Genomic DNA, 72,089 nt, shown 5'->3' with positions numbered 1-72,089 from the left:
AAACGAACTCTAACACTTGAGTTCAAAAACAGTTCTAGTCTATTATAATTGAGACCTATGAATTTTGGTATCATCAAAACAAGGATTAGGATATTCCACAAGGTTCCCAACAATCCCCCCCCTTTTGATGATGCCAAAACCATACAGCAGTTCTAGACAACAAAAAAACTGAACTCACAGCACAAGTTCTAAAACTGGGGTGAAAACAGTTCCCCCTTAACAATAGAACCTAAAATCTTGTACTTAGAGTTAAGAACGAAACAGTTCTAAAACAGAACAGGAGAAGACAGAAAAACATAATCAGAGCCTAGACAAAAAGTCATTGTCTTCAGGTTGAGATCAAAAAGAAGTTATTTTCATTTATAATGGACTAATAAGCCATCAGTCGGGGAACAGAGCGAGACCTACATTGGAGTAAACAAAATAAAAACAAAAACATCATGGGAAACCCATGGACTCCAGCAGTCTGCTTGGCTGCGCCTTTGAACTTCTTGATCTTCATCTTCTGTCTTCGTGTCTTCATGTTCCTAAGCTTGTTCCACTCTCACTTGTTTTCCGTTGAGTTGAGGTCTTTACTGGAACGCCGTCCTTACAACTTCTGGTGATCCTTGCTGTCACATCTTCAGTCAAGAAAGAAGGGACAGGAGCAACCTTAGGGAAGGTTTCTCTCTGACTTCTGACTTTCCCCCTTTTTGGCAACATTAAAAAGAGAGCTGATGATGGAAGCTATGATCGGATGGAACTTCAACTCCGATTCTCAAGCACTCGTGGGAGAACTTGATAAGAGAGAAGTGATCCCGAGATGCAGAAGGAAGAGGACGCTAGTGGAGAGATGGAGAGATGAGAAGGGAGACGGAGAAGTGATGGAGACGGAGAGATGGAGAAGAGCAGGGTGTAGGAAAGGAAAGTATGCATAGCATGTTAGAGATAAACATGAGATGCATCTATGCATACAATTCGGAGGGCGAATAGATAGACGAGAAGAGAAGAATTAGAGGAGTGCGAGAGGTGGGGAGGAGAAACGAAGGAAATGCATGGCGAGGCTTTGATGAAAGAAGTATATCAAAACGCACCTCGTCATACATGGAGGAAAGAGAAGGTGAGGATGAAAAATCGAATCAGTGTTAGTCGTGAGGACTAACACTGTCGATATTGCGCCGGTTGACAACGAACTCATGCTCATTGTTGTTGCACCACATGGAAGCTTTACGAAAGGTGCAAAGCTTGCCTGAAAAATCAGGTGAAGTCCGTCTGCTTGAGACAGGTACTTCAAGCCATATGGTCCGGGCATGAGGATGGAAGACACTCGCTTCGCTGGATACCAGTGAGGGTAGAGCAAACTTTGACGTCGGAGAGACGTTGAGATCCAGTGGAAGGGTCCGGTAAAGACCAAGTATGTGAGCGTCATTCTCCCACTCCATGACTTTACAGTCATAGATTTCTCCTTTAGTCGGAACAAAATTTCTCTGCAACTTTGAAGGTTTGAAAATTCTCACAGTGAAGGCTGTGGAGAGTTGTTAGTTGATGCAGAAAAAGAGTGAAGACAACATGGTATAAATAGACAAACTTTGTACCAAGTAAGAAGATGAAAGGTTTTTCGAAGACTGTGCCTAAAATGTTTTTGAAGAAATTTTCACGTCCGCCGTCACTACAGGGGACTGAAACTTCAAAAATGTGAGAGGCATCATTGCATTCTGTCATGTCAATGAGGTTCTCAAGAAATTTTATCACAGAGGCAAAAGGTTGGAAAGATTTTTAGAGAAGCTTATGACAAGTTCCATCAAAACAGATTTTCCCTTTTAAAAAACTTGTCCTTCTCGGATATTCCATTTTCCAACAATCAGTTAAAGTTTTTGAAAGAAACTGATCAGTTAGAGAAAGATTTTGAATTTAAAAACACAATGCTCTCAACTGAAATAACTGATTTAAAAGGTAAGATATTAAAAATACTTACTGATCGACTGATCATTGTAGTCAGTCGATACCACTTGATCCTGGTTGAATCATCAGGATGACTTCTTCTTTAGATGAGCGTTCTGACTTCATTGCTTTCCACGTCAGTGAGTGTTGAACAGCAAAAGGAAGACCATCAGTCAGCATGACTGTTTGAGAAAGTCTTCAAACACAGCATCACTCTTCAGGGTTGATGAGGCCGATCCTTCCACACAGATCGTTGAACCTCTTTTCTGGAAGAGCCTTGGTTAGCAGTGGAAATCCATTCCACAGAGATATTCTTCTTTTCGACATGATCACGAATGAAGTAATGTCGAATAGCAATATGCTTGACTCTAGTGTGATGAACTGGATTCTGGGAGATTGCAATAGCACTGGAGCTGTCGCAATAGATTGGGACTTCCTTTTCGTCTATCCCACAGTCCTTCAACTGTTGGACTAACCACAGGAGTTGTGAGTAGCAGCTTCCGACAGCAACATATTCAGCTTCAGTTGTGGAGGTGGCGACTGAAGTCTGCTTCTTTGAAAACCATGAGATGAGCTTGTTGCCTAGGAAATGACAGGTTCTGGAGGTTGATTTGCGATCAATTTTGCATCCAGCAAAATCTGAGTCTGAGTATCCGGTGAGTTTGAAGTCATCGTCTGCTGGGTACCACAATCCTAAGTTGGGTATGCTTTTAAGATATCGTAGAATTCGCTTTGCTGCATCCAAATGAGCTTCCTTTGGATCTGATTGATATCTTGCACATACTCCGACTGCAAATGCGATGTCTGGTCTGCTCGCAGTCAAATACAACAATGATCCAATGATTTCTCTGTACTTCGTCGAAGAGACAGATTTTCCTTCTGAGCCTGGATCAACTTTCCAGTTTGTGTTCATTGGGATCTTGACTGATTTCATGTGCTGAATACCGAACTTGGCTATCAGTTCCTTGGCATACTTGGATTGACTGATCAGTATTTCTTCGCTGGTCTGCTTGACTTGCAATCCGAGAAAGAAATTCATTTATCTCATCATGGACATTTGGAACTTGTTGGTCATGATGTCAGCAAACTTTTTGCACATGCGTTCGGATTTGGATCCGAAGAATATGTCATCGACATAAATCTGAACAAGTAAAAGATCTTCTCCTTCTTTGAGAGTGAACAAAGTTCTGTCCACAGATCCTTTCTTGAAACCTTGTTCAACAAGATACTCCGAGAGAGTATCATACCACGCTCTTGGAGCTTGCTTCAAGCCATAGAGCGCTTTCTTCAGCTTGTACACCTTTTCTGGACCTGCAACCTCAAATCCTGGAAGTTGTTCCACATAGACTTCATCTGTGAGTACTCCATTGAGAAATGCGCACTTGACATCCATTTGGTGTACCTTGAAACCTTTGTGAGCTGCGAAGGCAAAGAAGAGTCTGACTGCTTCTAATCTGGCAACTGGAGCGAACGTCTCGTCGTAGTCGATTCCTTCTTCTTGACTGTATCCTTTTGCTACAAGCCTTGCTTTGTTTCTCACAACGTTTCCTTCTTCGTCTTTCTTATTTTTGAAAATCCATTTCAGACCAATCACCTTTGCATCGTCTGGTCGATCCACAAGCTCCCAAACTGAATTCCAGTTGAATTCATTGAGTTCTTCTTGCATTGCGATGACCCATTGAGTGGACTTCAGAGCTTCTTCAATATCCTTGGGCTCTGTAGATGATAAGAAACAGCTGAAAATCTTATCTTCGTTGATGCAGTTCTGATTGATGTCAAAGACGAGGTTGCACATTGATCTCCGAGTCTTGACGCCATCTGATGGTTCTCCAATGATGTTCTCCTTAGAATGGAGTTCAAACCATCTTCGATACTTCTTAATCTCTTCTGGAGATGGTGGGGCTTCTTCGGTTAGAATGGTTCTGAAGTGTTGAGCACTTTCTGGAGCAGGGGTGAGTTGAGCTGGAGCTGCTTCGGCACGTTCAACTCGATCTTCAGTAACTGGAGTTCCCCCTTGACTGATGCCATCTGCATTGGCTTTAGTCTGTACTTCAGACCTTTGACTGATCTTTTGATACTGAAGCCTTTCAGTATCTTCATCTTTTCCTGGTCCCCACACCAAGACAGTAGAGGGCTCGGTGTTGTGGATTTCAGCTTTGGAACCTTCAGTGTTCTGATCACGAATTTTAATTTCCTGTTCCCTGAAATCATCTGTAGACTCATCAAAGACCACATGAGGTGTTTCTTCAACACAAAGAGTTTGAGAGTTAAACACTCGATAGGCTTTGCTTGAACGTTCTGTTCCAGAGTATCCAAGAAAGACTCCTGGATCAGCCTTGCTATCAAATGTGTTTAACCTCTTCTTTTCATTGTTGTGGATGAAACACTTAGAACCGAAAGCATGAAAATAGGCAATTGAGGGCTTTCTGTTCTTCCATAACTCGTAAGGAGTTTTTCCATGTCTTTGAGTGAGGAAGGAGCGATTCTGCTTGTAGCATGCGTTGTTGACTGCTTCTGCCCAAAACTTCAAGGGGAGTTTTGATTCGGCTAGCATCGTCCTTGCTGCTTCCTTTAAAGACCGGTTTCTTCTTTCCGCAACTCCATTCTGTTGAGGAGTTCTTGCTGTAGAAGTTTGAGGACTGATTCCTTGTTCTTCGTAATACTCACGAATGACAGTATTGAGGAACTCAGTCCCACGATCTGATCTGATGCCGATGATGTTGACTTCCTTTTCGACGCTCAGTCTTCTCAGCAGCTTTGGCATTTCCTCCAGTGTCTCTTTCTTCTTGAAGAGAAAGATAACCCAAGTATATCGTGAATAATCATCCACAACTACTAAGGTGTACTTTCTACCGTTGTAGCTTTTTGGAGAGATTGGGCCAAACAGATCCATGTGAAGTAGTTGAAGGATTCTTCCAGAGGAGTGTCCTGACTTTGACTTGAATGACATTCGCGTCTGCTTTCCTCTTTGACATGCTTCACATTCTTGCTTCTTGTGGAACACAATAGAAGGCAGACCTTCTACCAGATGATGTTTAGCAAGCTTGTTGATCGTCTTGAAGTTGAGATGGTTGAGTCTCCTGTGCCACAGCCAGTTGAGCTCTGAGCTGCTTTTGCTGATGAGGCATGTTTCTGGTGGGCTGTCTTCCCATGAAACGACGTAGAGACTTCCTTGTCTGAAACCTTTCAGAACCACCTTCTTTTGATTGTTTCTAACAATGAATTCATCCTTTTTTATCTTCACTGTGAAACCGCTGTCACAAAATTGACTCACAGACAACAGATTATGTTTAAGACCAGAAACAAAGCTAACATTACTGATACTGGCGTTACCCATGTTGAGCACACCATAGCCTTTTGTTTCTCCGATTGAGTTGTCTCCGAATGCAACTTTGGATCCAGCTTTCTCAACATACTGAGATAGATATTCTTTGTAGCTCGTCATGTGCTTCGAGCAGCCGTTGTCCAGATACCATGTTCTGATTGAAGCCTTAACTCCTTCCTTCTTTTTGAGTTTCCTGATTTTGACCTGCAAGGAAGAGTTACTTCAGGTACCCAATTAAGATTTGGGTCCTTCGATGTTAGCTCGAGTTCCCTTTGGAACCCATATCTGCTTCAGAATTGGTCTGGCTGATCTCTTGCGCTTTGTTGATCGTCTGACTGACGTTGTTGGCGCTTCAGTTGGCACACGAGCATTCTTCAGTTGAGAATTCCTTTTGAAGGCCTCACTCTTGTAGGAGTTCTGTCTGATGAGTGGTTGAGGTCTTCTTTGCTCGGCGAAGTATCTTCCTTGAGATACTTGAGTCTTTCCAGACTGATGGAGACTTGACTGATGTCGTGGAACATGAGTCGTTTGATGTCTAGTTGCTTGTCGTCGTGGATGTCGTTTGGCTCGACTGGACTCATCATTGTATTGTCTCCATGGATGTTGTTCTTTTTGAAACTGAACTGACGTCAGTCTCTGACTGATGTGGCCTTTCTTCCCCCTGGACTGGTGAGGAAGATTCTTCTTGACTCCTGATGTTCCTTCCCCGATCTTTGACTGAAATCTGCTTTCCAGTCTTCTCAGTAGGGTGATCTGGTTGGGGGCCTCATTTGCTCGTTTGCAGCTCCGTGGAGGTGGAACATTTGATCTAGCCATCAGTCTGCGTTTGCGAACTTCATCCATATCATGATCTCTTGATTCTTCTGATGTTGTGACTTCAGAAGTATCGTCCTTTGAAGCGATCATGATCTTCTTTCCTTTGTCAGCTGCAACCTTTCCTCCAATGCTTTTAACAAGGCCTTTCGATGGAAAGTTGCTCATCATGGGAGACTGCATCATGCAGTTCTTGACTGTTTCTTCCAGCTTGTGATTGAGCCTCTTGATCTTATGAGATGCTCTATCACATTCTGAGTTGGAGATTCTGAGCTTTTCTTCCAGTCGACTGTTCTCCATGATTAGCTGATCAAGACAAGTTTCATCCGAAAAGTAGATGATTGTCTGATTCCTAGCTAGTTCATCATTGATCTCCTTGTCCATTTTCTGATTCTGCTTGAGGAAATCTTTGAACATTTTCCTCAACTGACAATGATCAGTCATGAGTTGATCAAACTCGTCAGTTTCATCGGATGAGCTTTCTCCAGATTCTGAGTAGTCTCCTGAAAGCATCAAGAAGTTATCAGCTTTTTCTATTATTACTAATAATTTACTAATCAAAAATATTTTAAATACTAAAACATATACAACAATTTCAATATGTATTTGGTAGAGTAAAATCGCAACTCACTAACATAAATAACGAGGAAGACTTATATATATTATATAGTTATTATCACTTAAATAAATAAATAAGGACTACGTATGCATCATCTTGTAATAGAAAAAACATTAAATAATATATATATATATATATATACATATGGCCCTAACTAAAAGTGTGAGTACAGTAATATATATATATATATATAGCCAACATCTGTACATAGATATTTACTTTTATAAAAAGAAATGGTATATAGAATATATATATATATATATATATATATATATATATATAATATCATGTACCAATCTCTACACATATCAAAAGCAAGGTAAAACATAAGTAAAAGCTACGCAGACTTAAATTGATGGATAAGGAATTTGTTTAAAATCCTTTTAAATGTGGGGCCAACCAATTCGTTTGCAAAAATGAGAAATGAAAAAAAAATGGTGAGTCATGCTAAAGCTATTAAGTGGTAGAGACACATAGCAGAGTTCCTACTTTTGATCATCTTCTTCTATGGGAAGAAAGAAAAATCACAGATAAAAGGTATCCGTGGTTGCAGAAGAACATGGTTGTTTTCAGCAGACGCGGTACGAAGAGGGAGGAGATATTACCTCTCAGAAGGACTCGCTGGCTCAGAAATAGCTAGTCTTGGTGTGAGTAAAAATGAGATAAGAGAACCCCTATTTATACTAGGACCACGGAGTTTATTTTTGGAAGAGTACTCAATCAAGACAATCTTTCTATCGTTTGATTTGGCTTTGGAAGGAAAGGTGGACTAGGGTTTCAATCTTTTTTTTTTTTCAGTCACATTTCTGCTGAGCAATTTGGCGATAGAAAATTGTGGAGCAAATTACTTTGGGCTCAAGCAATGGGCTCCAAAAAAGAATTGGGTTGCAATAAAATTTATACTTATTTGGGCATAAATATTTAGTAACTTATAACAAAAGAATAATAATAATTATAATAATAATAATAATAATAATTAATGCATGAAATGATTAAATGCTCATGTTCATGCAATATCTAGGCGCGACTTATAAGACTTAAAATTTAATTAACCAAAAAAATAAGAATAATAAAAAAGAAATTTCTTTGTAGTTAAAAATTTTAGGTCACTACACTGTCGATTATCATCTGCCTTCCGCTAAAGCCTTCTTCATAGGTAACAACAAGATCAGGATCAATCGGAGGCTCCGGACTCAACTTAGATATAAGGAAGCTTTCAAGGTCAAACTTCTTGGGCTCTTCTTGCACCGTGAAATCTTTTTTTTGCTTTTTCTGAGCAAATTCTTCGTGCATCCAGGAACTGGAGGCGGGACCCCAATCGAACTTCTTGGGGTCTTTTTGCATCATGCAATCCTCTTTCTGAGCAAATTCTTCGTGCATCCTGGAACTAAAGGCGACATCTGACTTGGGGTCTTCTTGCATCTTGAAATTCTTTTTCTGAACAATTTCTTGGTGCACGGAATTGATGAATGGTATGAGGGTTTCATACTCTGGTAGCCATGAACTACAACAACAAGTTGTCTTTTTTTTTTTGTGACATTGTAGCACAAGAAGTTTTTTTTGTGACATTGTTTTCTCTTCTTTAAAATTGTTCTCTCTTTGTTTTCCCAAGAGTGGGTCTTCTATTTATAGTCAAATTTCTTTTACTCAAATGCTTTCTGACTCTTTAATTAATTAATGTTTTTATTAAATTATTATTTAACAGTACGTCAAAATTACTCCGTATGCTAATTTTCAATTTAATTTGAAAAAAAACTGAGGAGAGAGCATAAAAGATATCACCGATACCGTGCAAAAAATTGGCATATGAGAGAAGAGGGAAAATAGAATATGAGGATATCGGGTATATCAGATTGATATCCATATACTAATTTACCAAACATGACGAGCGGGATCACCTGTATTTTGAAGTCTCTCTTTAAACTGCTCGGGCATATCGAGGAGTTTTGTATTTTCAAAATATAATTATTCCCAATTAAATACTAGTACATCTTAATTAAATACATAAATTTTTTATTGTATATAAATTTCCCTTGCTAAATTATGACCATTAATATTGTTAATCAACCAACTAATTGATACGTTTATTTTGTGTGTTGACGTATATATAAATAGATGAGCATTAAATTTTACTATATATAAAAATGATAGCATAAAAATTGTTTTATTGTTAGCATGTATAGTTAATTTTTTTTAAGAGATGTATAATTAAATTGATTGGTATAAATTTTCATAACAATTAAAATATAATATTATAATTTATGTATTTATGTATATAAAGTGAAGATAAGTATGACACTGTCACTGACCCCTGATTTAAGCAATTATTCCAATAAAAATGACTATTATGATATCGTCAAAGACAGACAAATCTATATAATATATAAAAGAGGTGGTGGATGTAACTTACCGGTCATGCTATTTTCGAATCTCTACTTTCTCATGAGAACCATAGAACCGCGCGGTTCTATGGTTAGTGTTTGGTGTCAACATAAACTTGATGGTCATGCTATTCAACCACTTTTCCTAAAACGTAGCATTTGACTAAGTTTCGATTGTTTATTCTTCTACCTACTTCAATCAATAATCTGTAAGATTTACAATTTATTCTCCAATAAATAATAATTAACAGAAAAGATGAAACAGTCAAATAAATCGATTATTCACTCACATCTCAGTTCTCGATGGCGCTAACCGAGAGATGGTGGACGGCGGCGGCGGCGGCCTGTACTGCTGTCAGTCGGGAGAGAGGGAGAGAAAGAAGCAGATGGGGACTAGGGTTTTAGGATATGACAGATTGAGGATTTTCCCTTTTGCGTAGGGTACCGTCAAGGAGAAGAGAGTATTTTAGTATTACAAAAAGTTTTTTAATTATAGGAGTATACACTTATTACCAGTTTGCAAAGAAAAAAAAAACTAACAAAACACTGATTTGATTTACCTGTATCAGATGCTCAAAGCTTTCAAAGTGAGGGAGACGAAAAACTTGAAAGCTCCTTTTAATTTCAATGAAGTGCAAACGGGAAACAAAGATTATAGCATTTGAGTAAATGGAACGAGGTCCATCGCTAGATGCATAATAGCAATGGCAGGCTGAATCTCAAATAAGCCCTAGAATTAAATAAATATTTAAATATTCTAAATTACTTTAAAAAAAAAACTTAACACTAACCCGCCGCCCGCCCACCCTTCTCTCTCTTTCTTTTTCTCTTCTTCTTCCCCCACCCCCTCTTCCTCCACGGCTCTGTATTCTGCCCTTCCATTTTGTATTTTTTTTTACCTACGCGTGCATGATGCTCAGTGCCGCCCTCGAGCCATGAAGGCACACCAGCCCGCCACCCCTCCCTTGGTGCCGACTCGAGCTCGCGCTATATATGTGGGCTGGATGGAGATGGTTTTTTAAGCCGATCGATAGAGACTTCATTTAAATTCAAATTCGAGGCCAAAGGCAGACCTACATCAAAAAATTTGTAGTGATTTTTGCTGCACATTTAAGTTATACATGTAAGTTTTTTGGAGATGACTCTTGTTCTTGGAATATTTGTAGTGAATTTTCTAATGTAAAGACACTATTTTTGGGCTTCAATTAACTGGATTAAATTACGGAGTTACATCATTTAGTATTTCTTTTACGTACACTGTCGATTATCATCTGCCTTCCGTTAAAGTCTTCTTCATAGGTAACAACAAGATCAGGATCAATCGGAGACTCCGGACTCAACTTAGATATAAGGAAGCTTTCAAGGTCAAACTTCTTGGGCTCTTCTTGCACCGTGGAATCCTTTTTTTGCTTTTTCTGAGCAAATTCTTCATGCATCCAGGAACTGGAGGCGGGACCCCAATCGAACTTCTTAGGGTCTTTTTGCATCGTGGAATCCTCTTTCTGAGCAAATTCTTCGTGCATCCTGGAACTAAAGGCGGCATCTGACTTCTTGGGGTCTTCTTGCATCTTGAAATTCTTTTTCTGAACAATTTCTTGGTGCACGGAATTGATGAATGGTATGAGGGTTTCATACTCTGGTAGCCATGATCTACAACAACAAGTTGTTTTTTTTTTTTTTTTTTGTGACATTGTAGCACAAGAAGTTTTTTTTGTGACATTGTTTTCTCTTCTTTAAAATTGTTCTCTCTTTGTTTTCCCAAGAGTGGGTCTTCTATTTATAGTCAAATTTCTTTTACTCAAATGCTTTCTGACTCTTTAATTAATTAATGTTTTTATTTAATTATTATTTAACAGTACGTCAAAATTACTCCGTATGCTAATTTTCAATTTAATTTGAAAAAAAACTGAGGAGATAGCATAAAAGATATCACCGATACCGTGCAAAAAATTGGCATATGAGAGAAGAGGGAAAATAGAATATGAGGATATCGGGTATATCAGATTGATATCCATATACTAATTTACCAAACATGACGAGCGAGATCACCTGTATTTTGAAGTCTCTCTTTAAACTGCTCGGGCATATCGAGGAGTTTTGTATTTTCAAAATATAATTATTCCCAATTAAATACTAGTACATCTTAATTAAATACATAAATTTTTTATTGTATATAAATTTCCCTTGCTAAATTATGACCATTAATATTGTTAATCAACCAACTAATTGATACTTTTATTTTGTGTGTTGACGTATATATAAATAGATGAGCATTAAATTTTGCTATATATAAAAATGATAGCATAAAAATTGTTTTATTGTTAGCATGTATAGTTAATTTTTTTTAAGAGATGTATAATTAAATTGATTGGTATAAATTTTCAAAACAATTAAAATATAATATTATAATTTATGTATTTATATATATAAAGTGAAGATAAGTATGACACTGTCACTGACCCCTGATTTAAGCAATTATTCCAATAAAAATGACTATTATGATATCGTCAAAGACAGACAAATCTATATAATATATAAAAGAGGTGGTGGATGTAACTTACCGGTCATGCTATTTTCGAATCTCTACTTTCTCATGAGAACCATAGAACCGCGCGGTTCTATGGTTAGTGTTTGGTGTCAACATAAACTTGATGGTCATGCTATTCAACCACTTTCCTAAAACGTAGCATTTGACTAAGTTTCGATTGTTTATTCTTCTACCTACTTCAATCAATAATCTGTAAGATTTACAATTTATTCTCCAATAAATAATAATTAACAGAAAAGATGAAACAGTCAAATAAATCGATTATTCACTCACATCTCAGTTCTCGATGGCGCTAACCGAGAGATGGTGGACGGTGGCGGCGGCGGCCTGTACTGCTGTCAGTCGGGAGAGAGGGAGAGAAAGAAGCAGATGGGGACTAGGGTTTTAGGATATGACAGATTGAGGATTTTCCCTTTTGCGTAGGGTACCGTCAAGGAGAAGAGAGTATTTTAGTATTACAAAAAGTTTTTTAATTATATTTTTATATTTTATACACTTATTACCAGTTTGCAAAGAAAAAAAAAACCCACAAAACACTGATTTGATTTACCTGTATCAGATGCTCAAAGCTTTCAAAGTGAGGGAGACGAAAAACTTGAAAACTCCTTCTAATTTCAATGAAGTGCAAACGGGAAACAAAGATTATAGCATTTGAGTAAATGGAACGAGGTCCATCGCTAGATGCATAATAGCAATGGCAGGCTGAAGCTCAAATAAGCCCTAGAATTAAATAAATATTTAAATATTCTAAATTACTTAAAAAAAAAAACTTAACACTAACCCGCCGCCCGCCCACCCTTCTCTCTCTTTCTTTTTCTCTTCTTCTTCCCCCACCCCCTCTTCCTCCACGGCTCTGTATTCTGCCCTTCCATTTTGTATTTTTTTTACCTACGCGTGCATGATGCTCGGTGCCGCCCTCGAGCCATGAAGGCACACCAGCCCGCCACCCCTCCCTTGGTGCCGACTCGAGCTCGCGCTATATATGTGGGCTGGATGGAGATGGTTTTTTAAGCCGATCGATAGAGACTTCATTTAAAAGTCGAGGCCAAAGGCAGACCTACATCAAAAAATTTGTAGTGATTTTTGCTGCACATTTAAGTTATACATGTAAGTTTTTTGGAGATGACTCTTGTTCTTGGAATATTTGTAGTGAATTTTCTAATGTAAAGACACTATTTTTGGGCTTCAATTAACTGGATTAAATTACGGAGTTACATCATTTAGTATTTCTTTTACGTACACTGTCGATTATCATCTGCCTTCCGTTAAAGTCTTCTTCATAGGTAACAACAAGATCAGGATCAATCGGAGACTCCGGACTCAACTTAGATATAAGGAAGCTTTCAAGGTCAAACTTCTTGGGCTCTTCTTGCACCGTGGAATCATTTTTTTGCTTTTTCTGAGCAAATTCTTCATGCATCCAGGAACTGGAGGCGGGACCCCAATCGAACTTCTTAGGGTCTTTTTGCATCGTGGAATCCTCTTTCTGAGCAAATTCTTCGTGCATCCTGGAACTAAAGGCGGCATCTGACTTCTTGGGGTCTTCTTGCATCTTGAAATTCTTTTTCTGAACAATTTCTTGGTGCACGGAATTGATGAATGGTATGAGGGTTTCATACTCTGGTAGCCATGATCTACAACAACAAGTTGTTGTTTTTTTTTTTTTTGTGACATTGTAGCACAAGAAGTTTTTTTTGTGACATTGTTTTCTCTTCTTTAAAATTGTTCTCTCTTTGTTTTCCCAAGAGTGGGTCTTCTATTTATAGTCAAATTTCTTTTACTCAAATGCTTTCTGACTCTTTAATTAATTAATGTTTTTATTTAATTATTATTTAACAGTACGTCAAAATTACTCCGTATGCTAATTTTCAATTTAATTTGAAAAAAAACTGAGGAGAGAGCATAAAAGATATCACCGATACCGTGCAAAAAATTGGCATATGAGAGAAGAGGGAAAATAGAATATGAGGATATCGGGTATATCAGATTGATATCCATATACTAATTTACCAAACATGACGAGCGGGATCACCTGTATTTTGAAGTCTCTCTTTAAACTGCTCGGGCATATCGAGGAGTTTTGTATTTTCAAAATATAATTATTCCCAATTAAATACTAGTACATCTTAATTAAATACATAAATTTTTTATTGTATATAAATTTCCCTTGCTAAATTATGACCATTAATATTGTTAATCAACCAACTAATTGATACTTTTATTTTGTGTGTTGACGTATATATAAATAGATGAGCATTAAATTTTGCTATATATAAAAATGATAGCATAAAAATTGTTTTATTGTTAGCATGTATAGTTAATTTTTTTTAAGAGATGTATAATTAAATTGATTGGTATAAATTTTCATAACAATTAAAATATAATATTATAATTTATGTATTTATATATATAAAGTGAAGATAAGTATGACACTGTCACTGACCCCTGATTTAAGCAATTATTCCAATAAAAATGACTATTATGATATCGTCAAAGACAGACAAATCTATATAATATATAAAAGAGGTGGTGGATGTATGTCACAGCCCGTAACCCTTAATGACAAATTTAGCCGGGATTATGACTTGGGATGAGAATTAATGAGTGGGAACGAATATGGACAATTACTTAACATTAAAGTATATGGAAATGTCACTCATAGATAAAATGCTAGGATCATATATGATCATTTGGATACTTATAAAACATACACATAAAGGAGAACTGATTAAGGTGGGTTACCCAATAACACGTGTCACAACTTCATAACATAGAGTTATTCTAATTAAAGTGTTTTGCAGCGGAAAACGTGTGAGATATACATATGAAGATGTATACTCAAGGTTACATTTCTTGAAATGTCAAATGAACACCCGCTCAACATCATTCCATTCCATCAGCTGCTCAACCTGCACATTTAGAAATACATGCAGGGCTAAGTATAAAAATACTCAGTGGGCACATATGCCTACTATGAAATATAACATGCTTCGTAAAGATTTAAATTGTCATGCCATCATAAGCAGTACAGCAAGGGGTTTTTCGCTAAAAAGGCCCAAGCTTACTAAATTCAGTTGTGATTCTTAAAGTTCGACTGCAGTCTACGTTCTCTTGTAATCTATCATATCTGGAACTGTGTGCCGGAGAGGTGGCCACCTCTCACGGTCACTTGACCGGCCAACCCGCTAGATGACTCACGGTCACTGGTGTACACTAGCCCTGGCAGGATAGCTATCAACTGCTCAGGACCCGAATTCGATTGCATCATTGGCAAAGCCAAAGCAGATAGATATCATACTAAAATTTAAACATTTTATGGCAAGACAATACTTGAAATAACTTTAACTCAAAGATTTTGTCATGAAATAACTTGCTCAAAGGTAGCATTAAACTCGTTTGATAGATATATAAAACTGAATGAAATTAACAGTTAGATCATCACATGCATTCATTCGTATAAGAGGCCTACGACACGCAGGGGATCTCTATATACGTATAGTAAAAGTAATGCCCACCTGATTGCAGTGTTTTGCTACTTAAGACAATGATTCTCTTTCCTTAGCGCGATAGGTTACTCAGACGCTTTTGTTTATTTGAACCTTTGATAACACGAAAACATGTGTTCGAGTGAATAATAGAAAAGATAACAACAAATGCAGTGAATCACTATTCACTCATTTCTCTAACTACCCATATTTCCTTAAACGACTATATCTAACTCATATACAATCGTTCTTCCTTTATCAAAATACTTCATGTACCTTTGAGGATGTAGGAAATTCCATTTTATTCATTTATTTATATATTATAAATAAAGAATAATTCTATAAACATAAAACGTTTTCCTTTTCCCCATTTAATAATGCCAATCACCAATATATATATATACACATCAATAGCTCATTTATAAACTAAAAGTGATATTTTATCAACAATAAAACTTTAAAATCCTTAATAGGAATTATTTTGAATCATTTCCATCTCAACAAAACTGTATAGATTCAACTTCAACTAATAAACTGCTTTTACTCCGAACTCGTATGGAGTCGAATTTTATATCAATAGAAACCTCTTTGAGTCTAGTTTAATTGAAAAAAAAGTGTGTTTGAAAAACTCCAAGTAGTTTAAGAGATATAGCGATTTTCCCATCGCCTACCAGATTCGGCAGTTTCTGCCAACTGAAAGTCCAGATTTTTGAAAAAATAGCAAACGTTACCGGAATAACCTCAAATTTTATATGCAGATAGCTAACACATATATCTTCATACAATAAAACTTTGAGAGCTAATTATCAACATATGGTTACTGAAATAATTAACCTAATCATCTGCCTCACGACAGTTTTAGCAGATACGGGCAGTAGACTTCTCGAATTTTAAAAGGGTAGTAAACGAAGTTCAAATGATATGAAACTTTGTACGAATATTTACCACACTCCCATCTATACCCCAGAAATTTCCCATATTATAATAGAAACGGGAATGCATCGAAATAAGGGCGTCAACTTACCCTTGTCCAAGTGAGCACTAATGGAAGTTGTTCGTCGGGGGTTTTCTGGTCGTCGTTCTGCTATGGTGTTTAGCCGCGAAGGTCTACGACTTAGTCTTCCTCGTGCGAGGTAGATCAGGCTACACAACGGTGGTTTCTCGATCCTTTTTCATCGTAAGGATAGTGAGAAACGAAAGCCGTAAGTTGGCCGGTGGCTAAGTCGGGAATTCGACGTTGGCCGCCGAAGGATATTGCGGTCTTTGATCAGGGAAAAACAGAGAAGGCTTCGGCCTTTCGATTGTTGGATTTGGTAGCCTGAAGATGGAGGAACGAGTACACGTTCTCGGTTCAGAGCCTAGTGGCCGGTCGGCGAAGAAACAGCCCGGCGAAGGGAGCTCACTTGAGCTCTTGCAAGTAAGAAATTTTAAAAATTCTCCTAAACTCTCTCTTGCCTCACACCTCTTGCTGCACTTCTTCCTTCTGCAGAACTCTCCTCAATTTATAGAGGAGTTTCTGCAGACAACAGAATCAAAATGGTGGAAATTTTTGGTACCGGGAGTTGCAACTTTTGAAGATTTGATTGTTGAAATTTGCATCCTTTGACAATTGTAATCTTGCCGTGAAATTTCTTTCTCGGCGTGCTGAAGCTTTTGAAAATTGAAGATGAATAGTTGTAGGAGAGAGTTGGTGATAAACTGAACTTTTTGCAGAAGAGTTTATGATGGAAGAAAATGTAATAAAATGGAGCAATTACACATGCATGAAGATAATGCAACTTTTTTTAAAAAAAATTGTTGCAGTAATGAGGTGTTGGAGGGGAAGGTGGAATAGTGTAGGGAATAGTGTAGGAATAGTGTAGGAATTGATGTGTTGGATGAAAAATCGAGACATACGTGTAGTGCCGTGATCTAGTTTCTCCTAGTTCCTGTAATAATTCTCCAATTCTCGTTTAATAAATACTCGTCGTATTTATATAAATTAAATCCTCAATCTTGAGATTTAATACGTGAAAGTCGGAATTAATTCGCGACTTAATACCTTAACACATATAACGCGAAATAATAAAATTATTATGCATATGATCTCAAGTTATAATTCTAGCAATTTGATTTAAATAACACGATTTATAAAATCGGTTATAAATCTAAATTTTCTAATAATATTGATTAAATCAATAAACTGGTAAAACAAAGTCTCAAACGTATAGTTAAACCAATAAATTTAATTATTGGCTTCATTCATGACTGAATATTAAATCGCAGCTCTGTATCTCTTATACAGACTTTTGCTGAAATAATATTATCTGAACAAAATAATCACCATAAATAATTAAAAGAATTTTATAACTAATGCACATATTTAATCTAATATGTATTTAAAAGAGCGGGGCATCACATACTACCCCCCTTAAAATAAATTTCGTCCCGAAATTTGCATACCTGGTATTCTAGCTTGTGATACTAGTCATTCGTTTCATTCATCTCTTTTGTAGCCTTTTCCATCCTGTGATGGTTCCACTACATGACGAGAACAACATTATTGCCTCGTAACACTTGAACCTTACAATCTAGTCACTAAACTGATTTCTCTTCATAACTTAAGCCTTGAGCTTGGACTATCTCATATTTCTTAATCACATACTTTCTTAACTGCGAGACTTAATACCTAGTGTATACATCCGCAATCCTCCACTAACCATTAGTGCATTATTCCTGACTTTCGCGAATCCTTTCGTTTTTCTCATTCTCAAGGCGAGACACATTTTCTCACCAATATCCATTTTCATTTCATGCTTTTATAATCCTTTCCCGCAATTCACACTTAACTATTAATGCAACTACACAGCTTGATATTGTCTCTGGATGCTGAACAATTACTAAACTGAATAAGGCAATCACCAATCAATACTTCATTTTAGTGGTGAAACATCTTATCTTTAATTTCCAATTGATGGTACCATCATAATTCTTCACTAATTCGAATCATCTCTGTTGTCTTACATTGAAATCTCTTTGCTCGAAAAAGCCCTTCAAATTCTTGTCAGCTATAAGGACCTCACACTTAATTCCGTAGAGATAGTGTCTCCAAATTTCCAACACGTGCACAACCACAACGAGTTCTAAGTCATAAGTCAAGTAATTCAACTTTGGGACTAATGAGACATAGTGCTCAAGTTCTCTGAAGTTTAAAACAAATACTTGCTTCCTAATTCCTATTGATGGAGCTTTTGACACTATAGCCGAAACAATCACCCTTCTAGTGTGAGGTTGTTGGCTTTGAGGCTTGGGTTAGGATCTTAAGTCTTATTCTAAAGTTCTTTTTCTATGCTCAAATTTTCTGTTGTTTTCTTCATTCCATTTTCTTTCCTTCACCACATCTTGAGGTGGTGTATATCCAGATTGTGTCGGAGTCTTCCCATTCTCCCTTGGTAGCAGTGATTCGATGGTGAGAGTCTTGCTCGTTGGTTGCTCCTACGTAATATTTCTTTGGCTTGGTAGGGGAATTGAATATCTCATGACGCCATTCGTTTGCGAACTCCTTCACGCGTTTCTCATAAGTGTCCACCACATTTGGAGCACGTCCTGACATTTTGTTGAAAACTCTATCATACTAGTTATCTTCCCTGGTTCTCCACTTGGGATTCCAGAAGTTGCTTTGTTTCTACCGACTGTCGGTCAAAAGATAGGTTGATGCTTAGTGTATCTTTCTAATTGTGAGAATATCACCTTCTAGTACTTCGAGAACTGACAGCAAACCAAGTCATTCTAGTCATTACTGTGCTTATCGTGGTAAAATAAGATCTTATTGTGACAACTACATAGTGTGAGTCTATACATTGGAATGACGCCCTACTCAAGGTCAAAATCCTAATTGACAATCACCGAGATCTTAGTTATATGGGCTGGCCAGACCCAACACAATGAATCACTCAGTCAAATGGGAGCTTCGCCCCCAATCATGTCAACTTCTTATCTCTTATAAAGCTCTAAGTCAACTTCTAACTTAAAGCACTTACTAATAAGTATTTCATCATAAGTTATTGATACCATGAAAGTCCATTCTATGTTGTTCTAGCCAAGCTATCACGACTAACATCATAATCACAAGCAACATAAATTCTTATGTAAAAAAAAAATTTAATCTCACCGCTATTGAAATAGCTCAAGTGAATCCTTAGTCTTAAGGCATTACCTCTATGTTGTAACATCTCTATGTTAAACATTTCTATCTTACCAGTCTTTACTTAAATCGATCAAGCGGTGCTATCACGATTAACATTCTCAAAGCATTCTTGGGTGGTACTCAAACGGTTTGTAAGAGGACCCATCATTCTAATCGTATAGGCAGCTAGCCTAAAACGACAACATAAAGCTTTCTCATTCATTCATACATACATACTTCTGTTTCTTTTGAAACCTTAACATATATGGACATTTAATGTCCCTTTCATGAAAACTTTGCTTATGCCAGAAAGATTCAAGGAATCTAACTCGACCATACATACATACATACATTGATTCGTTAAGGGCTCGGGTTGTCCCAAACACGAAATACATTCATTGAGTCGTTATGGGTTCGGGTAGTCCTAAACACGACAAAAAGCATTCACATAGCATCGTAAACATAAGGCGCACATTTTCTTGAAAAACTTTCATAACATCTGAAATACATATATGTATATTTTTGAAACTATTATCGTACCTTTGTTGCGGCAGTGTGACGGCGAGCTGAGGGTTACTGACATTCTTAGAAGTCTAGAGATACTATTCTAGACTCGACATCAAAAACTTATGATTATCATTATCAAAGACATGAAAGGAAACTTATGCTCTATCTCATATTCTATCTCCTTACTCAACTCTATATAAACTCTCCACTCATCTCAAATCCTTAAGTTCAAGGATAGGTTTCAAGAAAATCATGGTTCCAAGTCTTCGATTTGTCTCTCATATAAGGCTCGTCTAATCTCATTCAAACACATAGACAACACAATCACCTAAGGCCCATAAGAAAACACAATCAAACATTATCAAAACATGCTCTGTTTTTATACTGACTCAACTTCAAAATCTAACCTGTTTTGACTCCGACACCTCCTGGACTCGAGACTCATACCAAAAGAAAGGTCTTCGAGTCTAGTTTCATATAAAAAAAAGTAGAGTCAAAAACGCCAAGTATTGTAGGAGATATGACTGTTTTACTACAGTCTACCATATTCGGCAATTTTGAGCAATCGAAAACTTGGATTTAAAAAAAATAGTAAACGTTGTCAAACTGGGATCATCTTTGGTGGATATCTAGCTAACACTATAAGGTTAATACCATAAAAATTTTGAAACCTAGATCACACAGGAAGCTACTGAAATGAATGACTCTTTCTCATGTTCTCTGAAATTCTCGGTAGTAATGTGCAGTTTAGGTTTTGTATTTTATAAAAATAGTAAACGAAGTCCAAATGACTTAAAATTTTACCGGTGTGCTTAAGACTCATGTAGGGATTTGCTATAAAATTTTCAAAGCTATTAGACATCTAAAAACCGTCGATCACAGTAGGTCAGTAGGCCTACGAAATTCACCAAAATCTCATCTCAAACTCTTAAATGCTCAAATACATATATCTTAAGCCAAAATCACTTAAATAACACATAGGCAAAAAGTCCTAATTTTTATTAAAGTAAACTCTTTGAAATTTAATAAACACACATGATACCTTAATCCATTCATAGATCTATCAATCTTAGCCAATTAATCTCACATATAACCCATCAATTTACAAATTAGAGCATAGATACACATATCCCTAATTTTATTAAACTAACTCATATCAAAATCATCAATTGACATCATATACTCAATTTACTCCATCAATCATCATCATATACATCTCATGGACTCATCTTCATCATCTATTAATCATCTTAACCATTGAACTCGAAAGTTCCCAATTTTGGGTAAACTAAACTCCATCGAACTTTCACATCTCAAGGCATATACTTCACATATAACATCATACAATCTAGATCTATAAAAATAAGAATCACTTACCCAAGATTAAACAAAGATCATAGTTTTCCTTTCTCACTCTTCAAACCAAACCCCACGGTCCTCTTGAAATCTTCAAGAATTGAAAGATGTTTATGTTGATTTGGTGGAGGATTTGATCTTGAGGTGAACTTGGAAGCTTTGGTGATTCATCTATGGTGATCTTTTGGAGCAAAATCGGAAGAGAGAGAGAGAAATTGAGAGTGGCCGAATGGTGAAGAAAATGAGGAAAATGAAGTGAATTTGTCTTGCTTAGGAAGGATGATTGGAGACCAAATACTATTCACCATTTAATACTTGTCCCCCCCTAAACCTATACACTAATTCCCTTCCCTTCACCTTCATACCACACGTCCACTTCAAGTAAGGCTAAGGAAATTAATCACAATGAGACACAATTATATGAAGTCATAGTTTGGGTAGTATACTATATCGGTAGACTAACACTTCTTGGTCTTATCAAACAAGGGGATCTTATTATGACAACTCACGAGTTGCAAGGCTCAAACTCAACACAACATCAAAGCAAGGTGTTGTAGAAATTGTTCAAGAGAATCAAAAGAATGACCATAGGGTATGGAATGATTAACTGACTAGGTCGAACGAAATGACCTCGAGTAAGAACCCATCTGGCTTTTTAACCGAAAGTTGCAACACATGGGTTTTCAACCCAAAAGACGTCTACTGAGATTTGGATCATGTGGACTGGCCAGGTCCAACATCATCACCTCCCAGTCACACGGGAAACATCGTCCCGAACTTGGAGAGCCATGAACATACTATACATAACATAACATAAGCTCATCATGACAACTAAACTTATCTTAAGGTTCCCTATCCTATTGATCTCAAACCCCAAACCTCTCTTAAGACATATACACACAGACATACGTACACAGGCGAAACACACTATTCTTAAAATCTATCGTATAGCAAAAGTCGATTCGATGTTCCGTCGCACTTGAACATTCGAACAGTAGAGACTATGGTTCAACCTTTGATGCAACGTTTACCTTGAATTCGTCGTGTATCGTCATTCTGTGCTTTTCCTTTACCTCGTACATATCTTTTCATTCCTCTTTGTAGTTCAAAAGAATCATTGTTTTCTTGAGGGAGCTGAAATGCTCTAAGTTCTCTTTCATTCTTCTACATCATCACCTTAAGAATCTAGATTGTAGAGATATCCTACTAACCTAGTAGTCTATGTTCTTTTTTTGAAATTGTGATCATGCAACTTATAGCAATCTATGTTCTCTGGGAAAACATATGTAAATTTTTCTATTATTCGTCTGATCATAACATCATAGATTGCGAAAATATGCCATGAAAGACAAAACATTCAACATTTCATCATAGCATGCTCTTTACATAAACATATTCATAAAACATCTTAGAACAATAACATCTTTAACACGTTGAACTACAGTTACCTTCTTTCCTTGATTGAGCACGATGCAATGGAGTGTTGAGCGGTGCCATATAAACCCATGTAAGTCTAAAGAATCAAACTAGACTCGACTATTTTAGAATAAGGTTTCTAGGGCCAGAGCGAACGAACCGCTCTGATACCATTCTGTCACAGCCCGCAACCCTTAATGACAAATTTAGCCGGGATTATGACTTGGGATGAGAATTAATGAGTGGGAACGGATATGGAAATGTCACTCATAGATAAAATGCTAGGATCATATATGATCATTTGGATACTTATAAATCATACACATAAAGGAGAACTGATTAAGGTGGGTTACCCAATAACACGTGTCACAACTTCATAACATAGAGTTATTCTAATTAAAGTGTTTTGCAGCGGAAAACGTGTGAGATATACATATGAAGATGTATACTCAAGGTTACATTTCTTGAAATGTCAAAGGACACCCGCTCAACATCATTCCATTCCATCAGCTGCTCAACCTGCACATTTAGAAATACATGCAGGGCTGAGTATAAAAATACTCAGTGGGCACATATGCCTACTATGAAATATAACATGCTTCGTAAAGATTTAAATTGTCATGCCATCATAAACAGTACAACAAGGGGTTTTTTCGCTAAAAAGGCCCAAGCTTACTAAATTCAGTTGTGATTCTTAAAGTTCGACTGCAGTCTAAGTTCTCTTGTAATCTATCATATCTGGAACTGTGTGCCGGAGAGGTGGCCACCTCTCACGGTCACTTGACCGGCCAACCCGCTAGATGACTCACGGTCACTGGTGTACACTAGTCAAGGCAGGATAGCTATCAACTGCTCAGGACCCGAATTCGATTGCATCATTGGCAAAGCCAAAGCAGATAGATATCATACTAAAATTTAAACATTTTATGGCAAGACAATACTTGAAATAACTTTAACTCAAAGATTTTGTCATGAAATAACTTGCTTGAACGTAACATTTAAACTCATTTGATATATATATATGAAACTGAAATTAACAGTTAGATCATCTCATGCATTCATTCGTATAAGAGGCCTACGACACGCAGGGGATCTCTATATACGTATAGTAAAAGTAATGCCCACCTGATTGCAGTGTTTTGCTACTTAAGACAATGATTCTCTTTCCTTAGCGCGATAGGTTACTCAGACGCTTTTGTTTATTTGAACCTTTAATAACACGAAAACATGTGTTCGAGTGAATAATAGAAAAGATAACAACAAATGCAGTGAATCACTATTCACTCATTTCTCTAACTACCCATATTTCCTTAAACGACTATATCTAACTAATATACAATCGTTCTTCCTTTATCAAAATACTTCATGTACCTTTGAGGATGTAGGAAATTCCATTTTATATTATTCATTTATTTATCTATTATAAATAAAGAATAATTCTATAAACATAAAACGTTTTCCTTTTCCCCATTTAATAATGTCAATCACCAATATATATATATATATACACATCAATAGCTCATTTATAAACTAAAAGTGATATTTTATCAACAATAAAACTTTAAAATCCTTAATAGGAATTATTTTGAATCATTTCCATCTCAACAAAACTGTATAGATTCAACTTCAACTAATAAACTGCTTTTACTCCGAACTCGTATGGAGTCGAATTTTATATCAATAGAAACCTCTTTGAGTCTAGTTTAATTGAAAAAAAAAGTATGTTGAAAAACTCCAAGTAGTTTAAGAGATATAGCGATTTTCCCATCGCCTACCAGATTCGGCAGTTTCTGCCAACTGAAAGTCCAGATTTTTGAAAGAATAGCAAACGTTACCGGAATAACCTCAAATTTTATATGCAGATAGCTAACACATATATCTTCATACAATAAAAATTTGAGAGCTAAATATCAACATATGGTTACTGAAATAATTAACCTAATCATCTGCCTCACGACAGTTTCAGCAGATACTGGAAGTAGACTTCTCAAATTTTAAAAGGGTAGTAAACGAAGTTCAAATGACATGAAACTTTGTACAAATATTCACCACACTCCCATCTATACCCCAGAAATTTCTATAATATAATAGAAACGGGAATGCATCGAAATAAGGGCGTCAACTTACCCTTGTCCAAGTGAGCACTAATGGAAGTTGTTCGTCGGGGGTTTTCCGGTCCTCGTTCCGCGATGGTGTTAAGCCGCGAAGGTCTACGACTTAGTTTTCCTCGTGCGAGGTAGATCAGGCTACACAACGGTGGTTTCTCGATCCTTTTTCGTCGTAAGGATAGTGAGAAACGAAGGCCGTAAGTTGGCCGGTGGCTAAGTCGGGAATTCGACGTTGGCCGCCGAAGGATATTGCGGCCTTTGGTCAGGAAAATATAGAGAAGGCTTCAGCCTTTCGATTGTTGGGTTTGGTAGCCTGAAGATGGAGGAACGAGTACACGTTCTCGGTTCAGAGCCTAGTGGCCGGTCGGCGAAGAAACAGCCCGGCGAAGGGAGCTCACTTGAGCTCTTGCAAGTAAGAAATTTTAAAAAAATCTCCTAAACTCTCTCTTGCCTCACACCTCTTGCTGCACTTCTTCCTTCTGCAGAACTCTCCTCAATTTATAGAGGAGTTTATGCAGACAACAGAATCAAAATGGTGGAAATTTTTGGTACCGGGAGTTGCAACTTTTGAAGATTTGGTTGTTGAAATTTGCATCCTTTGACAATTGTGATCTTGCCGTGAAATTTCTTTTTCGGCGTGCTGAAGCTTTTGAAAATTGAAGATGAATAGTTGTAGGAGAGAGTTGGTGATAAACTGAACTTTTTGCAGAAGAGTTTAAGATGGAAGAAAATGTAGTAAAATGGAGCAATTACACATGCATGAAGATAATGCAACTTTTTAAAAAAATTGTTGCAGTAATGAGGTGTTGGAGGGGAAGGTGAAATAGTGTAGGGAATAGTGTAGGGAATAGTGTAGGAATTGATGTGTTGGATGAAAAATCGAGACATACGTGTAGTGCCGTGATCTAGTTTCTCCTAGTTCCTGTAATAATTCTCCAATTCTCGTTTAATAAATACTCGTCGTATTTATATAAATTAAATCCTCAATCTTGAGATTTAATACGTGAAAGTCGGAATTAATTCGCGACTTAATACCTTAACACATATAACGCGAAATAATAAAATTATTATGCATATGATCTCAAGTTATAATTCTAGCAATTTGATTTAAATAACACGATTTATAAAATCGGTTATAAATCTAAATTTTCTAATAATATTGATTAAATCAATAAACTGGTAAAACAAAGTCTCAAACGTATAGTTAAACCAATAAATTTAATTATTGGTTTCATTCATGACTGAATATTAAATCGCAGCTCTGTATCTCTTATACAGACTTTTGCTGAAATAATATTATCTGAACAAAATAATCACCATAAATAATTAAAAGAATTTTATAACTAATGCACATATTTAATCTAATATGTATTTAAAAGAGCGGGGCATTACACCTGGTGCCTCGTCGTCGTGTCGTCGCGTTGCCAACCCTGGGATCAGCGAGTTGTGGTCGTCATCGAGGTTCTTCTCTGACCGCGTCCGGCGATTCCCCGAGCCCCAACGCCACTGCTGCTACTGGAATCTTCAGCTTCGCCGTGCCGCTGCACTCCAGAATCGGTGAGATTTGCCGCTGCTGCGCACGAGTCCGACGAGTAGGGTCCGACGTTGCTGTTATTTCCGGAAAGCTCGCAAATGGCCGCTGCCCTCGTTGAAGAACCAGTGGAATGTCGTTACTTGATCTGAAATCGGCGAGGCTCGCCGTCTGTCTTCCGGTTTGACGGAACATACCAATTATCGGGTGACTTTTAAGAGCTAAGTCTTTATTCGATCTCCCTATTCTTCTCTAGTTTCTAGTAGTTGTTAAGGATGGAGGTTCTTAAGTTGGTTGTTCTAGAGAGCAGTAGGATGTAAAGTATAAATCTTTCTATGGTTATACATATTATGCCCATTTGATATAGTGGTGAAACGTGATTATGCCTCTGATATGAATGCGAACTGAATGGTTATTTGAGATAGCAAAATACCTCGCTTGTATTCAATTGATTGGTTGTTGCTGGAGTGTAGTGAAGGGTGAAATAACTGAAATGGATTGAAGTTGCCATTGTTTAACGAATGAAGGAGACTTGAACTGAAAATAGTAAAGTTAAGGACAAAGCTTACCCTGCAATTGTTTGGTTTGATTGATGTATTGTTCGTTGTAGTTGATTAGTTCCACTGAGGAATTAACTGAAATAAATGATGGTTCATTGTATAATGCAGGTGAATTTAGTCGAGGGAGAATGAAAGTATTGAGCCAAACCTTACCTTGAGAGCTTTGGCAGAAACAAACTGGGTTGTTCTTAAATTTTGTTTTCTCGGTGAAACAAGATGAGAGTGAAAGTTTGCATTTGTTAGGGGATGATACTAATAGAAAATATATATTGCTGCATACTTGAGTGATGAGTGGTGGGAAAAATGATGAGTGATGGGGGAAAGTGGTTGGGAAAGAGTGAATGGTCGGGGTAAAAAAATGAGTGGTGGGGAAAAGTGGTGGTCAAAGATTGATGGAAAGAAAAAGAAAAAAATATAGAGAAGAATTAATGATGTATTTTCTATGTCTCGGTGATTCCGTAACTGAAATAAAATACTGGCTTCGATTCTGCTTGATACTGTATTTACATAAATCTCGATTTCGACATGTGATATCTCGCTAAAATCGATAAGTTATAAAATGAATCAAAATTAAATCCGTAGATTTAATTCGTTCGTTGTTCTAATATATAAATTAAATCCGCAGATTTAATTAACTCACGAGTCTGAAATAATCCACAACTTGAGTAAGAATAAAATCTAATTCCATCTCGCTTAAATAAATAACGTGACTTTGCTAAGTCAGTTATAACTCTGAAATAATATCATTGACTGCTTTAACAATATAAATTCAGGATCATAAGCTGAATTCATATCAGAATAATATCCGTTTTCATTTACTGATGAACAAAAATACACACTCATTACTGGATTTAAAATATATAAAAGAGCGGGTCACTACAAAAGTTGAGTACTTTCATCGATTTAGTAAAGAGCATGTCGTCAACTTATAAAGTTACAATAATCTCTCTCACTTTTTAGTTGGACAATAAACTCAATTCCAATAATAATTTGTTCATGATTGAACAGATACAAGTAATAATTCGAACAGATACACCTTGGGGGTGCTTTTGAATTTAGGATTTCTACTCTTTAGTTGGTAAAATTATCATAGAAAAATAATGAATAATAAAAAGTTCTTTTTTTAGATCTCCTTTTTGTTTTCCTCCATTTTTTACTGAAGAGAATTTCCTCATTTCTCATTCATTATTTTCACTTAAAAGTGTCGGTACAAATTTTTCACTTGAAGGAGATATAATATTATCACACCAAAAATAGATGGATTATATTACCCCTTCTTGAAGTGAAAAGAAGGAAAGTTAAGTGGCGAAATTCTCTTTTGTAGAGAGTGAGTGAAAAGAAAGAGAAAAATTTTTGTTATCACTCATTTTTCCATGATAAATTTATAAACCAAAAATAACATACATTTAGGGTGTGTTCTCTTCGATTAATAAATTTATCACGAGAAAATGAGGGATACCAAAACAATCTCCCTTCAAATACTTCATTCCCCCCCCCCCCCCTCATTTCCTACAAAAAGAGAATTTCATCATTTCTCATTTATTTTTTTTAACTCTAAAGAGGGATAATATTTTCCTTCTATTTTTAAGGGTGATAATATTATCGGTTATTGAAATAAAAATAATGAATGAGAAATGTTGAAATTATATTTTGTAGAAAATAAAGAGAAAGAAATGAGGTATTTAAAAAGAATATTTTTTTTATTATGCTTCTTTTTTTATAATAAATTTATCATTATTAGAAGACACACTTATAATAGAAAGTCGTTTTCTGATAATAATAAAAAAAAAAAAATAGAAAGTCGTACTAATAATAATCACCAATATATATGCTGTGTGGGTGGGTTGGGTGGGTGTGTGTGAGAGAGATGGGCAATTACAAATTTTATTCATTATTATGTTTGGGGGTTTGGGTTTCAAACACGAAATAGTAACACTAAAGATTTTTTTTTCTTAAATCAATTTACGTGACATTTCTCATTAGATGATTAATATGTAACAATGTTACAAATTTAAAATTTTAGTTTTGTAAAGGAATTATATATTGTAACATCGGATAATCATATTCTCTTAAAAATTTGCACATATTTTTGGGTTAATTGCACCAAATATCACCAATTTTGTCCGAATTTCATTTTTCCATAATTTTAAAAAATTCTATTTTTTTTAATCACAGATTGAATTAGTCGTTCATTTTTTCTCATGATTTTTTTCCCCGCAAATCGGAGTTGATAGGCACTGATGTGGCTCGCCGGCACACGCCACATACGTTCCACTCTGTGGATTGAAAAAGTTGTGTTTTTTTATTACACCAAATATCACGAACTTTGCTCGAATTCTATTTTTCCCATAATTTTTCATTTTTTTCATTCTTCACCCACGCTGCCCGGAGCTTTGGCGATTTGAATGGTGGCTTGCGATGATTTACGGGGACAATCCAATTCTGTATTCTCGAGCTTGGGGGCGGAGGACGGTGGAGCTTCGGCTGGCTTCGGTGATTTCATCCGATGGAAGACACAGGATTGATGGGTGGTGGTCGGCGAGATGGATGGCGGCGCGATGGAAAACAGGCGAAGTTTCGACTGGCGGCGCGAAGGAAGATAGGCAGAGCTTCGGTTGGCAGGCACGGCGGAGCTTCGGCTGGCGGCGCGATGGAAGACACTAGTCTGGAGGCGTGATGGAAGATAGGCGGCGGTGGGTGCCGATGGCCCACAGCGCCCCGACGACGAGATGGGTGGCGGCGAGATTGGGATGGAGGAGAAGAAGACAATCGATTTTTGTTGAAGAAGAAAACAACCGATTCTTAGGGATTTTTTTTTTCTAATTCAAGTGATATTAGGGTTTTTTTGTGTGATTTTATTATTTGAGTAATTTTAAATTAATATATACTCCACATCAATATTATGTGTAAATTTAAATCCACATCAGCGTCACGCCAACTTTCCAGTCACCTGAGCTAAAAATCGTGGAAAAAATGAATGACTAATTCAATCTGTGATAAAAATGGAATTTTTTTAAATTATGGAAAAAATGAAATTCGGGCAAAGTTGGTGATATTTGGTGCAATTAACCCTGTATTTTTCGTGTATTTTTTATTTTTATAAATTGTTACACCCAAAGAAAAAAAAACACACTCCCCCGATCTATTGATTGGAGGAGAAGTGTCTTACCAACAGACCGCGCTTCATCGTTCATATATTTTTCATCTATAAATACAATTAGTATTAGCATCCTGTGTAATGCACAAAAAATATTTTTATATTTATTTATTAATATAAAATCGATACAAACGCAATTATCATGTGTAAATATAATAAAAAAATTATTTTAACTGAATATATTTAAACTAAATATTGCAAAAATAAAAAAAAATAAAAAAAAATCACAACATTAAAAATAGATATTATGAAAAGGCAAAAATAATAAGTTAAAAAAATTCAGAACATTAAAAACTAATATTATGAAAAGGCAAAATCAATTAATCAAAAAAACAAAAAAATAAAAATAAAAATAGATTTATTCAAAAAAAGATGAGAGAGGAGAGAGGGAAGAGAATTTTTAAAAACTTTAATCATTAAATAAATACTCCATTCGTCCATCATATCGTTTTCACTTTTGCCATTTTGGTTCATCCACAATATCATTTACCGGTTAACCGGAACCGGTTAAGGACAATCTTCCTAATCGAAAATTGAACCGGTTAACCGATTAACCGATTCGGTTAATGTTTCTCAATTTTGTCGAATTAACCGGTTAATCGGTTAACCGAAATTTAACCGATTTTTATTTTAAAAAATTCAACTTTGTAGAATATGTGCAATAAGATTTGAACTCTTGACATTTGAAAGAAAGAATGAGGTCTTATCCATTGCACCAGTTCATAACTTGTGATAATTTAGAACCAAAAAAAAAAATTATAGACACATGTAATTTATATTAAAAAAAAAGGAAATGCAAACAATGTTTTTAAAATATACAAATAATATTTTGCTATATTAAATTTGGCTGTAAACAATTGTAAGTCATCCTAAAATTAATCCAAGATTACCTTTGTGTCTTTGAGAAAGTTTCTGCAAACTACAATTGAAAATGTCACATATAGAGAAATACATAAAAATATATATATGTATGTATGTATGTGTGTGTGTGTGTGAGCGCCAAATTTGTGCCTCGGGAATTCCAAACATTATGGATGGCTAATGACATATTACCTTTTAGGTTATTATAACAAACTCTGAGGCATCTATAAGCTAAATAGTGATAATATCTCATTTGTTCAAATATATTTCACTTACACAATTTATACGTCGGAAAAGAAACTAAGCTAACTAATGTTTTCATTTAATACTATGTCAAAAATTATACATAAGGTAAGATAAGTGCTTACTCAAAAGATGAAGGGAGCCTTGTTAACCCACTGAACGGACACCAATGAAGCACTCCAAATGACTGCAATATATACAGGGCCGGTCCTGACAAAGCTGAGGCCCTGGGCGAAATTAAAAAATGGGGCCCTAATATAATATCATACTACCACTACAAAAAAATGTATAATCATGCGACCAAAATTACCGGCGGCCCACCGACGATGGAGGGGACGACCGTGTTTTTCAAAATAGCGGCGGAAATACCAGTGGCAAGGATGCCTCCGGTGATCACCGACAGCGCTGCCGCCGGTATTGTTAATATTAATTAATTTATATACTTAAATATATTACAGGCGGCGAGGTGCAACTAGCATTTGCATTTTAAATTGAACTTTAACTTTTAAATGCAACTAGCATTTGCATCTCGTGCAATGCACTGAAAATATTTTTTGTTTTTACTATTTGTATAAAATTAATACTAATTTAATTATTATACTTATAAATATAATAAAAAATTAAATTTAATTGAATATATTTGAATTGAATCTTAAAAAAATAAAAAAAATCACAATTATAAAATTTGATATTAAAACAAAAATAAAAAATAAGTTAAAAAAATTAAAAATAAAATACTCCTAATTTAAAAGAATTAAAAATATATTTATTTAAAAAGATGAGAGAGGAGAGAGAAATTTATAAAACTTTAATATTTAAACATGCATAAATTTTACATTTTAAATCAAATATTTTCATAAAATATAGTATCATATTAAAGCTCTTATCATGATCTTTAATTTGATATGCATATTAAATATTTTATAATTAATTGAATTTCACAATTTTGGAAAGAAATGTAACAACAAATAAGAAGTTAAAGAAAATAAAAAATGAAAATAAAAAGAAATATATATAGTTTAAACATAAACCTTCAATTTTATTATAACTACAAAATTTGTCACTCAATTTTAAAATTAATTTGAAATTGAAAACTCTCTATTTAATATAGTATAGATATAAATTTGACAATAAATTATGTTGGGCCCAAAATCATTTTGTTAGCATACATAAGATGTATAATTAATAGGATATATTAAAAATTTTGGGCCCTCAAATTTTTGGGGCCCTGGGCCGTCGCCCATGCCCGCCCACCCTCAGGACCGGCCCTGAATATATAGTAATTTTGAAGAAAGTATTCAGAAAAAATTCTCAACATATGTATGAAGCTTATATCTACACATACGATCAGCATGAAGACATAATATTGAAGTTAACCATGATTGGCCTGTAGAGTTAATTCAAAATTTAAGATCCCCAAAAATCAGGTAATTCATATTTAGGGGGGTGTATTCGTTGTGGATTTCCACAGACTTTAAAAAGTCCATGGATTTTAAATTCCATGGAATTCACATAGATTCCAGACGACTTTCAAAAAATTCGTGGTTGGATTTCACCCCGATTTTCACTGATTTTCGAAGAATTTTGGGGATAATTCTGGAATTGAAATCCATGATGCCAACGCCCGCTGAGTCCCAGCACCGCTGGAAACCCAGCGAGCGCTGGGTTCCAGCGAGCACTGGGACCAAATAACCACTATATAAAGGGCCAGCGAGCGCTGGTGCCCTAATTTCTTTCTTTCTTCTCCTCTCCAGCGCCGCTCCAGAATCTCCCCCCAAAAAAAATCCCCTTCAACTACAATTCTTCCATACCACTACCCTCTAAAATCACCTTCAACAATATAATGGTCCGAACGAAGAACGCAAACGTCGGTAGAGGGGAGCTTACTTTGAGCGAAAGGTATGAATGTCCATTTGAATTGCAAAGCGAATTAGAGGGAGAAATTTTTAAGAAATTTAACTCCAACTATATTACTCCTCCGCATTACTTGGATTGGGAGTTGATTACTGATTTGAATCTTGAGCGGCAAGTTGGTTTGTATTTGAATAATCTAGGAATGAAATGGTATGCTAAAAATATTGAATTTTCTGGGTATGATCCTCTATGCTATGAATTTATGACTACTGTGGAAATGGCTGGTGATATGAAATGGATTAAAGTTAGGATGTATGAGCGAGAGTATCGCATTAGTTTGGCTAGAATGAAAGCTGTTTTTGGTTTCAGTATTGGTGGATTATCTGATAAAACTCGGGGATGGAATGTTAATCAAGCGTGGAATCGATTGACTGACTGTGATAATTGGGATAGTTCGGGTATGCCTAGTGGGTACATTAAGGATCCGGCGTCCATGCTTCATACACTGCCCTTTTTTTGGAATCTTGTGGTTGAGAGTCTCCCATAATAATATTACTAGACACCGAACAGTACTATATGAATGAATAAAAATAAAAAATAAAAAACATCAACAAAAAACTAAAATCAACTCACATGCAATAGAAACACAGCATACAGCTGCTAACAATTTATAAAGGTACAAGATTCATGCTATAGAAAAATTGCATAATTAAAATACTATGAAGATATAAAATTTATGAAAAAATACGTGGCTAAAAGCTAATATAGAACCCTGAACTGAACTTGTCTTCTTTTTTTGAGGGGTGGTAGGTGTCTGGCGAATGTGTGAGGAGAACCCTGAACCTGCAAATCCTCCGGTCCTAGCCCTCTGCAAATCCCAACCCAATTCACCTCTCCTTGCTCCGATTCCCGACGACAGCAACTGAAAACCAACAACCGCCGCCTGACCCAAGCCCCCCTCTCACTTTCTTCAAGGTTACCACCGCTGCCTCTGAAGTCTCCGGCGAAATCACTATGAAACGCTAATCACAGACCGACTCTGTCGCCGCCTCTGTCGCGGCCACCATGGATGCTCCGTCTCGCTCCCCTCGGACGGTCGGCGCCTTCACCAGTCCTCGTCCCTCTCAAACGCGTTGCCCCAACTCTTCACCAGATCTAGAAGAAAACCCTCTGGAGAGAAGGCTAGCTAGGGTTTCGAGCTTGAGAGAGGAAACGACGAATGAGAGAATGAAAAGGCGGAGGAGAGAGGAAAAAATTGAGGCAGATTAGATTTTAGTTTAAGGGGTATATCCCCCTTTAATTAAGTATCTTTATGTATTTAGTGGAGCCCTAATTATTTCCAAATTTAGACTGGGCCTATTGGAGTGGGACAGCCAAAAAAGGAAACTGAGCCTATTGGCCTGGGACAGAGGGAGTAATAATTAACATCAATTATTATACTCCCTCCGTCCACGAAATGAGTACCCATATTTCATTTTTCGTCCGTCCACGAAATGAGTACCCATTTCCCTTTTTGACAAGTGTACCCCACACATCTCTTTAATTAATACACTCAAAAAGTGGGACCCTTAAACTATTCACACTACACTCCATACATTTCTTAAAACCCGTGCCGTCCACAAATGGGTACTCATTTCGTGGACGGAGGGAGTAGTAGCTAATTGATAATAGTTTAATTTTTATTTTATTTTTTAATTTTGAGGAAGAGAAACGATGGGGTTTGAACCTTATGCCTCATTGTTCACAGACAGGAGTTCGCACCGCATAGTATTCCTTGGGGTGATAATAGTTTAATAGATGATCTAAAATTGCGATATCCAAGTTCCAACCGAACTTACCTATACTATGATGTCATCATCATTCTAGCTTGGCATTTTTCAACTGCATATCCCTCTTCCACCTACCCTCCAAACCTTCCTTTTACTCTTTTCATCCCTCTCACATCCCACTCTTTAATCTCACACACACCTCATACACACACAGAAGCAAACATGGGAGAAGAAACAAAAACAGTGAATAAGCAAGATGACAGGGGTGATTAATCTCTTATTTTTAATTATTAATCTTTATTAAATTCTCCTCTTTTTTGTTTTAGTCGTTTTTCCAAGGGGAATTTGACTTGTATAGTTGTATTTATTGTTTTCTATTTTTAGATGCTGTGCTTGCAAAACTGGAGATTGAGAAAAAATTGTCACTAATCAAAGCTTGGGAAGAAAACGAGAAAACAAAAGCTCAAAACAAGTACACTTTCTTCTCTCTCTGTTTTTTTTTTAATCTTTTGGAATTAAAATTCTCTACTTTTTAGGTAATAGAATTTGTATGAAGGGGAGCCTAAAAGAAGTCTTACTCCTATTAATTATTGAAGCAACTTGTTTTTATTAATTTTGATTAGAATTAAGTGAATTAAAATGTTTATGATTCAGGGCACATAAAAAGTTATCAGACATAGATGCTTGGGAAAATACAAAAAGAGCAGCTGTGGAAGCACAACTGAAGCAGATTGAGGTAAGAATTTCTGTGTCCAATTTTGCCATCTAAAAAAACTGCTAATGGTATGCATATACTTAGTTTAATGATAAGATGTTTAGTGATAGGATGGTTAATATTTAAGTTCAGAAAACTGCAAATTCTCTTAATTTTCTAAATTATCTCTTCTTTTTCTGATACAACCTATCTTGGAAGCACTTATATAATTATATTATGTGTTTTAGCATCAACAATGAAATGTTCATGAAAACAGAATCTGTGAAAATTCTCACAAATATATAATCTAGGGAATTAAGAAGAAAAAAATGGTAAAACTTCCTGAAGACATGCTTGACGTAATATTACAACTTTGCAACATTTGAAACAGATTCATATTAGGATGCATACTCTTTAAGATATACTCCCTCTGTCCACGAAAAAGTGCCCTACTTACCCCTTTTTTTTTGTTCACGAAAAAGTGCCTTGTTTACCTTTTTGTACATTCATACCCTTTACTTTTCAATTTATTTACAACTTATGTCATTAATAAATCCACACTTTTATTTAATCTATGCAATTAACCCACACAATTAATCCCATTTATTTATTTATTTTCTTAATTTTCAGTTTATTTATTTATTTTCTTAATTTTCAGTTTATTTATTTATTTATTTTCTGAATTTCAAGTTTATTTATTTATTTATTTTTGAATTTTTAGTTTATTTATTTCCAGTTTATTTATTTATTTATTTATTTTCAGTTCATTTATTTATTTTCTGAATTTTCAGTTTATTTATTTATTTCCAGTTTATTTATTTTCCATTTTATTTATATATTTATTTTCTGAATTTTCAGTTTATTTATTTATTTATTTTCTGAATTTCAAGTTTATTTATTTATTTATTTTTGAATTTTCAGTTTATTTATTTTCCAGTTTATTTATTTCCAGTTTATTTACTTATTTATTTATTTATTTCCAGTTTATTTATTTTCCAGTTTATTTATTTCCAGTTTATTTACTTATTTATTTATTTATTTCCAGTTTATTTATTTTCCAGTTTATTTATTTATTTATTTTCTGAATTTTCAGTTTATTTATTTATTTATTTTCTGAATTTCAAGTTTATTTATTTTTGAATTTTCAGTTTATTTATTTATTTATTTATTTTCGAATTTCCAGTTTATTTATTTTCCATTTATTTATTTATTTATTTATTTTCTGAATTTTCAGTTAATTTATTTCCAGTTTATTTATTTATTTATTTATTTCCATTTTATTTATTTATTTTCTGAATTTCAAGTTTAGTTATTTATTTATTTTTGAATTTTCAGTTTATTTATTTTCCAGTTTATTTACTTATTTATTTATTTATTTCCAGTTTATTTATTTATTTTCTGAATTTCAAGTTTATTTATTTTTGAATTTTTAGTTTATTTATTTATTTATTTATTTTCGAATTTCCAGTTTATTTATTTTCCATTTATTTATTTATTTTTTTTCTGAATTTTCAGTTAATTTATTTCCAGTTTATTTATTTATTTCCATTTTATTTATTTATTTTCTGAATTTCAAGTTTAGTTATTTATTTATTTTTGAATTTTCAGTTTATTTATTTTCCAGTTTATTTATTTATTTATTTCCAGTTTATTTATTTATTTTCTCAATTTTCAGTTTATTTATTTTCGAATTTTCAATTTATTTATTTTCTGAAAATTTTATTTCCAATTTATTTATTTTCCATTTTTTTATGTATTTATTTATTTATGTATTTTCTGAATTTCAAGTTCATTTATTTAGTTAGTGCAAGATTAGTAAAAGTAACCACAATACATTAACACTACCCTTTTAGTCTTTTACACCACCTTTACACCATCTTTTTCAACTTTCTTAAAACCCGTGCCAGCACCCAAATGGGGCACTTTTTCGTGGACGGAGGGAGTAGTATTTTTTTTTGTTATAATTTTTTCATGAGAAAATTAACAATAACTTCCTAGAAGGGAGGGACACGAATTTTAAAACGAAGTTGTTGAGTGTATTGAGAGTGGTGAAAAGATGTTATAATTAATATTAAAAGCGGCGAAAATATGAAAAGTACGGGTAATGGGATGCTATTAGTGGTCGAGTATAGTCCAAAAATATAAAGGAATGTTTTTTTGGAGGCACACCGAAAGAGAAAGTTAGAAATTTATTCGGGGGTGGAGGGAGTAAAATTTTCGTAACTTATCTTATTTCTCATTTTCTTATGATAAATTTGAAAAAAAAAACATGTGCCTTTACTTTTTATCCTCATTATTAGAATTTCTTCAATCATGTCTGTCCTTCCAATGAGATATGAATAAAAAAAAATTAGCTTAAAATGATGAAGTTATCTTTAAGTATCGATCTATCTTAATAAACAATGGACTAACGTATATTACTTTTATCTATCTAGGACTAAAATCAATATATAAACGTTCGCCTATAAGGTGTTTGTTTTGCATAATTGAGTTTATTTTTATCCTTATGACTAGAATTTCTACAATCTCACTCTTTCAGTGACATATGAATCAAGCAAAGCTAGCTCAAATGATAGAAATTAGGACAAAGTGTTAATTCATCTTAGTAAATAAGGGATTAACTTTACTATTTTCATCATTCAAAGTTAATCCTCAAAAGTAAATGCCCCCAAAAAGATTACTTCGTCCGTCCGCCATAAGTATATCATTTTGGCTAGGGCATGAGGTTTAATGAAATAGTAGGTGATGTTTATATAGTGGATAAAAAAAATCCACCAAATGAAATGAGTGGTTGAGATTAAATAGTGGGTGTGATTTTTTTTTATAAATAATGAGTATTTGTAAGGATAAATGATGGTGTTAATGGGCAAAAATGCCCCATCCCCCATCCCTAAATGATAAGTATATGTGGTATTATGTCCTAAAACGAAAAGTGACATACTTTTCACGGAAGCCAAAAACGACAAAAGTGATATACTTATGGCTGACGGAAGAAGTACTAAAGTTTTCATAATATGAAACAGGAAAAGTTTGAGAAGAAAAAGGCAGAATATGCAGAGAAGGTGAAGAATAAGGAGGCTTTAGTTCACAAGGCAGCTGAGGAAAAGAGAGCAATGATTGAAGAAGATCGCAGCAAAGAGTTTCTCAAGGCAGAGCAAATGGCTGCCAAATATCTCAACTCAGGCAGCAAACCTGAGAAATCATGTGCATGCTTTAGCTGCTGATTCTACTTGTCAATATATGCTGATGAATTTCTCTTTTATTTGTTGTTTTAGGCCAAGTTTTCTCTTCATTTCATTAATTAAGAATTTGGTGGTTTTTTGCTTGTTTAATTGTGTGATGTGATGTGATTTCTTCAAAAAAAAAAAAATTGTGTGATGTGATATTTTGATCCCTTTGATAAATTCAGTCACTTTGAGAGTATATATGTTTAAATTATTGAACGAAGTGAATTGATTATAAAGCTAGCTTTAGACTATACTCAAATCCTCCTCCATATCCTCCCCAACACACTGCAAATTTTTGAAAATGCAACTAATCTCAGTTATAGCACAATCGTGAAAAATAATCAGCTTCTATACAACACTTGTTATTTATCACAAACTAAAGTTATAGCACAATCTTTGATCTAGTAGATATAGTCCAAGTAATAAAGAGATCCCAAAATCCATGCTTAATCTAATTAATAAAAACAAGGGTTAAATCATGTTTTGTGCTCTCAACTATTAGCATTTTTCAGAAAATGTCCCGAAGGAACATTTGGAAAAGTTTATGTCATGCTTTTCCAAATCCAGCAACGGAATGATGACTCGCCTCACGGGACTCTTGGATAGATTTTTTTTCCATGTTTCACAATTTTTTTTAAAGAAAATAAAATAAAAAAGTTATCCCTCCCCCTCTCTCTCTGTTCCAAATGATCAACGACATTGTAAAGATGGACATAAATCAATCTTTGCCAAAAGTAGAGGGTTTTTTAATAGATAACATTAGTTGAGGACATTTTCTAGAAGGGTTAATAGCCAAAAAATACATGAACTATCACCAAATTTGCAAATTACACATGACCTTCAAAAATGGCCTCAGAATACACCACCTTTTAATTTTGTTGTGATTTGCACATGCGTTGACCATCCCCTAAATCTTAGATGACGTGTCTCCCGGAATTTGCAGACGTGGACATACCGGCGATCATACAAAACGACGTCGTTTTGTAAAGCTTTTAACAATTAAAAAAAATAAAAATTAAAAAAAGAAAAAAGAAAAAAAAACGATATTGCCTCTCGCCGCCGCCGCCGCTCACCCCTTCTTCTCCAAATCTCGGCTGCCGCCTTCCTCCTGGGCCGGCGAACCGCCCAGATCCAGAAGAGGCGTCGCTTCTCCAAATCTCGGCCGCCGGCTTCCGCCTGAAAATGAGGCTCAAATCTGGAAAAATCGAAAAATAGGCAAAAGGAGAAGTAATTGGTAGTGAGGCTCAGATCTGGAAAAATCGAAAAACAGGCAAGAGGAGTCGCCGCCATGGCTGCAAAACCCGGTTGCATTAGATCTAGAGAGATAGAAATGCCCTCCGGGTTTGCCCCGCCAAGATACAGGTCAGATCCGCCTCCATGCCAGACCCAACTCAGAGAAACTCGTCATCACAGCCTCAAATAAATCGGAATCGTAGCATTACAGACAGACAGAGATCAACAAGGCAATAACAGTATACGCATTAAGCATTAGTTTTGCTTGAAATTGGGGGAAATCATCGGCAAACGGAGAGGGGCAACTACCAGATACCGAGCCTCTCCGCTTCCCTCATTTTCGACTTGGGAATTTAGTGAGAGGTTTTGAAATTGTTGAGTATCCACAAACTCTGGAATTGAAGGTCCAGATGAGAGAGAAGGAGAATTTGGGCTCTCTGGAATTGAAGGTGCAGACGAGAGAGAAGGAGAATTAGGGGTCTCTGGAATTGAAGGTGCAGATGAGATAGAAGGAGAATTGGGGCTCTCTGGAATTGAAGGTGCAGACGAGATAGAAGGAGAATTGGGGCTCTCTAGAATTGAAGGTGCATACGAGAGAGAAGGAGAATTGGGGCTCTCTGGAATTGAAGGTGCAGACGAGAGAGACCGATGAGAGGGGCAACTACCAGATAAATTGTTTCTATGTTCGCCGGAGCAGGTGACGGCGTGACGGGGGGGAGGAAGAGAGCAAGACCGATGAGAGGGAGAGAGAGAGAGATACTTGAGAGGTAGTTGAGAGAGAAAGACGTCCAAAACGACGTCGTTTTGGACGCGTGTATTGACAGCGTGTAAAAAATGCCACGCAATATGCCATGTATTGTCCACGTAATCACCGGTCAAACTTATACCTCGCCGGAAATACCGCCATGTGCAAATCACAACAAAATTAAAAGGTGGTGTATTCTGAGGCCATTTTTAAAGGTCATGTGCAATTTGCAAACTTGGTGATAGTTCGTGTATTTTTTGGCCATTAACCCTTTCTAGAAAACGCTAAAAGTTTGAGAAACCATACATGATTAACCTTACAAACAATGAATATGACCAGTCTTTCTACCATCAGCTCAAGATAATAATCTCAATTGATTTGAACTTCTTATAAACAAGTATCCATCTTCTATACATGGGGATATATTTGTAACTTGGGATTCACGTGGAGAATAAGAAAGAATATTCACAAATAAGAATAAACAATTACCTTTGTCAATAGCAAAGCAAACATGATAAGGTACATCTATGAAATCTTGGGGTCATTAATCAAAACATCTTCAAATTTAGACACAGCTTATTGTTATGACTTTTTCTAAAAGAAGATAGGCATTACCTTTTCCCTATCAATATGGACTCATATGCCTCCAACTTTGCTTAGTTTATTTCAACAAAATGAATAAGATCTGTCGTTAATTGCATCGATTGTTGAGCAGTATCAAAAGATATCTTTGAGTAGCACTTCAGAACAAAGTATATTTTCATGATATAATAGCAGCATAAGAACAAAAAAAGCAGCCCAACCTTTGAGCGCGATTTGCTAATATAATAGCAGTATTTGACGTGGAAGTCGCAAATCTGACGTGGATATTCTTATTTATTTTGTAAATTACGTGCAAACATTGTTTTGATGTTCAAGTGGAGAATATATTTCCGTTTTGATGCTCAAGTGGAAAATATATTCTCGGACATCAAAACAACAATGCTCATGTAGAAAATACATTTCCATGCAGTTTACAAAATATAATTCGGCCTAAAAGACATGCCATAGACTATAATTAACCCTATAATAACAGCATAAGAACAAAAAAGAAAAAAAAAAAACAACTTGATTATATCATGTTGTGGAACAGGTACTACAATCGAGCTCCTAACACAAGGAATACAAAAAAATTGAACATTATACTTAGTGCAAGCATCATGTTCTTATTGTCATGGGACTACTTGAACTATGTGATAAAACATGCCAACAAACTAAAATCAAGTGTTATCTTTCACTAGTGAACCTCCCAAATAATTATCTCTCCCATTTCAATAGATCGCTCTGAGGTTTTCTAGATATTTTCGAAATTCCAGATCACAACCATGTTAACAACAAACAGCCATATTGCTGCAGGCTATTTCAGTTATAAAGAAGTGCAACAAGTAATAGTTTTTGAGATGCTTTTTCATTTTTGAATGACACATGATGGGAGGAACAATAACATGCAACATTGTCGTTAATCGTTATTATTTTGACATAACGAGTTCAGATGAGAAAAATTAACACCTAAGAAAATATAATAAAGGTCATATTTAACTTACAAGATCAAGATCTTCTTTCTGTACAATTCCAAAATCTGCAATTTGGCCCTCATAATGCCTTCTCAACTACGCTTTAATGGCAGAAACTTATATTTTGTCTTAAACATGGAACCATGCTACAACAACAATCCAACAGACACTAAATAAGTGAATAAAAAAAACCGAATTAACACTTCCACACAAACTACTTCAAAGATCCTCTTAAAATTTAAAACTTATACCTGGCAGACAAAATACACATAAGTGTACACCTTACTAGTTTCCTGATCCTCCCAAGACGCCTGTATGGAGAAACAGAAACCACATCAAATTTCAAAAGTTGAAATCAAAATTGATCTGTAAACTATATCAAAATAAGGACAAGTTGAGGAAATAGAGGATGCTCACCAGAGATGAAACAAAGTAACCAGCCCAGGCGCATTATCGCCTTTGGCTTGGACTCAAGCTGCTCCTCTGCATTTAGAATCAGCTCCTTCTTTACAATACAATAATCCCACCAATCTCTCCTCTTATTTCGCTGCCATTCATCTTCTTTACAAGAAACTAATATAACTCAAAAAGAAAATCAATTATGCATATGAAGGCTTGTTTCTTCTACAAAATGAACATGCGATCATTCGGACGGTTCAGTTCCAAACCAAACTGAACTCAGAAAATAAAAAACATTCATAACTGAACCCAAACTGAACTATTTAGTTTGGTTTGGTTCGATAACCAATTTTTTTATTACAAATTCAGACACAAATTAGTACACTGCAGATGTTTGCAGAAATACTATGTTGGCACAATTTCATGATTCACGTGTAAATATCATTTAGCCATCAGCCAAAATTCCAACCATAAACTACTGATTTATATACACACACACACACACAAAAAAATCATTCATAAATTACCGTTAAAATATCTTCAAGAAGCAATAAAAACAATAGTCACTTTGCTTAAGGAAAGAATGTAGTAGCCACAAGAATAAAAGCATATATTTTTAGCCACTCTTATTATCAAAATACCCTTTTGTAATTTTAACATTAACATTTACTAAAAAACAAAATAGTAAAAACTAAATATCTGAAAATAACAAATAATAATCAAAGTTGATAATTACCTAACCCAAACACAAAGTTCCACAAGTTTTAAAACGAAGTTCATAATCTAAGAATAATCAAACTAAACCTAGTGAAATGTTTACACCACTCTTTGAGTACATTTACCACGGGTATGACCAACCTCACCACAAATTCCACATCGCTTTGGCCTACGCTTCCTAGGCATAGTAAGATGGTTACTACTAACATCTTCATCTTGTGTCAAGGGGACATCTTCAGTACACCTAGCTCGATTATGACCACTTTTATGACATGTAGAACAAACTTGAGCATGTCGAGGATGTGATGAAGATGATTGAAAGCTAGATCGGAAAGACTTGTCTTTATCTCCTTTATCACCGTGTATCATGGTGATTGCTTGATTCCTCCCAGCCAATGCCGTGTGGTAGTCTACATCAACACCAAAGTCTCTCTTCAATTGTGCTTGTATCTCTTTCGGCTTCAATATAGATCCTTCTTTCGACAAAGTCGGTGCAAAGTATGCACCTACGACCTTTGCACAAATTGTTGGGCGACAACGAAGCCTCAAATCCTTTTGGCAAGTATGAGCAACCAACTTAAAAATTCTCCAAATCGCCCCGTATGCCGTAGCACGCAACAAGAAAGAGCATTGATCTTTGAATTTGCAAAGAGCTCCAAATCTTCTCTTAGTTGATCGATCAACAATATATTCCACCCGATTCAACAAGTGATACAATCCCAATTGAATTCTCATATTTTCTTTATCTGTGAATATAGCACCAATCGAAATTGTGTCACTGTTGTAATCATAAGATATTTCTGGTTCAATAAGAAGGGATGCATGATACTTAGCACCAGGAATAACCCACTGCCGCGGTCCTTGTCTGTGTTCTTCTTCATTACAACTAGAACTACCTATTGGTGGCACATTATGAATATCTCTCTCATAACCTCTATCAACATGTTTATTATTAGCTTCAACATCATCATCTCTTCGATCTTCATCACCAACACCTTGCTCGCGAATGCAATCAGTCTGAACACCATCAGCTGATTCTAAATCTCTCACATCCTCCCTCTCATTCATAATGTTCACATTCGGAGGATTAATGGCAGCATCATTACCAACAGGAGGCCTCGAATGTGGAATATTACTCATCTGGTGCACATACGTATGTTGAACTTGATGCATTTGAGCATTCAACAAGTTCATAGAACTGTGCTCTTTAGAAGTATTTATCCTAGGAGAAAGTGTGACATAGAGAGTAGGGACATCAAATAATTCCATTACATACACCAAATCATCGTCGTCCGTTATCTTCATTCTCAATAATTCATCTAACGGGGATGGCACTATTGCATCAATCACATAAGCATGAACATTTGTATCAGCTTGCACGGCACACCCAACTTTTCTCAACAATTCCACATACTTCATCCCATCCGGAGGCACACGAACAAATTCTCGTTGCCCACCCACATACGTAATATCATTCCATTGACCTCCATGTGTTAATATTATACACTTTGGCCTCATCTGCACCAAAAAATCCATATCTATTTAGAACAATTCACACAACATCAAGACTGTGGCACGAATAAGAGAGAGACGTGATAAATCAAGACTGTGTTGCGAAGAAGAGAAGACACGCAAGAGGGCACGCCACATCATATATAGTTCTACACTATGACGCAAAAAAGAGAATCACGTGAAATTGCTCAATTTCGCATCATAGTGTAATTCGCGTCTCGCCTGGCTCGCGCAACTAGCGAACAAGGCAGCAATGACACGCTGTAGCGACAAAGCTTCGCGCCTTCAAAAACAGGTTAAAACCTAAAATCCTAAACTACGAATACTTACTGAAATACAAAAACGAAACGCAATAAGCACTGTAGTATAAAGTCACCATCAAAACACTTAATTCCAACAAGTTCTTCACCCAAACTAATAGATTTCTAAGTTGTAGATAAATGAGAAGAAGCAAGCGCGAACATCTGTTAATATCTTTGAATTTTTTTTATAAGAATGTCTTTGGAAATTAAATGAATAAATCTGCTAATATGTTAGAAACTGAAAGATAATATCAATTTTAAAATTCTTCTTGCAATTTGTTGATCATTTTTGAAAATTAATAAAAACCGTCAAAATTATAACCAAAAGGAAAAATTGTATCTTCGCTATAAATTTATAGGTTTTATGCCAACTTTCTGGAACCCGCATGCCAAGAATCTCAACATATAAATAAACTCATAAAACACCCTCAAAATCCGCACAGAATTACACGAAAATCTCAAACCTTAGATTGCAAAAACTGGCTGTCTTGGAACCGTTTCTTTCCACGGCGTGGCCGCGTGGGGGTGAGAGGAGATGCAACTAACCGCGCAGCGACGGCGCCGACGGTGGCGCAGAGACTAAGGTTTAAATTTGAGGCAAGTCTGACTACGAGTGAAGCGATTTGGGAAGCGCCAAAGATTTCTATTTCATTTTTATTTACTAATGAAATACTCGCTCCCTCCATGAAAGAACTCACTAGGAGAGAGTGACACGAGTTTTAAGAAAAAATATTGTTGAGTGTATTGAGAGTGGATAAAAGGTACTCCCTCTATCCCATTAAAGTTGGCCACATTCTTTTCGGCACGGAGATTAAGAAAGGGATAATTAGTGTTTAATTAAATGTGGTACATCAAAATTAATGAATTAATTAAAATTTCCTTCAACCTAACTTTATCTTCTTCAACCTAACTTCACTGCATCCGGCGACGTCGCCGGCTAGGGATGGCAACGGGCCGGATCTGGACCGGGTCTGGCCAATACCAGATCCAGATCCGTTTTCATATACTAGATCCAGATCCAGATCCATGGATCTGAAAATTTTGGATCCAGATCCAGATCCGTCAGATCCGCGGGTCCACGGGTCCAGATCCATGGATCTACTATTTTTAAATTAAATTAAAAAAATTTCACAAAATCAACAACATCTAATTTCCATCATGAAAAATATAACACAAAATACTTTTATCTAATTACTTTTAGTTTTTATTCTTTTAAATATAATTTATTTATTATTTTTAATTTAGTTAATATTATTAGTAAACTAAATATAAAATATAAAAAATATATATAAAATAAAACGGATCCACGGGTCGGATCTGGGCCGGATCCGGATCTAAAATTTCAAGATCCAGATCCAGATCCGTTTTCAAAACTGAGATCCAGATCCGTCGGGTCCAAAAAATTGCACGGATTTGGACCGGGTCCAAGATCCACTGCCATCCCTATCGCCGGCGCCGGTGGTCGCCGCTCGCCCCTCACCCAAACCAGACTTCACCTTCACAGGCGAATCAACGACAGGCGAGCTTCGGCGCCCCATTAAAGCTAGGCTTCGATTTTCAGCCAAAGCCAAAAAAAGGCTTCAATCAAAAATTAATCCAAGCTTCGCATCACCTTCCTCACCCAAACCAAGCTTCAATTTTCAGCTAAAAACCAAAAAAATGAAAGAGATAACCCAATCGACACTCAATCGCTCACCCCCAAATCGGCGGACCCAAGCTTCGATTTTCAGCCGCTCGCCCAAATCGCAGCGAAATCCCCTCAATCTCCAAACCCGAAGGAAGCGGCGCTGCCTGGAGAGGCAAATCGGCGGCGGCGGCAAAGCCCTAGCCCCAAATCGCAGATGCAGCCGACTGGAGAGGCGGAGCGGCAAAGCCCTAGCCCAAATCGGCGGCGAAGGCAAAGCCCTAGCCCCAAATTGGAGAGGCGGAGAGCCCTAGCCCCAAATGGAGACTGTGGAGCGACGCTAGGTGGAGGGAGGCGGAGGTGGAGGAAGGCGGCGCGGGTGGAAGAAATGGAGGTGTGGAGCGGCGCTAGCCGCTAGGTGGAGGGCCAGATCCTGAGAGAGCAGAGGCGAGGGAGAGTAAGAGGGAGGTCAGGGGACGGGGCGGCCGCCGGCGACGAGGTCGGCCGCCGAAGAAGAAGAGAGAAGGGGGTGGGGTGCTGGGGGATGGGGGTTGCTGTGTGCGTGTGTTAGTGTGTGTTTTGTGTGTGTGTTTTTAAATAAAGAGAGTTTATATTTAATTAGCAAATTTTAATTAAATGAATTAATTGGATTTAACTTAAATAAATATTTCCATTTTTAGAAAGTGGCCAACTTTAGTGGGACGCCCAAAAAGGAAATGTAGCTAACTTTAATGGGACGGAGGGAGTAGTTGAGTGTATTGGGAGTGGTGAAAGGAAGTTATAATTAATATTGGGAGTTGTGAAAAGTGAAAAGTAAAATGATTATAAGTGGTGGGGTATAGTCCAAAAATAGGTAGGAAGTTCTTTTGTGGACGTCCCAAAAAGGAAAGATAGGAAGTTCTTTCGTGGACGGAGGGAGTAATATAGTTTATATTATTATATTGTGAATAATAAAAATAGGTATTGGGCCGGCCCAGAGGGTTGCCATATTTATGCAAGTATGCAACTACGAAAAGTGATAAAAGGAAAGGAAATCATCTGATGTTCGCCGACGATTGCATCTTCTTCTGCCGTGCCACTATTCAAGAGTGTGCTGCTCTTAAGCGAGTTTTGGAGAGTTATGAAGAGGCCTCGGGGCAAGCCATTAATTACCAAAAGTCAGGGATCTTCTTTAGCTCGAATGCCTCAGAGAGGGATCGTGGAGCTGCTGCGGCTCTTTTGGGTGTTTCCACGCCTCTCAACACAGGGCGGTATCTGGGGCTTCCTTCCCTCATTGGTCGAAAGAAGAAAGAAATCTTTCAATACCTTCGTGATAGGTTGTGGAACCGCATTCAAGGTTGGAATGGGAAAAAGCTCTCAAAAGCCGGTAAAGAAATCCTCATTAAAGGAGTTGCGCAAGCTATTCCCTCGTATTGCATGTCGATTTTTGCTTTACCTACAGGTCTTACGGACGACATGGAGCGTCTCATGAACACTTTTTGGTGGGGAAACAAAGGAGGCACGGGTAAGGGCATAAACTGGATGAAGTGGGAGAGGTTATGTGTCGATAAGAAGGTCGGAGGAATGGGTTTTCGAAGTCTCCAATTACTCAACACTACTATGCTTGGGAAAACGGGTTGGCGCCTTATTGATGATCCAGATGCTCTCATGTGTAGAGTTCTAAAGTTTAAATATTTCCCAAGAGGCGATTTTCTAAGTGCTAATGTGGGCCACAATCCAAGCTATGTTTGGAGGAGTATTCACTCGGCGCAAACTTTGGTTCGAAGAGGAACTCGCTGGCGAATTGGTAGAGATAGCAGGGTTCGGTTCTTTACTGAACCGTGGTTGAGAAGGGAGGAGAATTTCTTTATATCCACGGCCTGCCCGCCTGGTATGGAAGATGTGAGAGTCTCTGATTTTAAGATTGAAAATTCTTGCAGATGGAATGTGGTTGCTTTGAACGATGTGGTGGACGCGGCTGATGTTCGGAGTATTGTTAGAATCCCCATCCCTCCGAATCCAGACCCGGACAAGCTCATATGGCACTTCTCTGATAGTGGGATGTATACGGTCAAGTCTGCGTATAAGTAGGCGAGTGCTCTAACGATCGATGATGCTCACGGTGTGAAGGGTCATTGGAGCAAACTTTGGAAAACTGACGTCCCTCCCAAAGTCCGGAATTTTCTCTGGCGGGCGGCGCGGAACAATCTCCCGACTAAGGCGAATCTTCTTTCTCGTAGCATTCAAGTTGGGGGTGAGTGCCCGATCTGCAATGTTGGTTTCGAGAACTTGTGGCACATTTTTTTCCACTGTTATTTTGCTGAGGATTGCTAGCGGGTGAGTGGAATGCATTCGGCCATCACTTCCATTACTAGTAGGAGCGAGTCCTTCACTCAAGCCCTCTTCCTCATTCTTGAGGGAAATGTTGATGAGCTCCGGGCAAACATCTGCATGGTTCTTTGGCAAATATGGAAAGAGCGTAATGGCGTCGTATGGAATAGCTCTCATCCGAACCCTGCTCGAGCTCTCATCCGAACCCTGCTCGAGCTGTTCTTATGGCGTTTGAGAGCAGGAAAGAATGGACTCTGGCTCAAACCCTTTCTGCTCGGAACACGACTCCACCCACGTCGGCTGATCTCTGTCTTGGGTGGCATCCAATCCCGCAGGGCTCTATCATCTGTGGCGTCGATGCAGCCTTCTTCAATGGCAGCCAACATATGGGGATTGGCATGGTCATTAGGAATGATGCTGGGGATTTTGTTGTGGGCATAACTCTCAAACTTCCGGCTGCAAGTAGTGTTGAGGAGGGAGAGATTATTGGCATCAAGGAGGCGTTGTCGTGGATCAAGGATCTGGGTTTTGGGCAGGGATGGATTCATTCTGATTGTAAGAGAGCTTGCGACGTCATCCAGTCGAGCACTAGGAACATTTCTGAGATTGGAGCTATTGCTAGATGGTGCCGTGATGACTTAGCTTTGCTTCCGGGAATCCGTCTTCGTCATGTTAAAAGAGATTTCAATGCTATCGCTCATTCGTTAGCGAAAGCGGCGAGGGATATTAGTACACATCAGGATGAACCTCCGGCCTTTGTGGTGGGTCATCTCCATTTACCATGTTCATGTGATCAATAAAGCTATCCTCTTGTTTCTCTCAAAAAAAAAAAAGGGTAAAATTTTAGCGCCAAATTTTATCTCTCCCACGTTCTCTCTAACTATTACTCCATTAATCAAGATTCAATTCTTCTTCCAAAAACTCTCATTATCTGAAATCATTTTCCTCAATTCTCTTCTCTCTATAACCGCTCTTCGTTGCTCCATCGCTCACCAAACTCAATCGAACACTAGGCCGCCATTTCTCGGTCACTAACCGCCGCCGCCTCAGCCCAACGTCGCCCAAAACGGTAAATGCAAATCAATCAGTTTCTTCATATCTCTCTCTATTTCTATTCTTTATGATTCTTCTCCCACGATTTTAAGGAAATTTTCCCAATATCTGAAACCCTTTTTGTCAACTCTCTTCTCTTTTCCAGATTCCATAACCGCTGCTCGCCGTTCCATCGCTCACCAAACTCAATCGAAGACTCGGCCGCCATTTCTCGGTCCTCAACTGCCGCCGTAGCGCGGTCGCCTCAAACCAACATCACCCGAAACGGTAAAAACAAAAGTAATCAGTTTCTTCATCTCTCTCTGTTTCTATTCTATCAATCAATACGTTGAGGGCCATTGTATCGAAAATTTTAAAGCAGTGGTTCTAAAAGTGTTGGTACTAATTTCAATTTCAATTTTTTATGGGTTAATTAAAATTGGAACCGCTCGGCCATGCCACCAAAATGATAGAAAATAGGTTGAAATTTTGAAATTGGGTTTTTGAAACCAAGATTGGATTTTGGTTTGAAAACAACAATGGAACATGGTGGTTCAATGTTTATCATTAAAATACTGCAACGTAGAACTCTTGGGCCAATGCAGCCCTCCACGTGCGGCGGATTCGCCGTTTGGAAGGGTGCCGCGTTTTGGTGTATTTCTATGCACCAGCGGCAGCTATGGTTCGAGGGTTATATTATCTCTTTTATTTCAGTGCTCTTTTTAGAAGTGTTTCACTCTTTACACTGAATTGTTGGACTTATGTTTTAATGATTTTTTGGAGCATAAAGTTGAAAAATTGTGCTTTATGTGTGTATTCTACTCCTTTAAATGATTGAGGAAGTGTCCATATGTCCCTCTAATGATTGATTCTTATGTGCTTATAGTTTGTAATTATTGGCAATAAAATTGAGCAATTTGAATATAAGCAGTTTTAATATTATTTGATGTGTGGTTTTCACTCTATTGATCTCAATATTATCTGAGTGACCGTTGAGTTATCGTCATCTAGCATTCATTTTCTCTGAGTGATTTTTTAGTATACTCCAAATATTTTTTATTTATATTCTCTTTGATGAAATCTTTATGCAATTATCCAAATCATTTTGATTTATGTCTTTTTTTTGCTTAATTTTCTTATAGTTATTGCATTTGCTTCAGATGTGCTTGAATGAGTATGTTCATGGGTTGTCATTAGAGGCATTGAGATTTTGAGAATCACTGTCTGGAAAGGTAGTTATCAATTTACTTTGTCGTCTTCTTTTTACGGGTTGTCATCAGAGGCCTTGAGTTCTTTTCTCATACATTTATGTTGTTGTTTTACTCAACTAGAAATTGCCTACATCTTGATGAGGCTCCATTTGGATCCATATAATATTGGATGGAAGGTAGATTTATGTTTAATTATGGATTTCTTTGATTATCAATAAGCTTCTTCACATGTTTCCTTTGCAACTTGAGAAGAGGGCTTATTTTGTAAAGTTAATTACTTTGAATTGGAATTATGAATTTAACAGGATGTTGTTTCTTTCTAATCTTATTGCAACCTTATTCAATTACTAGAAATGAAAGAATGTCATAATAGAGCTAAAAAATTTATTTGAGTCATAAGTATTTTTGTTCTTTACTGTATTGAATAAACTCTTTTTCAATAGTTTCCAATTTACACATTTTCAGTGTTAAAGAATCAATCTATTGTTGCCCATTGCTGCAAATATAGCCACTCTCCTTTATTTCCTACTTTTCTCACATACAAACACACACGAAAAACATGATCTATTACACACATATAAGCATAACAATCATCATTTTAGTTGACTATCTTAGGCTGGACAAAAAGTAGGTACAATCACATATTCTTATGTCGTTTTGTGTGTGTGTGTGTTGTCAAGAAGCTTCTGCTAATTTCGTTTGCCAGTTTTTTTCTCAGCTCCCTATTAGCAGATCAAATCTGGTCGAGGTATTTGGATAAGATCATATACAAAAGTGAAACAAAATGAGTTTCCACCATTTCTACAAAGTCCTCAGTTCTCCATTCTGTTTCTCCTCAATTCACCTAAAAGTGAGTCAGTATAAATGTTCCTTCGCCATCTACAATGCGATCTCACCAGCCAGATCGAGACGCGTCACTACATAATTTGCCTCAATCAAGAGTACGACTCTGACGACCCCACTGCTCGCCTCATTGGTGAACAATATGGTTCTAGCTGTTCATCAGATTTTGTTCTTCCCCAGCTGTAATTTTCTTAATTTTTCGCAACTTCGTTTTGATGAATTAATGCTTAAAATAACATTTACTTTAGAACTTCTGAATTTGCAACACAAGCGCTGCTTTAGTCGATTGTGTATCCTATTTGATCTGTGGGTATGGGTGATTTTAGTTCTGGAGCAAATGAGAATAGATGAAAAGATTTATGGAGCAATTCAAAGATTATGTGAAATTGATTTCTAAGGGCTTTTGAGTAATGAAAAATAGATTACAAAATAAGCTATACAAAAAAATTCACCCATACATACATATATGTTTGTACGTGTTTGTTGTGTGTATTGGAAGAAAGTCATTGTGGTTAAATTTCTGGGCTATGCACAAAATCAGAATATATTAGTACTTGAATTGTGTTCTTTTGGAGTTTTTATGGTTTGGTTTTTCTTAATTTGAAGTTATATAAGGTGTCAATGCAAGAAATCTGCATCAGGATGATTGGAAGTAATTAATGGCTGCTTCTATATTTCTTTGATTCTCTAATGAAGTCTCAATTTTTCCAGCTTGATGAAAGTATTGTTGTTTTTATTTTATTTCACGACAAGTATTAAAAAGAAAATATCTAATTTACATGTAAAGTGTCAATTCAAAAAATTAGAAAATATAGGAATATTATGTTCTCCAGTTCTTGAAGAAACAATTGCAAGAGACTATGAGCTAATATTTTAAGCACCACATATTTGTAGTGACCTTACACCCAACAAGCTGTGATTGCTCAAAAATTCTTATTTGGCATATGAAAGATGCTGTACATTCTTACCTGAAGAATAAATATTGTCAATATGTACCATCTTTACTATATATTCCAATAAAATTATGGTTATGTTTGTCATCAGTTCTGAAAATCATACTATTGAAAGTACAAAGTTAAAATTTATATATTTTTAGCTTCATATTATTTATTGTGTAAATGGTGTGGATTATTTTATTTTACAAAAAAAATTCACATTTGCTTATATTTTGTTCCCGTTTAATAATTTTATTTATTTATTTATTTTTAAAAATATTATTTAATTTCGATACTCGTCGTGCATCGCACGGACGGATGTACTAGTTATTCTTACAAATAAGAAGAAACTAGTACGCACTCTCATGCGATGCATGGAACATGATATATTTTATAATTAAAAAAATATAATATTATATATAAATGAGTTTTCTTAAATCTAATTAAGAAAAGATAAACAAATGAGTTTACATAAATAAATAATTCCTACACACACATAACTAAAAATTAAATAAATTTAAATCGTATTTAAAATTTTGTTTGTTAGAATTATAAATCAAATTCTATTTGTTGGAACGCTTTAACATGATTGTTACGAAATCTAACTAATTATTCATCTACAAATTTATATTAAAATCAATATAAATTCTTCTTTTTAAAATTTTATTCTTAAAGCTAAATCAATATATTTACATTTCTATATTATCGTTTCTATATAATGACTTTTGTATATATTTATTTGATATCCGAAATAGATCGTGAGTACACGAATCATACGTAAAATTATAGTTCCTACTACTATATCGTGGTGGAGGAAGTATATCCTAGAATTAGTTATCCAGCGCCAGAATCCAAACTCTAATAGAAACAGGCAAAACATACACTCAAATACTCAAGTGATACACAATCTTCGAGGCTAACAAAGGCAATAATTATAAGATAGAGAGACTAGAGTAGTAAACAGAACGCAAAGTTTAGGCTGGCCTCATCAAAACCCCACAAGTGAAAATACAAAAAAAAAATCAAAAAAAAAATAAAAAAATCAAAAAAACTCATTTTACAAATAAATCAAGAGATTGACTCGAATATTAAAAACACAACGTAAATAGATCAAACAAACAGCTCAATAGACTAAGCTTTTTCCTTATCTCCATCAAATAACATCTATGGAACATATTTAAAATTATTCAATCAATTTTGTATTGTATTATTTATATTTATCTAAACTATCCTCTAAAGAAAGTATCTATATCAGATGCTCTGTTTAAGAGCATATGCACTAACCAAAATCTCATGTTCAGTCTATTAAAACTATATGCAGGATTTGAGGCCAATTAGACAAAAATTAAGAAAACAAAGTCCAATAAACATCATGCTAATCACAACCAATCAACCAATCAGAGAAAAGCTCGAAAATTTAATCACACCAAACACAAAGAATCACCAGACATAATAATCAAGAGAATCCTAATTAGATAGAATTTGCGAAAAAAATTCCCAAGTAAGTTGAAAATATTTTACAACGCAAAATGACAGAAAAAAAAAATATGGAACTCATCTCTCAATTAGCCTTCCACAACTAACTCAAAACACCACCCGGAACTGCGGCGCGTCGGAACCACTCGCCGGCAGAATCTCCCAGCGGCAGGGCTCGAGCTCGTCGGAGACGGGGCAGTAGCCAGCCAGCGTCACCTTATCGGCGGAGGCGGCCACCGAACCGAACTCGAAAACCGAGATATCGGCGTCGGGTCGGGGGACCTCCACCGCGCCGTTCATGCCGGGGGCCTCCGCGGGTTCGGGCTTCGGTCCGGGTTTTGAGGCTGGAGCGGGTTGCTCCTTTTTAGATGTGTTGTTGCTCCCTCCGCTGAACCAAGAGAGAATTCCCATGGTTTATTGCTGCAGTAGGGTTTTGCGTTATCTGAATTGAATTCAATTCAATTTCAAAGCACTGCATTTCTGCAGAGTTTTATTGGGAACTTTTTTGGGCCACGATTGAACAGTTATAAGCCCAATTAAGATTGATATATGAGCTGTCACGTTAGTTATTCAAGCCCATTGAAAGGAGGAGAGATTTTACATACCGCTATCATTTCGTTATTCTATACTAGTTTTGGTAATAGTTATTTAACTAAATTATTAAAAAGTATAAGTAATTTATAATTTTGAAGTTGAATGTCTTTTTATATCATACAGCTATAACAAAATGTGTAATATTTTCATAACTTTTTTTTTAGAATGTAATATTTTCATAACTTAAAAGATAACATTAATAATTTTTTAACTTATACATAAGATAGATATCGCTAATACTATAATTGTTCAAATAAAGATTACTTTTATAGTTGTATGTGTGTCAAATCAATGACCAATATCTCAATTAACAATATATTTTTATCAACGATCATTATTAGCTAGTTAAAATAACCACCAAAATATTCATATATTTTTTATTTTGCTATTATATATGCACAAAATGAATAATTAGTCATTTAAATTAGTACATTAACTACATATATGCGTTATATGTATATATATATACACATATTAATTGTGAGTATGAAATGATAAACTCAAACTAATATTATATAATAAAACAAAATACAAACATAAATCTTTTTTAGATATGGAAATCGATTAAAAAAAAAAGAATGAATAAGAATTGAAAAAAATTAAAATGAACTGATTATACGGTGCCACGTAGGATATAATTTATTTTGCTATTATATATATATAGATAGATGAGTGGTTGGTCGGGAGGTTTAATTGTGATTTTCACTAATTATTATTATTTAGAATATTATTTTTCCTTTTCGCTTTTTTGGCTTTAATTTTCCAAATAGCCTCCTCTACAAGTAAACGGCTTGTGAATTGATTTGGCATCTTTACATATGATGATCATGTGAAATTAAAGATAAAGTTGCCTCATAAAGCAGTCATCTACTCGTGACAAAACCTCATCATTTGATCTTTTCTCAAGATTTGGACATTAATTTTTTTTTTCTCATCATTAATGTAGCATGACATTATCAACATCCCCCCCCCCCCCAAAAAAAAATAGTTAGTTCTTTGCAGGAGAAGAAGAGAAAAGTTGCATTGTGATAATTGTGATGACACATACATTTTCTATTGTAAAAGTTTCTTAAGATATCCGATGATTCGAGGAGAAAGTTTGTATTTATAAACATAAGCATTAGACGAGTTGCTTAAATTCCACCTTTTGACATTGCCTATAGATTTCGAAATTAAGCACATTCACTACAAATAAACTGCTTATTAATGGAAAAAATTAACATCATTAAAAAAAAAGAGTTAACAATAAATTAATAACGATTAACAATAAATTTCAACTCATCGTTAAGCCGTCGTAAATTTCCAATATATTTTTCCGCCATTAACACAATATTTTTTTTATAATGATTCTCATCGCATACGCTAAAAATGAACGATTACTTTTATTCGTAACAATAATTATTTTATTAATATTTATTAATTTTATTTTGAGGTTTTGCAAATAAAATTACGGACAATTTTAAATTTGTAATTTTAACGTGACTTTTGAAGTGTGGCGAATTAAATCATAACCTTTTCAATTTTTGCAATTTCGTCTCCTCAATTTTTTCCGGCCATCGGAGTGATGAGTTGAAGCTTATGTGGAGTATTTTTTTTTCCACGTAATTAATTTCTAACTAAGATTAAATTGCTGACTAAGATTAAAACAAAATCAAAACCTAATTCTTTTATTTTACTTCTTTTTCGTCTTTTATAAAAATATACTCCCTCCGTCCCCAAAATAAGTTCATCTTTGGGGACGGCACGGGTTTTAAGGAAAAATGGTAAAGTGTATTGATAGTGGAGAAAAATATATTATAATTAGTATTGAGAGTGGTGAAAATATGAAAAAGTGTTATAATTAGTATTGGGAGTGGTGAAAAAGTAAAAAGTAAGAATAAATAAACTATTATTAGTGGTGGGGTAGTTGTCCAAAAATAGAAAGAAAGAAAGATGAACTTATTTAGGGGACGTCCCAAAAAGGAAAAAGAGGAACTTATTTCAAGGACGGAGGGAGTATTTGATGTCTATCTTAAGTTAAAGATCATGACAAGATCTTCAATTTGATTTAAAATTCATTAAATATGAATTTGAAATAAATAATTTATTATAATTTAAAATTTTAAAGTGATTATTTTTCTCTCTCCTATCTCTTTTACAATATTCTTTATTTTTTTTCTCTTTCTCCTTATTTTGTTATTATATTATTTCTATTTGTATCTCTTTCTCCTACAAAATTTATATATCTTCTCTTATCTTTTGATTAAAAAAATATAATATTTATTTGTTTAATTATTTTATCAAAGCATACATAAAAATATTTAAATTAAAAATATTAATTAAAAAATATAATGCACAATTATCAACAAATATCGAGACAATATTATAAAAGTATTTATTAATTTTAATTTTAATAGAAAATAATAATCAATAACAAAAAACTTTCGGTAAATTTAATTATTATTATATAATACTCATTGAACTTAATATTGTACTCCTACTCATTAAGTTGATAAAATTATTACTATATACTATTTTAAATCAAATATTAATATTTAAATAAATATATTTTTTGTTATTAATTAATTTGATTCATAAATGAGTAATATTTTTACATAATTTCAAATTTTAAAAATAAATAAATATATTGTGGCCGTGCATCGCACGGGAGAGCGTACTAGTTTAAGGAAAATGGGGGATACTGAAATAAGTTCGACGAAAAAGAAGAAAACTAAAGAATTAGGTTTTGATTTTATTTTAATCTTAGTCAGCAATTTAATCTTAGTCAGAAATTAATTACGTGGAAAAAAATAATCCACATAAGCTCCAACTCATCACTCCGGTGGCCGGAAAAAATTGAGGGGACGAAATTGCAAAAATTGAAAAGGTTATGATTTAATTTGCCACACTTCAAAAGTCGCGTTAAAATTACAAATTCAAAATTGTTCGTGATTTTATTTGCAAAAACCCCTTTTATTTTAAGTAATTGTCTATTTACAATAGTTTTTACTTTTTTTTTAGAGAAATAAATAATTTAAAGACCACGTGCCAGTAAACTTGAATATAACACCTTTGATCTCAGATTTTAACCACTTTACTGCTAAACTAGCACACACGAACGATTGTCACTTTCATTTATAAGAAATGGCGCTTTTCTCTTAACATATAGAGCAGCCATACAAGTTTTTTTATCTAGATTTTTTTACGTAGCCTATAATTCTTGCATCCGACGAGTTCGAGCTCGGACTCGTTGCCTGAATTTTGTCATATTCTCATATATATTGTGGTTTTCAAGTAATGGAGTATAATATGACAATTACTATATTACTATGTTATAAGTTTTATATATATATATATATATATAGGTGGGCTAGAAAAAAAACACATTTTTTTGTATAAAATAAAAATGCATTAAAATGTATGAATTTTATGCTGAACATGTATGAATTCACTGCATAAAGGTATGAATTGCGGAAAATAAATTTTTCACTACCTTTGGGATTCGAACTCAGGACCTGAATTCATCCAACAAGGTGATATATATAGGGGATGGTTAGAATAAAAACACATTTTTTTGTATAAAATAAGAACAATTTTCAGCCCTTAGATCATCAATATCTATGATTGATTCATCACCTTGTTGGATGAATTCAGGTCTTGAGTTCGAATCCCAAAGGTAGCGAAAAATTTATTTTTCGCAATTCATATAGTTACACAGTCAATTCATACGTGTTCTACATAGAATTCATACATTTTAATTCGTTTATAGTTTATACAAAAAAATGTGTTTTTATTCTAGTCCACCCTATATATATATATATATAGGGGTGGGCTACCGTGAGAGCACATCTTAAAATAAGAAATAAGAGCAATTTTTAATGTATGAAGTTTATGTAGAACACGTATGAATTCGCTGTATAAAGGTATGAATTGTGAAAAATAATTTTTTGCTACCTTTGGGATTCGAACTCAGGATCATAAATCCATCCAACAGGATTACGAATCAACCGTAGATCTTGATGATCTAAGAGCTGAAAATGATTCTTATTTTATATCTTATATATATATATATATATATATATATATATAGGGGTGGACTAAACAAAAAATATTTTTTAAAATATAAAATAGGAACCATTTTTAATCCTTAGATCATCAAGATCTACAGTCGATTCATCACCTTGTTGGATGAATTCATGGTTCCGAGTTCGAATCCCATAAGTAGCAAAAAATTATTTTTCGCAATTCATACAGTTACACAACGAATTCATACGTGTTCTACATAGAATTCATACATTTTACCAACAATTTTACTGAACAGGCATTTCCAGGCATTTCTGCCCCGGGTTCAAATCCCGGAGGTGGCATGTTTTATTCGTAAATATCTATTTCATGCGGTCTCTTGGTTTATTCGGAAAAATTATTAACTTATATAGTGAGATTTTAGATTGATTTGTTAGTGTTGATTTAATATATCCTATGGTTGATAACCTGGGTTCGAATCCTGGAGGAACAAATTTTACTAATTTTTTAAACGTTATTATTCAACAGTATATATTGTCTTATTCATTAGTCTCACAATCTCACGAAAAATAGCAATCTCATTGGAACCTACCCCTATATATATATTATAAGAGGAAGTTCAATAGAAAAATAAATGTTTGCAAACAAAGGAGAAACAATCTCAGCCATTGATTATGATCCATCAAATGGTCAATAATTAAGATTAAATTTCGCATCCAGATTTTTGATGAACACATCGGTAATTGTGTTGAACGTGTCAAGGTTTCGAACCCCAAAAATCACAAACGTTCAATAAAATTATTGGTATGTTCAACTGCATTACTAACATGTCAATATTTCTTCTTTTCTTGTGTGTGTATATATATGAGATCATATGAGAATGCTATCTTTCGTGAGAAATAAGAATAGCGAATAAATTAATAAAACTCATAATTAAATTGCTTGGAATGCACAAATAACCGTTTTCAGTTAAATGTGATGAAATTTTCGACCCTTCCAGAATTCAAACTCAAGTAAGAATATTGGTTATTCGTGAGTTACAAGCAGCTAGGGTTGTAAATTCGGGTTGCGGGTATCGGGTATACCCTCACCCGCCCCGATACCCGCGCGGGTATCGGGTACCCGATACCCACAAAATTGAAGAAGAGGGTCGGGTGCGGGTATCAAATCCTCAAAAATCGCGGGTAGAGGGTACCCTCGGGTATCCGCATACCCGCAATATAATATTTAAAAATTAAAATTAAATAATTTTATTTAGAAATTTTAGGAATTAACCCCCCAAAACTCCAAGCCCTAGTTTCGTCTATCTCATCTGATTTCTTTGCCTCCTGTGGCCTCTCGACTCTCTCTAGTCTGCCCTCTCGACTTCGCCGTCGGCGCCGCTACCCCGCGTCGGCCCGTCGCCGCCCACCCTCGCCGCTGCCTTGCGCCCGCACGTCCCCGGCCCCTCGGCGCTTTCTTCCTTCGCGCTGTCGCCATCGCCCACCGGCGCTGCCCGCCTCTTCCCGTCTTCGGCAGAACTAAGGTAAGTTCTCAGTTTACTTAGGAACTTAGGATTTGACTGAATGTTGCTTAATTAGTTTAGTTTTGTGTTGCTTTGACAGCTCCCTTTTTATCTTTGATGGGTATGCTACATTATGCAGTCTCTGGTGTATATGTGAAAGTTTTGTATGAGAAAGGTTTATCAAGCGATTTGTCTTTGATTCAAGCGATTTTGTGAATGATATGTGCAACATACTTTCTCAAATGCAATGAAATATATTATAGAATATAGGCGGACCAAGCAATTTGCTAATTTCTGGTACAACATTTTTAACTGAGTCATTATGATTTGAATTTTATTTGTGGCTCTGTTTCAAATTTTTTTGTGAAATGCAAGACAAAATACCCTCTCGTGGGACAAAATACTCTCTAGCGGGACCAAAAGCCCGCAAAATTACAATAATAATAATAAAAATCGCGGGACTGTGAGGGTACCCTCATACCCGCAGCGGGTATCCGCTGTGGGTATTCGGGTACCCACAGCATGCATGAGGGTCGGGTGAGGGTGGGGTTTTAGGCGGATTTTGTCCCGCGGGTACCCGAATTTACAGCCCTACAAGTAGCTTATTAATGGATTTTATTAATTTGTTCGTTAAATGAATATCTCACGATTAATTTAAATTAATAAATATCAATCATAGGGTTATAATAACTCACGTTCTAGGTTAATTCTCATTTCTCACCATATTTAGTCATTATAGAGAAAGAATCCAATGAGAATGGCCAACTGTAGTGAGAAATGAAAATTAATTTGGAAAATAGGATATTTAAATTCCATGACTGTATTTGCCTAGGGGTGAAAATTTTATCACATCAACTGAATATAGCTATACATGCATTACATGCAGCTTACTCGTAAATTTATATTGGCTTATTCGTTATTTTCATTTATCACGAAAATTAGTTATTGTCAATTCGAATATATAAAATACATGCACACTAAAAAGTGAATACAATCTTAATTCCTTTATATTTATTGATAAGTAGGTGGGGATTACAAATCACCAAACCCTTTATGGCTTTATCCAATTCAACATAGAGATTATGATTTCACACTAAATGCATAAGTTATTAGCTTGTTATGAACTCTTAATCAATAAATCAATGTAGTAGTTATTAGCTTGTTACGAACTCAGTCAATAAAATTAATGTAGAAGAGACTAAATTTAATTAAACAATTTAAATTATGTGAACTATACCGTTCATGTTTAACGCAAGAATTGCCATATGAAAAGTTTATTTCACCAGAATGTACATTGGTGTTGTTCATTACAAAAGGTCGAGCTCAACCTCTTTAACTATTTATTTTAAATCACGAAAAATTGTGTTGGGTACTCTCATTGCAAGATTAATTAAGATTCATATCCAAATTTATATTTCAATGACATAGTACTAATTTCATTATATATAACATGGATGAAGATACAAATTCAAACTCATAATTTAATACTATTTGGCCAAGTTCGCACTGGATCGAACCCATTTTACTATATATACATATATCAAAATTACAAATACAAGTTTGAATTTGAATATAAATCTTGATCGATTTCACGGTAAGTCGATCTTACATAAGACTAATGGAGATGAAGTTGCCCTAAACTATTTGGCCAAGTTCGCACTGGATCGAATTCCCATTTATTTATTTATTTATTTCAAATTGAAAGTTATCTTTTTCATGTGTTATATATACTCCATCCGTCTCATTACAAATGTTCCAATTTTCATAATGGGATGTCCCATTAGAAATGTCTGATTCCATTTTTGGCAAATAATTAAGGGAATAATTAAATTCACCAACTATGGGCTCACCCACCCTACTCTCTCTATACCTATTTTTTCCAAATCCCAATTAATTTGTTTCTTTCTCTCCTGCTGAAATTAAATTTTATTAAAAGAAAAAAGGAATAAAAAACATAAGCAACCCAACATTAAATTTTATTAAAAGAAAAAAGGAAGAAAATACATAAGCAACCCAACAGATCCACAACAACGCAATCTGAGGGCCTCACCAAAACCCTTTCGGCGAAAACCCAGTGGGAAAAACACTGTTAAGGAAAAAAGAGTAATTGTCTATTACAAAGAAGAAGAACGACAAAGCAAACACGGGGCAATACACGCGTCTGGTAAAACAGGAAACGTAAAGCAAGAAAACCGACCCAACGTAAAAAGCCTAACTGAGACCAGAGACCAGCACACCGGAACTCTGAAAAAATTTCATTTAGCCCTCCCACAACTGTAACTAAGTTCAAAAAGAGGTGCCAACAAGCCAAGCATGGACAAAGAATGGTAAACTGAGACCTACAAACCGGATGCCTCAAAGGCATGCTACTGTGCAACCACATCGCCATCTTAGCCAGAACAAGAAGACCCCCATAAAACCAAGGAAAAATTATGCCCAAAACCAGGCGCTGCCAAGACCCAAGAGGAGTCGAAGTAAAACGACATCCCATGCACAGACGAGAAAAAGCTCGACACAGTAGAGAAGCCCCAGCCACAAACCCAACGATTCAGGAACGACCTAAGCAAATGAAGGAGTAAGAGCATCCGCAATGGGATTACATGATAGCTTACATGATAGCCTACTTTATGAGGGGGGACCACATGGTGTCAAGATGCTGCATTGGGGTTACATGATAGCTTACATGATAGCATTAGTTTTGATTTTTATGCTTTTTACTTAAATTTAATTGCTCAAATTTAAATAACACATTTTACTAATAATTAAAATTTCATTAAAATAAAAAACTTAAAATTTAAATTAAAAAAATCGGGATGATATTCGTCGGATAGATCGGGATGATATTCGTCGGATAGATCGGGGCACCAATTTAGGTCATAGTAATTTGGGTTGTGTGGATCCATGGAGTGTGTAGAGAGATGAAGAAAAGAAGAAGTGAGGATGAAGAAGGTGTAGGGAAAAAATGAGGAAGAAGAAGAATAAATAGAAGAAAAAAAAGAGAAAAAAAAATTGAACGGTCAATTCAAGCAAATCGAGGCAACAACGGTCAATTCGATTTTTTTTTAAATTGGCGCGTACATCACACGCGCCTTACACTATCAAAGAAATGGGCTACACGATAGAACATGTAGCCCTCGTGTAACCCTGTGCTGCATCGGTTACACGATAGCAAGCTTACACGAGTAAGCTGTTAACGTGTAACCGTTGCAGATGCTCTAAGGACATCATCCATAACAAGCTGAGTAATCTCAGAGATCTCACCATCCCAGAAGCCGTCCATGTCAAATGAGGAAGCAAGAAAGTCCGCAACACAGTTACCCTCCCGATAAATATGAGTACAGTGAGTTTCAAAAGCAGTCATGTGAGCCAGAAAATTCTTCCAACAACCTTTAAATCTCCAAGAAACCATATGAGAACATGAGTTGTAATATTGGGCACGTACACCGAATCAGATTTAGGCCACAACTTATTCCACTTCCTGGCCACAACTCGTTCTAAAGCAATGAGAAGTGCAAATAGCTCAGCTTCAAACGCCATTCCAGCACTAGCCGAAAATGGAAACAGTCCAAAACCTCATTAAAAGCATTGCGAAAAACTCTTCCAGCGAGCATGTCGCCATTCCTAATGGAGCCATCGATGTTAACTTTAATCCAAGAGGGATGCGGGAGTCTCTAGGTGACATTGATGGACTTAGGAGTCGGCCTAGGATTAGCTGGATATCAACACGCCTAAGAGTCTGAAGATCAGAAAACGTATTTGCCATGTGACCAACTCGATAAACGCGAGCCGAACCCACTTGATGAACGTCTGATGCGTAGGAGAAATATTGTCATGAATAACCTTGTTCTGAAGAGTCCAAAGGCCCCAAAGGATATAAACAATGCCACATTTCCAGAGAGTGAGAACCTGACTCCCGACCTTGACCCCCATTGCCGCAATAATGAGGCTATTCACATCATAGAGATGTGGATAATCCTCGCCGAACCATGAAAAGAATTGCAGCCAAACGTAGGTCGCAAAATTGCAAGACCAAAATAAATGGTCGATAGACTCATCGCCGCGACAACACAACATGCAAATATTAGGTCCAAAAATATTGTGTCTTTGAATGATATCAAAGGTGGGAATACGGCCAATGATGATACCCCAAGTAACAATGGAACGCCGAACCGGGATAAAAGCAACCCAAATCCAACTTTCCCAATCGATCGCGGGAAAAGAGGGCGACAAGTGGTCATAAGTAAGGGCAGTTGTAACCTCCTCGAAGCGGGAATAAACCCATGAACGCTCATCCTTGTCGTCCGATATGGGGACATATATAATGTCAAAAGCAACATCCGGAAACTCCACGAGAAAATTGTCCGTGAAGTGCCACTCTCCATTAAAAAAGTACACAGCCACCGACTGAGTCGAGAAAGAATGGAGGAAAACTGAAATGTGAAGCTTATCAACAATACGTTAACCAAGCCAATTGTCTAACCAAAATCTATAGCTTCCCCTTTGCCAATAATGACCGAGGCACGAATGCCCACCCAGACAGAGGATGAGAAACAGCGAGAGGAAAAATCCATACACTGAGTAAGATAACGATCTTGCATAAGACCGAAGCCTAGGGATTGTGTTTTTGTAATTTTCTAGGTGAGATGGTACATAAAACTAGCGTTAATCGTAGTGAAAGACTTAACACTGAGGCCACCGTGGACTTTGGACGCGCAGACCATGTTCCACAACTGAAGAGAAAGGCCTAAAAGAGGTACACCCAGTCCAAATAAAGGATCGACAAGCTTTGTTTCTCTCTCTCCACGAACTCATTTTATCTACTAAATACACTCTAATGTTTGAATTTTTTTTTACAATTGTATCTCAATATTTGTAAAATTATAAATGAATAACTATATTATTATTCCTCTAAAAAGTTATACTATCATCATTGCTAACAATTCTACCCTACTATTAAAAACCAAATCAACTTTCATTTATTATAGCGTCAGTTTTGACTGATCCATTCAACAGTCGCTCGAGTTGAGATTACGATCAAAAACTATTAAACTTGAGCTACAAAAATTCAAAAAGATTATTCAATCGTGCTATGCATTTGACATCGAAATTCAACCTCAAACAGTCACTGAATATAACATTGCAACATCAATTTTCAAACTCATTACTCCGCTAAAGAACATTCTACGATGAAAACATTCTACAATGAAATGGATTGGATCATGAATTTCAAATTCCCTCAATCAAATTTCATATTTGATGTTGAAATCTTCAAATTAACTTGTGCTAAAAAAACCCTTGAGCACAGTTTGCACTGCCCGAACTTTCCCGGCCAATTACTTCATCCTTCGGTCTTAATTTGACAATTCGAACGTACCATATATAATCCATTGTTTATAGTATCCAATTATCTATATTACTTGTTTAATGTTGTACATTAATTTGTTACATTTATGTCATTTTATCCTATTTTTCTTTCTTATTTAATTTTTAATGTTGAATTTGAGTCAATTCTCAAATTATTAATAATGAAAATTAGTTTATTTGTTTAGAAGATGAAACATTTCTTTTTTTAAAAAATGCATAAAAGTATGTCTTTATATACTTTCAATCTACTTGATGTTGAATTAATTGAACTGCAAACAATTATCTATTATATTAAGTGATTGTTAAGAAAATGCATGAAAATGAAGAGTACGGAATGGTAAAAAAAAAAAACGGAGGCTCCCATCTCCAAACCCCCGTGTAAATATTTTCAGGCGTCATATTTCAACAAATCCAGCCCCCAAACATTAAATCCTGCCATCCTGGATTCGCCCCTGTCTCAATAATAATTTGAATTTGGTCATGAAAGATGTCCGATATATATACGTGATGAGATAAACTTTCTAATAATGTATATTAATTTATAATCACATATGTGGTGTATAAATATGAAAAATATCAAATTTTGTCTTTAGAAATTTAACATTCACCACTCTCCAACCCCAACTGAAAATAAATGTACATAGTTTTGGTGTGGAAAGTGACACAATACCTCATAGGGATAGTGGGCAGAGTTCACGTGGGATTCATATGAAACAATACAATCTCACCATGATGCTCTTTAAAGCCAAGAAAACAAATAAATTTCTCTCTCTCTCTCACACACACACCTTTTTCCTTTACCCTTTATCCTCTTACATTTTTCATTTTTTCTTCCAACACCATGTGTCCGATTTTAGCATACCACATAAAATTACTTCTACTATAAAAAAGAAATACCATGAAAATCAAAGAAATAATAAATAATTAATTTGTTAACCTGAAATATTTTATTAGGACTCAACATTTATGCTTCTTATAGAGTCAATTAAATAAAAAAAAATACAGAATTTACATCAAATTGTAAAGTTAACAGGACTTTCAATATTTTCAAATTTAACATCTTCTTTTGATTTTGGTATCATATTAAACATGATCATAATTTATTTTTACTCACGGATCGGGTTTTGACGTAGCCGACTTTTTTTTTCATTGGGATACATATTTTGACGTGGAGCAACACCCTATTCTAGTCAATTGAAAATGATAAATATGTAGATAAAAAAAATAAAAAATAATAACTAATGACCTTAAAATACAAATTTAATGTATCGTCAAAAGTCGTGTAATAATAGTATTTATTTACACTGTCGCACGAATTTACTATTTTATGTAATGATATTGTTTTATATTATTATATGAATTTTGATTATATAAGAAATTTAATTATGTAAATCTCGAAAATGTGTAAGGTTAAAATATGATACTATCTCCTCGAAAATATGGACATGACGTTTTACTTGCTCTATATTCAAAAGGTGGTGTTAAAATTATGTGTACATTAATTAGTTGTAAAACTAAATAGATATATTATATACTATATCGGTCGACAAAAAATTAAGTTAATATAGGTAGAATATTAAAGCTTAAGGTTAGAGTAGAAGTTATGCTATATAAACAAAAGGGGCGGTTTTTAGTCAATTGTAAAATAGTGTATGGATGTGTGGCTCATTTGATAAGGTACCCAGTTTTCAGCTTTAGGTACCATACATCCACCAAATTCTTCTCTTTTTTTTAATAAAAAAAATAAAAAAAATAAAACAAATGAGCATGTTAGTCAATACATGTCAAGTTAATATGTCACGCATTAGGTGGGCCATATTTGCTCAATTGATTTAATTGGAGACCTTTTGTGTCTAATAATATACTCCCTCCATTTAATTGGAGACCTTTTGTGTCTAATAATATACTCCCTCCGTCCCAAACAAAATGTCATATTTCTTTTCGGCATGGAGATTAAGAAATATGTATAAAGTAGATAAAGTGGGTTGGTGGAAATTATTTAAATATTAAGTATAGAGAGAGAGTGCATTGCCAAAAAAGGAAACATGACATTTCGTTTGGGACAGCCCAAAAAGAAAAACAGGACATTTCGTTTTGGACGGAGGGAGTATATGCAAGGATGAATATTCTTATATCAACCATCTCTAGTGTAGAAATTTACAATAATCATTGATCTTCTCATAATTTAGGATAAGTCGTAATAAAAAGTAAAATTGATACGCTCTAAAAAAAAGTAAAATTTATACATAAAAAACTTTAGGAGGAATTAATGGCATATGTTTTTACATAGCGATAAGATCACTAAATTCTCTATGAATGATTGATAAATTATAATTAAGAGCAATAGATTCCCGAACTTATCGTATATTGGTCCTCTTGATTTAATATGGTATGTCATCGGATGTAATTTAACTAATACTAACGATTTTATAGGTATGAGTTTTGTTATATCTGATTTTTTTAATTGTGATTTTAATTTACCTCTCTTGTGTGGTATAGATATACTGCACAAAATGTTGCAGGTAGTCATGACATAAAAAAAGAAAAGAAAATTACGATAAAATGGTACTTTTATTTCTTTGTTTATTTTTTGGATAAAATGGGATGCTTAAATATATTACTATATATAAGTATTTGATTTGATGTCAAGCAAAAATAAATGTATATTTATCTTACTTGGCATAGTGTGACTTAGATGGTATAATGTGACTTAGATGCATATATATATATATGTGTGGGTTTAAACTAATTTTGATAGTAAGGAGCCCTGCAACTATTATCCGAAGGTGCTCTCTGCTGCTATATACTCCCTCCGTTCGTTCTATTACAAATATCTAATTTTTTATAATGGATATTTCATTATAAATATCTCATTTCTTTTTTGACAATATATTTTTTTTTCTATATCTAATATATAAACAATTTCCATCAATCCACTTTATCTATGACTTTATCTATTAATTACACATTTCTTAATCTTTATGTTTGAAAGTAATGAGACATTTGTAATGGGACGAAAGGAGTCTATACTCGAATATATAGCAAAATATTACTTCCCCCGTCCCGCGAAGCTTCATCAATATTCCTTTTCGAGTTGTCTCATGAAGCTTGTTCATTTTCTTTATATGGTAATTTTTTTTTTCTTTTAATTTTTTAAACTATCACACTTAACACATAAAACACTAACTCCTTAAAATTCATATGGAAAATAAAATGATCAAGATTTGCGGGATGAAGTGGCATGTTCAATTCGAAATAAGTAATTTGAAGTGCTATATGTCAAAAGTAATTATGGCAAAAATACATTTTCAGTTGTTTGATAGTACATTCTAATCTCCACTTACTTCTTTTTTTCCTATTAAATAAAGAATACAAAATGCTTGATTTAATGCAGTTTAGATTTAAACAAGGAACCTCTCACAAGAAAATAAAAAAAAATACACAATGAAGACGAATTTGACGTGGTGACATTTTTTTCCGTATAATCATATGTAGATTTGACAGGGTCAAATTTCTTCCTTATAAATTGACACTTTTATTTAAAATAATTTTTACGTTTTAGTTAGAGGAATAAAATAATAAATGACACTTAATAATTGCCATTTCGATCTCTTAATGAAAATGATCACTTTTATTTCTCAAAGAAAAATAAAATTATCACTTTTATCAGTATTGACTCAGCAGAAGTTGTCATGTGGGTAGGGATGTCAAAAAAGCCCGAAACCGACGGGTCGACCCGAATAGACCGATAAAAAAGGTGGGTTAGGGCTGAAATTTTTTAGCCCGAAAAAAATTTAGCCCGAATGGCCCGAACTGAAAATAGCCCGAGCCCGATAGGGTTGGCCCGAAAACCGAGTGGGTTGGCCCGATTAACCGAACACTTTCTTAATAATTGATTTTTAAACTTTAATACTTTACTTTTTAATTTGATAATAACATTTTGATACTTGTATAATATGTTTTCATTTTTTCTAACGATTAATAATAAATATTTATGATATAAAAGTCAAAGAAAGATAGTAATTTATGTTATATCTATATACAATTTTTATCGGAAACAAAGTTAAAATTAGATATTATGTAAATTTACATTAAAATAACACTAATTTTTGTATCTAAAATAAGGCGAAATATTTTGATTTAAAAAGCACGACAACTTTTTATTACAATAATATGATTATCCATATAAAAAAATTATACATATAAAAAATCGTAAATTTGTGGGCCCGAACGGGCTAGCCCGAAACCGAGTGGGTTAGGGTTAGGGTCGAAAAATTTTAGCCCGAAAAATGAAAAAACCGACTAGCCCGAACCGAAAATAACCCGAAACCGAATGGGTTGGCCCGAAACCGATTGACATCCCTACATGTGGGTCTTTGCTAACAAGGAATGCACATCCCAAATCAAATCCTTGAATACAAAAAGTAAGAAATCAAATTGTACTATCGCTCTCCTTCTCCATCTTCATTTCTTTAATTAAAGGACTAATTACCTCTAAATGCACCAATTATATCCAAATTTTGATTTATAATCAAATCTATTTTTTTTGTCAAAAAAAATATATACTAATTTTTATTTTTTAGAATTTGACATGAATCGAAAGTTCACTAACTAATAACTTGATTGTCTGAATTTTGATGGACAATCCTAAAGTACCGTTAAAAAGTTCTTAACGTTATCTTTCTAATGATATTTATATTGTTGGGTTTTAGTTATAGAAAATGGTAAATAAAAATGGCATGAAGATTGAATTCATGAAATTTTATATTTTTTCTTTTTTTCGACCACTTTCGATGATCAAAACCTAACATTATAAGTATCATTAGAAAGATAATGTCAAAAGCTTTTTACAGTACCTTCAAATAGCCCATTGGAATTCAGACAATCAAGTTATTGACCAACGAACTTTTGGAGTCATGTCAAATTTTTTAAAAAAATTGAATGTTTATGTATTTTTTTGACCAAAAAAATAAATATGATTAAAAAGTAAAATTTGAGTATAGTTTGTATATTTATAGGCAATCTTTAATAAAAGGAAAGTTATGCATGGAGGGAGTACTATTTTTACCCTATTTTTACTAGGGCTAGCAATTTTTGATACGACATGAAAGTACGAAACCGCACGAAATTAATGGGTTAGTGTCAAGCCTTATCAGGTTCGTGTCCTTATCGTGTCGACGTGATAAGGACACGATAATTTCGTGTCGGGTTCGTATAACCTGATAGAGTTTATATTATTATTTTTATTAAATATTTATTTTAAACTTTAATTCTTATTCTACCCTTTAGGGTTTTTTTTTTTAACTTGTTAATTTTGGGGTACCAATTTACCATTCAACATTTCAATTAAACTCTTTTGAAAACCCACCACCCCACCCCACCATCCCTACGTCTCAACTCTCCAATAATATGTTAGTCTCAACCCTTTTTAATTAGGTTTTAATCAAATCGTGTCGTTATCGTATCGTGTTAACACGATTTAAATCATGTTGCTATTGTGTTCGGATTTGTGTAAATCGTATCGAGTTCGTATTCGTGTCGATCACTTTCTTAACAGATCGTGTTCAGGTTTGGTCTTATTAGATCGACGCGATAACGATCCGACACACACAATTTTTCACCCCTAATTTTTACACTGTTTAAGCTTTTCGATTTTAGCAATCAAACGGTCGCACTGCTCTATACAACTTCTACTTTTTGAAATATGAGGTCCTAACTACATCTTCAGTCATATTACAAAGTAATCACTTGGTTTAGTTTAGCCAAAAACACTTGAATGATATGAAACTGCAAACCTACTAAGAGCATCTACAGTGGGTGACTTGATCGGCGTCACTCGAGTCACCCACTGATCGGGTTCACCACTACAGCAAGGGGAGACTCGAGGGAGACCCGATTTATCGGGTGAGGCACGATGGGCGATATGTATGGCGCGTGTGTGACAAGCGCCTAATTAAAAAAAATTGAATTTTTTTAAAAAAAGAGCCGTTGGCCTACTTAATTTTTTTTTAAAATCGATCATTCGACTGTTGGCTTTTCCTTTTTTTTTTCTCTCTCTCTCTTCTTTATATACTCATTCCTCCTTCTTCCTCAAACACCACAATCATCTTCTTCTATCTTCTTCCTCATTCTCTCTCAAGAGGGAGATCCATGACGATCGGGTCATGTTCATGAAGACTTCCGGCATGACTCCG

The 72,089-nt window shown here is 35.2% G+C and overlaps 3 protein-coding genes and 1 long non-coding RNA gene across 5 annotated transcripts; 1 reads left to right on the top strand and 3 right to left on the bottom strand.

The window, feature by feature from the left end:
- Positions 1-34,718: 34,718 nt before the first annotated feature.
- LOC131012506 (remorin-like) lies at positions 34,719-38,684 on the top strand. Its single transcript, XM_057940504.1, has 4 exons — positions 34,719-34,883; positions 35,003-35,090; positions 35,273-35,354; positions 38,336-38,684. Exons 1-4 carry the CDS (start codon positions 34,841-34,843, stop codon positions 38,534-38,536), a joined length of 414 nt encoding a protein of 137 aa, XP_057796487.1. The 5' UTR covers positions 34,719-34,840; the 3' UTR covers positions 38,537-38,684.
- A 2,125-nt stretch (positions 38,685-40,809) lies between these two features.
- Positions 40,810-42,888, bottom strand: LOC131012530 (uncharacterized). The gene is made up of 3 exons (XR_009097363.1): positions 42,488-42,888; positions 42,322-42,381; positions 40,810-42,216 (listed from the first exon to the last, which is right to left on the bottom strand). It is a non-coding gene; the product is annotated as an uncharacterized LOC131012530 (long non-coding RNA).
- Positions 42,889-43,175: 287 nt separating this feature from the next.
- Positions 43,176-46,975, bottom strand: LOC131012474 (uncharacterized). Of its 2 annotated transcripts, none has more exons than XM_057940440.1 (2): positions 46,697-46,975; positions 43,176-44,704 (listed from the first exon to the last, which is right to left on the bottom strand). In XM_057940440.1, the coding sequence occupies exon 2, from the start codon at positions 44,702-44,704 to the stop codon at positions 43,286-43,288; it is 1,419 nt and encodes a 472-aa protein (XP_057796423.1). In that variant the 5' UTR covers positions 46,697-46,975; the 3' UTR covers positions 43,176-43,285. The 2 variants fall into 2 exon arrangements, with proteins under 2 accessions (XP_057796423.1, XP_057796422.1); XM_057940439.1 differs by lacking the exon at positions 46,697-46,975 and adding an exon at positions 45,465-45,702.
- A 7,430-nt stretch (positions 46,976-54,405) lies between these two features.
- LOC131012513 (uncharacterized) lies at positions 54,406-54,921 on the bottom strand. The gene has a single exon (XM_057940510.1). The coding sequence runs from the start codon at positions 54,840-54,842 to the stop codon at positions 54,540-54,542; it is 303 nt and encodes a 100-aa protein (XP_057796493.1). The 5' UTR covers positions 54,843-54,921; the 3' UTR covers positions 54,406-54,539.
- Positions 54,922-72,089: the final 17,168 nt, after the last annotated feature.

The sequence above is a fragment of the Salvia miltiorrhiza genome, chromosome 2 (genome assembly GCF_028751815.1).
Source record: "Salvia miltiorrhiza cultivar Shanhuang (shh) chromosome 2, IMPLAD_Smil_shh, whole genome shotgun sequence".
NCBI classification, from domain to species: domain Eukaryota; kingdom Viridiplantae; phylum Streptophyta; class Magnoliopsida; order Lamiales; family Lamiaceae; genus Salvia; species Salvia miltiorrhiza.
Note: the sequence above shows the minus strand (reverse complement) of the source record. Positions and strands in the feature narration are given on the sequence as shown.

What these genes read in the sequence shown, in the direction of transcription:
- LOC131012506 (XM_057940504.1), top strand. Translation starts at nt 34,841, where the DNA reads ATGGGAGAAGAAACAAAAACAGTGAATAAGCAAGATGACAGGG. An exon ending in AAAACAAAAGCTCAAAACAA is followed by an intron (nt 35,091 to 35,272) that starts GTACACTTTCTT and finishes TTTATGATTCAG; the next exon opens with GGCACATAAAAAGTTATCAG. An exon ending in CACAACTGAAGCAGATTGAG is followed by an intron (nt 35,355 to 38,335) that starts GTAAGAATTTCT and finishes AATATGAAACAG; the next exon opens with GAAAAGTTTGAGAAGAAAAA.
- LOC131012474 (XM_057940439.1), bottom strand. Translation starts at nt 45,686, where the DNA reads ATGGAGGGAGCGAGTATTTCATTAGTAAATAAAAATGAAATAGAAATC. An exon ending in GCCAGTTTTTGCAATCTAAG is followed by an intron (nt 44,705 to 45,464) that starts GTTTGAGATTTT and finishes TTTTTGGTGCAG; the next exon opens with ATGAGGCCAAAGTGTATAAT.
- LOC131012513 (XM_057940510.1), bottom strand. Translation starts at nt 54,842, where the DNA reads ATGGGAATTCTCTCTTGGTTCAGCGGAGGGAGCAACAACACATCTAAA.